The following is a 72,089-nucleotide window of genomic DNA, read 5'->3' on the forward strand; positions in this document are numbered from 1 at the left end:
GAGTCTCACTGTCCTGTAAACACCAATACTCAGTAACACAGAGTGTCACTGTCCTATAAACACCAATACTAAGTAACACAGAGTCTCACTGTCCGATAAACACCAATATTAAGTAACACAGAGTCTCACTGTCCTATAAACACCAATACTCAGTAACACAGAGTCTCACTGTCCTATAAACACCAATACTCAGTAACACAGAGTCTCACTGTCCTATAAACACCAATACTCAGTAACACAGAGTCTCACTGTCCTGTAAACACCAATACTCAGTAACACAGAGTGTCACTGTCCTATAAACACCAATACTAAGTAACACACAGTCTCACTGTCCTATAAACCCCAATACTCAGTAACACAGAGTCTCACTGTCCTATAAACCCCAATACTCAGTAACAGAGTCTCACTGTCCTATAAACACCAATACTCAGTAACACAGAGTCTCACTGTCCTATAAACACCAATACTCAGTAACACAGAGTCTCACTGTCCGATAAACACCAATACTCAGTAACACAGAGTCTCACTGTCCTATAAACACCAATACTCAGTAACACAGAGTCTCTGTCCTATAAACCCCAAAACTCAGTAACACAGAGTCTCACTGTCCTATAAACACCAATACTCAGTAACACAGACTCTCACTTTCCTGTAAACACCAATACTCAGTAACACAGAGTCTCACTGTCCTATAAACACCAATACTCAGTAACACAGAGTCTCACTGTCCTATAAACACCAATACTCAGTAACACAGAGTCTCACTGTCCTATAAACACCAATACTCAGTAACACAGAGTCTCACTGTCCTATAAACACCAATACTCAGTAACACAGAGTCTCACTGTCCTATAAACACCAATACTCAGTAACACAGAGTCTCACTGTCCGATAAACACCAATACTCAGTAACACAGAGTCTCACTGTCCTATAAACACCAATACTCAGTAACACAGAGTCTCTGTCCTATAAACCCCAAAACTCAGTAACACAGAGTCTCACTGTCCTATAAACACCAATACTCAGTAACACAGACTCTCACTTTCCTGTAAACACCAATACTCAGTAACACAGAGTCTCACTGTCCTATAAACACCAATACTCAGTAACACAGAGTCTCACTGTCCTATAAACACCAATACTCAGTAACACAGAGTCTCACTGTCCTATAAACACCAATACTCAGTAACACAGAGTCTCACTGTCCTATAAACACCAATACTCAGTAACACAGAGCCTCACTGTCCTGTAAACACCAATACTCAGTAACACAGAGTCTCACTGTCCAGAAAACCCCAATACTCAGTAACACAGAGTCTCACTGTCCAGAAAACCCCAATACTCAGTAACACAGAGTCTCACTGTCCTATAAACACCAATACTCAGTAACACAGAGTCTCTGTCCTATAAACCCCAAAACTCAGTAACACAGAGTCTCACTGTCCTATAAACACCAATACTCAGTAACACAGAGTCTCACTGTCCGATAAACACCAATACTCAGTAACACAGAGTCTCACTGTCCTGTAAACCCCAATACTCAGTAACAGAGTCTCACTGTCCTATAAACACCAATACTCAGTAACACAGAGTCTCTGTCCTATAAACCCCAAAACTCAGTAACACAGAGTCTCACTGTCCTATAAACACCAATACTCAGTAACACAGAGTCTCACTGTCCGATAAACACCAATACTCAGTAACACAGAGTCTCACTGTCCTGTAAACCCCAATACTCAGTAACAGAGTCTCACTGTCCTATAAACACCAATACTCAGTAACACAGAGTCTCTGTCCTATAAACCCCAAAACTCAGTAACACAGAGTCTCACTGTCCTATAAACACCAATACTCAGTAACACAGAGTCTCACTGTCCGATAAACACCAATACTCAGTAACACAGAGTCTCACTGTCCTGTAAACCCCAATACTCAGTAACAGAGTCTCACTGTCCGATAAACACCAATACTCAGTAACACAGAGTCTCACTGTCCTGTAAACCCCAATACTCAGTAACAGAGTCTCACTGTCCTATAAACACCAATACTCAGTAACACAGAGTCTCTGTCCTATAAACCCTAAAACTCAGTAACACAGAGTCTCACTGTCCTATAAACACCAATACTCAGTAACACAGAGTCTCACTGTCCTATAAACACCAATACTCAGTAACACAGAGTCTCACTGTCCTATAAACCCCAATACTCAGTAACACAGAGTCTCACTGTCCTATAAACACCAATACTCAGTAACACAGAGTCTCACTGTCCTATAAACACCAATACTCAGTAACACAGAGTCTCACTGTCCGATAAACACCAATACTCAGTAACACAGAGTCTCACTGTCCTGTAAACCCCAATACTCAGTAACAGAGTCTCACTGTCCGATAAACACCAATACACAGTAACACAGAGTCTCACTGTCCTATAAACACCAATACTCAGTAACACAGAGTCTCACTGTCCTATAAACACCAATACTCAGTAACACAGAGTCTCACTGTCCTATAAACACCAATACTCAGTAACACAGAGTCTCACTGTCCTATAAACACCAATACTCAGTAACACAGAGTCTCACTGTCCTATAAACACCAATACTCAGTAACACAGAGTCTCTGTCCTATAAACCCCAAAACTCAGTAACACAGAGTCTCACTGTCCTGTAAACACCAATACTCAGTAACACAGAGTCTCACTGTCCTATAAACACCAATACTCAGTAACACAGAGTCTCACTGTCCTATAAACACCAATACTCAGTAACACAGAGTCTCACTCTCCGATAAACACCAATACTCAGTAACACAGAGTCTCTGTCCTATAAACCCCAAAACTCAGTAACACAGAGTCTCACTGTCCTATAAACACCAATACTCAGTAACACAGAGTCTCACTGTCCGATAAACACCAATACTCAGTAACACAGAGTCTCACTGTCCTGTAAACCCCAATACTCAGTAACAGAGTCTCACTGTCCTATAAACACCAATACTCAGTAACACAGAGTCTCTGTCCTATAAACCCCAAAACTCAGTAACACAGAGTCTCACTGTCCTATAAACACCAATACTCAGTAACACAGAGTCTCACTGTCCGATAAACACCAATACTCAGTAACACAGAGTCTCACTGTCCTGTAAACCCCAATACTCAGTAACAGAGTCTCACTGTCCTATAAACACCAATACTCAGTAACACAGAGTCTCTGTCCTATAAAGCCCAAAACTCAGTAACACAGAGTCTCACTGTCCTATAAACACCAATACTCAGTAACACAGAGTCTCACTGTCCGATAAACACCAATACTCAGTAACACAGAGTCTCACTGTCCTGTAAACCCCAATACTCAGTAACAGAGTCTCACTGTCCGATAAACACCAATACTCAGTAACACAGAGTCTCACTGTCCTGTAAACCCCAATACTCAGTAACAGAGTCTCACTGTCCTATAAACACCAATACTCAGTAACACAGAGTCTCTGTCCTATAAACCCCAAAACTCAGTAACACAGAGTCTCACTGTCCTATAAACACCAATACTCAGTAACACAGAGTCTCACTGTCCTATAAACACCAATACTCAGTAACACAGAGTCTCACTGTCCTATAAACCCCAATACTCAGTAACACAGAGTCTCACTGTCCTATAAACACCAATACTCAGTAACACAGAGTCTCACTGTCCTATAAACACCAATACTCAGTAACACAGAGTCTCACTGTCCGATAAACATCAATACTCAGTAACACAGAGTCTCACTGTCCTGTAAACCCCAATACTCAGCAACAGAGTCTCACTGTCCGATAAACACCAATACTCAGTAACACAGAGTCTCTGTCCTATAAACACCAATACTCAGTAACACAGAGTCTCACTGTCCTATAAACACCAATACTCAGTAACACAGAGTCTCACTGTCCTATAAACACCAATACTCAGGAACACAGAGTCTCACTGTCCTATAAACACCAATACTCAGTAACACAGAGTCTCACTGTCCTATAAACACCAATACTCAGTAACACAGAGTCTCTGTCCTATAAACCCCAAAACTCAGTAACACAGAGTCTCACTGTCCTGTAAACACCAATACTCAGTAACACAGAGTCTCACTGTCCTATAAACACCAATACTCAGTAACACAGAGTCTCACTGTCCTATAAACACCAATACTCAGTAACACAGAGTCTCACTGTCCTATAAACACCAATACTCAGTAACACAGAGTCTCACTCTCCGATAAACACCAATACTCAGTAACACAGAGTCTCACTGTCCTATAAACACCAATACTCAGTAACACAGAGTCTCACTGTCCTATAAACACCAATACTCAGTAACACAGAGTCTCACTGTCCTATAAACCCAATACTCAGTAACACAGAGTCTCACTGTCCTATAAACACCAATACTCAGTAACACAGAGTCTCACTGTCCTATAAACACCAATACTCAGTAACACAGAGTCTCTGTCCTATAAACCCCAAAACTCAGTAACACAGAGTCTCACTGTCCTGTAAACACCAATACTCAGTAACACAGAGTCTCACTGTCCTATAAACACCAATACTCAGTAACACAGAGTCTCACTGTCCTATAAACACCAATACTCAGTAACACAGAGTCTCACTCTCCGATAAACACCAATACTCAGTAACACAGAGTCTCACTGTCCTATAAACACCAATACTCAGTAACACAGAGTCTCTGTCCTATAAACCCCAAAACTCAGTAACACAGAGTCTCACTGTCCTATAAACACCAATACTCAGTAACACAGAGTCTCACTGTCCGATAAACACCAATACTCAGTAACACAGAGTCTCACTGTCCTGCAAACACCAATACTCAGTAACACAGAGTCTCACTGTCCTATAAACACCAATACTCAGTAACACAGAGTCTCACTGTCCTATAAACCCCAATACTCAGTAACACAGAGTCTCACTGTCCTATAAACACCAATACTCAGTAACACAGAGTCTCACTGTCCTATAAACCCCAATACTCAGTAACACAGAGTCTCACTGTCCTGTAAACACCAATACTCAGTAACACAGAGTCTCACTGTCCTATAAACACCAATACTCAGTAACACAGAGTCTCACTGTCCTATAAACCCCAATACTCAGTAACACAGAGTCTCACTGTCCTATAAACACCAATACTCAGTAACACAGAGTCTCACTGTCCTATAAACCCCAATACTCAGTAACACAGAGTCTCACTGTCCTATAAACACCAATACTCAGTAACACAGAGTCTCACTGTCCTATAAACACCAATACTCAGTAACACAGAGTCTCACTGTCCTGTAAACACCAATACTCAGTAACACAGAGTCTCACTGTCCTATAAACCCCAATACTCAGTAACACAGAGTCTCACTGTCCTATAAACACCAATACTCAGTAACACAGAGTCTCACTGTCCTATAAACCCCAATACTCAGTAACACAGAGTCTCACTGTCCTATAAACACCAATACTCAGTAACAGAGAGTCTCACTGTCCTATAAACACCAATACTCAGTAACACAGAGTGTCACTGTCCTATAAACACCAATACTAAGTAACACAGAGTCTCACTGTCCGATAAACACCAATACTCAGTAACACAGAGTCTCACTGTCCTATAAACACCAATACTCAGTAACACAGAGTCTCACTGTCCTGTAAATCCCAATACTCAGTAACACAGAGTCTCACTGTCCGATAAACACCAATATTAAGTAACACAGAGTCTCACTGTCCTATAAACACCAATACTCAGTAACACAGAGTCTCACTGTCCTATAAACACCAATACTCAGTAACACAGAGTCTCACTGTCCTATAAACACCAATACTCAGTAACACAGAGTCTCACTGTCCTATAAACACCAATACTCAGTAACACAGAGTCTCACTGTCCTATAAACACCAATACTCAGTAACACAGAGTCTCACTGTCCTGTAAACACCAATACTCAGTAACACAGAGTCTCACTGTCCGATAAACACCAATACTCAGTAACACAGAGTCTCACTGTCCTGTAAACACCAATACTCAGTAACACAGAGTCTCACTGTCCGATAAACACCAATACTCAGTAACACAGAGTCTCACTGTCCTGTAAACACGAATACTCAGTAACACAGAGTCTCACTGTCCTATAAACCCCAATACTCAGTAACACAGAGTCTCACTGTCCTGTAAACACCAATACTCAGTAACACAGAGTCTCACTGTCCGATAAACCCTAATACTCAGTAACACAGAGTCTCACTGTCCTATAAACACCAATACTCAGTAACACAGAGTCTCACTGTCCGATAAACCCTAATACTCAGTAACACAGAGTCTCACTGTCCTATAAACACCAATACTCAGTAACACAGAGTCTCACTGTCCTGTAAACACCAATACTCAGAAACACAGAGTCTCACTGTCCTATAAACCCCAATACTCAGTAACACAGAGTCTCACTGTCCTGTAAACACCAATACTCAGTAACACAGAGTCTCACTGTCCGATAAACACCAATACTCAGTAACACAGAGTCTCACTGTCCTGTAAACACCAATACTCAGAAACACAGAGTCTCACTGTCCTATAAACACCAATACTCAGTAACACAGAGTCTCACTGTCCTATAAACACCAATACTCAGTAACACAGAGTCTCACTGTCCTGTAAACACCAATACTCAGTAACACAGAGTCTCACTGTCCTGTAAACACCAATACTCAGTAACACAGAGTCTCACTGTCCTGTAAACACCAATACTCAGTAACACAGAGTCTCACTGTCCTATAAACACCAATACTCAGTAACACAGAGTCTCACTGTCCTGTAAACACCAATACTCAGAAACACAGAGTCTCACTGTCCTATAAACACCAATACTCAGTAACACAGAGTCTCACTGTCCGATAAACACCAATACTCAGTAACACAGAGTCTCACTGTCCGATAAACACCAATACTCAGTAACACAGAGTCTCACTGTCCTATAAACACCAATACTCAGTAACACAGAGTCTCACTGTCCTGTAAACACCAATACTCAGTAACACAGAGTCTCACTGTCCTGTAAACACCAATACTCAGAAACACAGAGTCTCACTGTCCTATAAACCCCAATACTCAGTAACACAGAGTCTCACTGTTCTATAAACACCAATACTCAGTAACACAGAGTCTCACTGTCCTACAAACCCCAATACTCAGTAACACAGAGTCTCACTGTCCGATAAACACCAATACTCAGTAACACAGAGTCTCACTGTCCCATTAACCCCAATACTCAGTAACACAGAGTCACACTGTCCTGTAAACACCAATACTCAGTAACACAGAGTCTCACTGTCCGATAAACCCCAATACTCAGTAACACAGAGTCTCACTGTCCTGTAAACACCAATACTCAGTAACACAGAGTCTCACTGTCCTGTAAACACCAATACTCAGTAACACAGAGTCTCACTGTCCTGTAAACACCAATACTCAGTAACACAGAGTCTCACTGTCCGATAAACCCCAATACTCAGTAACACAGAGTCTCACTGTCCGATAAACACCAATACTCAGTAACACAGAGTCTCACTGTCCTATAAACCCCAATACTCAGTAACACAGAGTCTCACTGTCCGATAAACACCAATACTCAGTAACACAGAGTCTCACTGTCCTGTAAACACCAATACTCAGTAACACAGAGTCTCACTGTCCGATAAACCCCAATACTCAGTAACACAGAGTCTCACTGACCGATAAACACCAATACTCAGTAACACAGAGTCTCACTGTCCTATAAACACCAATACTCAGTAACACAGAGTCTCACTGTCCTGTAAACACCAATACTCAGAAACACAGAGTCTCACTGTCCTATAAACCCCAATACTCAGTAACACAGAGTCTCACTGTCCTGTAAACACCAATACTCAGAAACACAGAGTCTCACTGTCCTATAAACCCCAATACTCAGTAACACAGAGTCTCACTGTCCTGTAAACACCAATACTCAGTAACACAGAGTCTCACTGTCCTGTAAACACCAATACTCAGTAACACAGAGTCTCACTGTCCGATAAACCCCAATACTCAATAACACAGAGTCTCACTGTCCGATAAACACCAATACTCAGTAACACAGAGTCTCACTGTCCGATAAACACCAATACTCAGTAACACAGAGTCTCACTGTCCTATAAACACCAATACTCAGTAACACAGAGTCTCACTGTCCGAGAAACACCAATACTCAGTAACACAGAGTCTCACTGTCCGATAAACCCCAATACTCAATAACACAGAGTCTCACTGTCCGAGAAACACCAATACTCAGTAACACAGAGTCTCACTGTACGATAAACACCAATACTCAGTAACACAGAGTCTCACTGTCCGATAAACACCAATACTCAGTAACACAGAGTCTCACTGTCCGATAAACCCCAATACTCAATAACACAGAGTCTCACTGTCCGAGAAACACCAATACTCAGTAACACAGAGTCTCACTGTACGATAAACACCAATACTCAGTAACACAGAGTCTCACTGTCCGATAAACCCCAATACTCAATAACACAGAGTCTCACTGTCCTGTAAACACCAATACTCAGTAACACAGAGTCTCACTGTCCTGTAAACACCAATACTCAGTAACACAGAGTCTCACTGTCCTGTAAACACCAATACTCAGTAACACAGAGTCTCACTGTCCGATAAACACCAATACTCAGTAACACAGAGTCTCACTGTCCTGTAAACACCAATACTCAGTAACACAGAGTCTCACTGTCCTGTAAACACCAATACTCAGTAACACAGAGTCTCACTGTCCTATAAACACCAATACTCAGTAACACAGAGTCTCACTGTCCTGTAAACACCAATACTCAGTAACACAGAGTCTCACTGTCCGATAAACACCAATACTCAGTAACACAGAGTCTCACTGTCCTGTAAACACCAATACTCAGTAACACAGAGTCTCACTGTCCGATAAACACCAATACTCAGTAACACAGAGTCTCACTGTCCTGTAAACACCAATACTCAGTAACACAGAGTCTCACTGTCCGATAAACCCCAATACTCAATAACACAGAGTCTCACTGTCCGAGAAACACCAATACTCAGTAACACAGAGTCTCACTGTACGATAAACACCAATACTCAGTAACACAGAGTCTCACTGTCCGATAAACCCCAATACTCAATAACACAGAGTCTCACTGTCCTGTAAACACCAATACTCAGTAACATAGAGTCTCACTGTCCTGTAAACACCAATACTCAGTAACACAGAGTCTCACTGTCCTGTAAACACCAATACTCAGTAACACAGAGTCTCACTGTCCGATAAACACCAATACTCAGTAACACAGAGTCTCACTGTCCTGTAAACACCAATACTCAGTAACACAGAGTCTCACTGTCCTGTAAACACCAATACTCAGTAACACAGAGTCTCACTGTCCTGTAAACACCAATACTCAGTAACACAGAGTCTCACTGTCCTATAAACACCAATACTCAGTAACACAGAGTCTCACTGTACGATAAACACCAATACTCAGTAACACAGAGTCTCACTGTCCTGTAAACACCAATACTCAGTAACACAGAGTCTCACTGTCCTGTAAACACCAATACTCAGTAACACAGAGTCTCACTGTCCGATAAACCCCAATACTCAATAACACAGAGTCTCACTGTCCGAGAAACACCAATACTCAGTAACACAGAGTCTCACTGTACGATAAACACCAATACTCAGTAACACAGAGTCTCACTGTCCTGTAAACACCAATACTCAGTAACACAGAGTCTCACTGTCCTGTAAACACCAATACTCAGTAACACAGAGTCTCACTGTCCTGTAAACACCAATACTCAGTAACACAGAGTCACACTGTCCGATAAACACCAATACTCAGTAACACAGAATCTCACTGTCCGATAAATCCCAATACTCAGTAACACAGAGTCTCACTGTCCTGTAAACACCAATACTCAGTAACACAGAGTCTCACTGTCCGATAAACACCAATACTCAGTAACACAGAGTCTCACTGTCCTATAAACACCAATACTCAGTAACACAGAGTCTCACTGTCCTATAAACACCAATACTCAGTAACACAGAGTCTCACTGTCCTATAAACACCAATACTCAGTAACACAGAGTCTCACTGTCCTATAAACACCAATACTCAGTAACACAGAGTCTCACTGTCCTATAAACACCAATACTCAGTAACACAGAGTCTCACTGTCCTGTAAACACCAATACTCAGTAACACAGAGTCTCACTGTCCGATAAACACCAATACTCAGTAACACAGAGTCTCACTGTCCTGTAAACACCAATACTCAGTAACACAGAGTCTCACTGTCCGATAAACACCAATACTCAGTAACACAGAGTCTCACTGTCCTGTAAACACGAATACTCAGTAACACAGAGTCTCACTGTCCTATAAACCCCAATACTCAGTAACACAGAGTCTCACTGTCCTGTAAACACCAATACTCAGTAACACAGAGTCTCACTGTCCGATAAACCCTAATACTCAGTAACACAGAGTCTCACTGTCCTATAAACACCAATACTCAGTAACACAGAGTCTCACTGTCCGATAAACCCTAATACTCAGTAACACAGAGTCTCACTGTCCTATAAACACCAATACTCAGTAACACAGAGTCTCACTGTCCTGTAAACACCAATACTCAGAAACACAGAGTCTCACTGTCCTATAAACCCCAATACTCAGTAACACAGAGTCTCACTGTCCTGTAAACACCAATACTCAGTAACACAGAGTCTCACTGTCCTATAAACACCAATACTCAGTAACACAGAGTCTCACTGTCCTATAAACACCAATACTCAGGAACACAGAGTCTCACTGTCCTATAAACACCAATACTCAGTAACACAGAGTCTCACTGTCCTATAAACACCAATACTCAGTAACACAGAGTCTCACTGTCCTATAAACACCAATACTCAGTAACACAGAGTCTCACTGTCCGATAAACACCAATACTCAGTAACACAGAGTCTCACTGTCCTGTAAACACCAATACTCAGAAACACAGAGTCTCACTGTCCTATAAACACCAATACTCAGTAACACAGAGTCTCACTGTCCTATAAACACCAATACTCAGTAACACAGAGTCTCACTGTCCTGTAAACACCAATACTCAGTAACACAGAGTCTCACTGTCCTGTAAACACCAATACTCAGTAACACAGAGTCTCACTGTCCTGTAAACACCAATACTCAGTAACACAGAGTCTCACTGTCCTATAAACACCAATACTCAGTAACACAGAGTCTCACTGTCCTGTAAACACCAATACTCAGAAACACAGAGTCTCACTGTCCTATAAACACCAATACTCAGTAACACAGAGTCTCACTGTCCGATAAACACCAATACTCAGTAACACAGAGTCTCACTGTCCGATAAACACCAATACTCAGTAACACAGAGTCTCACTGTCCTATAAACACCAATACTCAGTAACACAGAGTCTCACTGTCCTGTAAACACCAATACTCAGTAACACAGAGTCTCACTGTCCTGTAAACACCAATACTCAGAAACACAGAGTCTCACTGTCCGATAAACACCAATACTCAGTAACACAGAGTCTCACTGTTCTATAAACACCAATACTCAGTAACACAGAGTCTCACTGTCCTATAAACCCCAATACTCAGTAACAGAGTCTCACTGTCCGATAAACACCAATACTCAGTAACACAGAGTCTCACTGTCCTGTAAACACCAATACTCAGTAACACAGAGTCTCACTGTCCGATAAACCCCAATACTCAGTAACACAGAGTCTCACTGTCCGATAAACACCAATACTCAGTAACACAGAGTCTCACTGTCCTATAAACCCCAATACTCAGTAACACAGAGTCTCACTGTCCGATAAACACCAATACTCAGTAACACAGAGTCTCACTGTCCTGTAAACACCAATACTCAGTAACACAGAGTCTCACTGTCCGATAAACCCCAATACTCAGTAACACAGAGTCTCACTGTCCGATAAACACCAATACTCAGTAACACAGAGTCTCACTGTCCTATAAACACCAATACTCAGTAACACAGAGTCTCACTGTCCTGTAAACACCAATACTCAGAAACACAGAGTCTCACTGTCCTATAAACCCCAATACTCAGTAACACAGAGTCTCACTGTCCTGTAAACACGAATACTCAGTAACACAGAGTCTCACTGTCCTGTAAACCCCAATACTCAGTAACACAGAGTCTCACTGTCCTGTAAACACCAATACTCAGTAACACAGAGTCTCACTGTCCTGCAAACAACAATACTCAGGAACACAGAGTCTCACTGTCCTATAAACACCAATACTCAGTAACACAGAGTCTCACTGTCCTATAAACACCAATACTCAGTAACACAGAGTCTCACTGTCCTATAAACACCAATACTCAGTAACACAGAGTCTCAGTGTCATGTAAACACCAATACTCAGTAACACAGAGTCTCACTGTCCTATAAACACCAATACTCAGTAACACACAGTCTCACTGTCCTGTAAACACCAATACTCAGTAACACAGAGTCTCACTGTCCTATAAACACCAATACTCAGGAACACAGAGTCTCACTGTCCTATAAACCCCAATACTCAGTAACACAGAGTCTCACTGTCCTATAAACCCCAATACTCAGTAACACAGAGTCTCACTGTCCTGTAAATCCCAATACTCAGTAACACAGAGTCTCACTGTCCTGTAAACACCAATACTCAGTAACACAGAGTCTCACTGTCCTATAAACACCAATACTCAGTAACACAGAGTCTCACTGTCCTATAAACACCAATACTCAGTAACACAGAGTCTCACTGTCCTATAAACCCCAATACTCAGTAACACAGAGTCTCACTGTCCTATAAACCCCAATACTCAGTAACACAGAGTCTCACTGTCCTATAAACCCCAATACTCAGTAACACAGAGTCTCACTGTCCTATAAACCCCAATACTCAGTAACACAGAGTCTCACTGTCCTGTAAATCCCAATACTCAGTAACACAGAGTCTCACTGTCCTGTAAACACCAATACTCAGTAACACAGAGTCTCACTGTCCTGTAAATCCCAATACTCAGTAACACAGAGTCTCACTGTCCTGTAAACACCAATACTCAGTAACACAGAGTCTCACTGTCCTATAAACCCCAATACTCAGTAACACAGAGTCTCACTGTCCTATAAACCCCAATACTCAGTAACACAGAGTCTCACTGTCCTGTAAACACCAATACTCAGTAACACAGAGTCTCACTGTCCGATAAACACCAATACTCAATAACACAGAGTCTCACTGTCCGATAAACACCAATACTCAGTAACACAGAGTCTCACTGTCCTATAAACACCAATACTCAGTAACAGAGTCTCACTGTCCTATAAACACCAATACTCAGTAACACAGAGTCTCACTGTCCTATAAACACCAATACTCAGTAACAGAGTCTCACTGTCCTGTAAACACCAATACTCAGTAACACAGAGTCTCACTGTCCTATAAACACCAATACTCAGTAACACAGAGTCTCACTGTCCGATAAACACCAATACTCAGTAACACAGAGTCTCACTGTCCTGTAAATCCCAATACTCAGTAACACAGAGTCTCACTGTCCTGTAAACACCAATACTCAGTAACACAGAGTCTCACTGTCCTATAAACCCCAATACTCAGTAACACAGAGTCTCACTGTCCTATAAACCCCAATACTCAGTAACACAGAGTCTCACTGTCCTGTAAACACCAATACTCAGTAACACAGAGTCTCACTGTCCGATAAACACCAATACTCAGTAACACAGAGTCTCACTGTCCTGTAAACCCCAATACTCAGTAACACAGAGTCTCACTGTCCTGTAAACACCAATACTCAGTAACACAGAGTCTCACTGTCCTATAAACCCCAATACTCAGTAACACAGAGTCTCACTGTCCTGTAAACACCAATACTCAGTAACACAGAGTCTCACTGTCCAGTAAACACCAATACTCAGTAACACAGAGTCTCACTGTCCTATAAACCCCAATACTCAGTAACACAGAGTCTCACTGTACTATAAACACCAATACTCAGTAACACAGAGTCTCACTGTCCTATAAACACCAATACTCAGTAACACAGAGTCTCACTGTCCAGTAAACACCAATACTCAGTAACACAGAGTCTCACTGTCCAGTAAACACCAATACTCAGTAACACAGAGTCTCACTGTCCTATAAACCCCAATACTCAGTAACACAGAGTCTCACTGTCCTGTAAACACCAATACTCAGTAACACAGAGTCTCACTGTCCAGTAAACACCAATACTCAGTAACACAGAGTCTCACTGTCCTGTAAACACCAATACTCAGTAACACAGAGTCTCACTGTCCTATAAACCCCAATACTCAGTAACACAGAGTCTCACTGTCCTATAAACACCAATACTCAGTAACACAGAGTCTCACTGTCCTGTAAACACCAATACTCAGTAACACAGAGTCTCACTGTCCTGTAAACACCAATACTCAGTAACACAGAGTCTCACTGTCCTGTAAACACCAATACTCAGTAACAGAGTCTCACTGTCCTGTAAACACCAATACTCAGTAACACAGAGTCTCACTGTCCTGTAAACACCAATACTCAGTAACAGAGTCTCACTGTCCTGTAAACACCAATACTCAGTAACACAAGAGTCTCACTGTCCGGTAAAACCCAATACTCAGTAACACAGAGTCTCACTGTCCTGTAAACACCAATACTCAGTAACACACAGTCTCACTGTCCTATAAACACCAATACTCAGTAACACAGAGTCTCACTGTCCTATAAACACCAATACTCAGTAACACAGAGTCTCACTGTCCTATAAACCCCAGTACTCAGTAACACAGAGTCTCACTGTCCTATAAACCCCAATACTCAGTAACACAGAGTCACACTGTCCTATAAACACCAATACTCAGTAACACACAGTCTCACTGTCCTGTAAACACCAATACTCAGTAACACAGAGTCTCACTGTCCTATAAACACCAATACTCAGTAACACAGAGTCTCACTGTCCTATAAACCCCAGTACTCAGTAACACAGAGTCTCACTGTCCTATAAACCCCAATACTCAGTAACACAGAGTCACACTGTCCTATAAACACCAATACTCAGTAACACAGAGTCTCACTGTCCTGTAAACCCCAATACTCAGTAACACAGAGTCTCACTGTCCTGTAAACACCAATACTCAGTAACACAGAGTCTCACTGTCCTGTAAACACCAATACTCAGGAACACAGAGTCTCACTGTCCTATAAACACCAATACTCAGTAACACAGAGTCTCACTGTCCTATAAACACCAATACTCAGTAACACAGAGTCTCACTGTCCTATAAACACCAATACTCAGTAACACAGAGTCTCACTGTCCTGTAAACACCAATACTCAGTAACACAGAGTCTCACTGTCCAGTAAACACCAATACTCAGTAACACAGAGTCTCACTGTCCTATAAACCCCAATACTCAGTAACACAGAGTCTCACTGTACTATAAACACCAATACTCAGTAACACAGAGTCTCACTGTCCTGTAAACCCCAATACTCAGTAACACAGAGTCTCACTGTCCTGTAAACACCAATACTCAGTAACACAGAGTCTCACTGTCCTATAAACCCCAATACTCAGTAACACAGAGTCTCACTGTCCTGTAAACACCAATACTCAGTAACACAGAGTCTCACTGTCCAGTAAACACCAATACTCAGTAACACAGAGTCTCACTGTCCTATAAACCCCAATACTCAGTAACACAGAGTCTCACTGTACTATAAACACCAATACTCAGTAACACAGAGTCTCACTGTCCTATAAACACCAATACTCAGTAACACAGAGTCTCACTGTCCAGTAAACACCAATACTCAGTAACACAGAGTCTCACTGTCCAGTAAACACCAATACTCAGTAACACAGAGTCTCACTGTCCTATAAACCCCAATACTCAGTAACACAGAGTCTCACTGTCCTGTAAACACCAATACTCAGTAACACAGAGTCTCACTGTCCAGTAAACACCAATACTCAGTAACACAGAGTCTCACTGTCCTGTAAACACCAATACTCAGTAACACAGAGTCTCACTGTCCTATAAACCCCAATACTCAGTAACACAGAGTCTCACTGTCCTATAAACACCAATACTCAGTAACACAGAGTCTCACTGTCCTGTAAACACCAATACTCAGTAACACAGAGTCTCACTGTCCTGTAAACACCAATACTCAGTAACACAGAGTCTCACTGTCCTGTAAACACCAATACTCAGTAACAGAGTCTCACTGTCCTGTAAACACCAATACTCAGTAACACAGAGTCTCACTGTCCTGTAAACACCAATACTCAGTAACAGAGTCTCACTGTCCTGTAAACACCAATACTCAGTAACACAAGAGTCTCACTGTCCGGTAAAACCCAATACTCAGTAACACAGAGTCTCACTGTCCTGTAAACACCAATACTCAGTAACACACAGTCTCACTGTCCTGTAAACACCAATACTCAGTAACACAGAGTCTCACTGTCCTATAAACACCAATACTCAGTAACACAGAGTCTCACTGTCCTATAAACCCCAGTACTCAGTAACACAGAGTCTCACTGTCCTATAAACCCCAATACTCAGTAACACAGAGTCACACTGTCCTATAAACACCAATACTCAGTAACACACAGTCTCACTGTCCTGTAAACACCAATACTCAGTAACACAGAGTCTCACTGTCCTATAAACACCAATACTCAGTAACACAGAGTCTCACTGTCCTATAAACCCCAGTACTCAGTAACACAGAGTCTCACTGTCCTATAAACCCCAATACTCAGTAACACAGAGTCACACTGTCCTATAAACACCAATACTCAGTAACACAGAGTCTCACTGTCCTGTAAACCCCAATACTCAGTAACACAGAGTCTCACTGTCCTGTAAACACCAATACTCAGTAACACAGAGTCTCACTGTCCTGTAAACACCAATACTCAGGAACACAGAGTCTCACTGTCCTATAAACACCAATACTCAGTAACACAGAGTCTCACTGTCCTATAAACACCAATACTCAGTAACACAGAGTCTCACTGTCCTATAAACACCAATACTCAGTAACACAGAGTCTCACTGTCCTGTAAACACCAATACTCAGTAACACAGAGTCTCACTGTCCTATAAACACCAATACTCAGTAACACACAGTCTCACTGTCCTGTAAACACCAATACTCAGTAACACAGAGTCTCACTGTCCTATAAACACCAATACTCAGTAACACAGAGTCTCACTGTCCTATAAACCCCAGTACTCAGTAACACAGAGTCTCACTGTCCTATAAACACCAATACTCAGTAACACAGAGTCACACTGTCCTATAAACACCAATACTCAGTAACACAGAGTCTCACTGTCCTGTAAACCCCAATACTCAGTAACACAGAGTCTCACTGTCCTGTAAACACCAATACTCAGTAACACAGAGTCTCACTGTCCTGTAAACACCAATACTCAGGAACACAGAGTCTCACTGTCCTATAAACACCAATACTCAGTAACACAGAGTCTCACTGTCCTATAAACACCAATACTCAGTAACACAGAGTCTCACTGTCCTATAAACACCAATACTCAGTAACACAGAGTCTCACTGTCCTGTAAACACCAATACTCAGTAACACAGAGTCTCACTGTCCTGTAAACACCAATACTCAGTAACACAGAGTCTCACTGTCCTATAAACACCCATACTCAGTAACACAGAGTCTCACTGTCCTATAAACACCCATACTCAGTAACACAGAGTCTCACTGTCCTGTAAACACCAATACTCAGTAACACAGAGTCTCACTGTCCTGTAAACACCAATACTCAGTAACACAGAGTCTCACTGTCCTGTAAACACCAATACTCAGTAACACAGAGTCTCACTGTCCTGTAAACACCAATACTCAGTAACACAGAGTCTCACTGTCCTGTAAACACCAATACTCAGTAACACAGAGTCTCACTGTCCTGTAAACACCAATACTCAGTAACACAGAGTCTCACTGTCCTGTAAACACCAATACTCAGTAACACAGAGTCTCACTGTCCTGTAAACCCCAATACTCAGTAACACAGAGTCTCACTGTCCAGTAAACCCCAATACTCAGTAACACAGGGAGTTGCTGTCATGGAGCTCCCATTTTCTATCCTGAGTGGTTGTTGTAAGGCTGTCTGAGGCTGGGCAGTGCCTCCAGCTGATTGGGTCTCTGCACGTAACGTGTGAATCCCTCACCTCTATGACACTCATGTTGACTGGTGCTGTGGTGCTGGACATGTGCACGTTGGGCGTGGAGGTTGAACGTTGGCGCTGGAGCTGCCCTTCGGCAGGTGGGCAGGGACATGGGAAAGTGAAGGCGGGTGGTGTGAGCCTGCAAGGCGAAGGAGAAGCAGGTTAGTGTCAGGCCCGTCGGTGAGAAGGCTGTAATCAATTCCACTGACCTGCAATGCACCCTGTCAGCTGAAGATCCACAGCAACGCCTGCACACCCTCTCTCCCACCTCCACCCATTCCGCCCGCTCTCCCGGTTTCCGCAAATGCTCGCACACAACTTAAGCAAGGAGTCAGGAGGGCTAAAAGGGGTCATGAAAAGTCATTGTCAAACAGGATTAAGGATAATCCCAAGGCTTTTTATACATATATAAAGAGCAAGAGGGTAACCAGGGAAAGGGTTGGCCCACTCAAGGACAGAGATGGGAATCTATGTGTGGAGCCAGAGGAAATGGGCGAGGTACTAAATGAGTACTTTGCATCAGTATTCACCAAAGAGAAGGACTTGGTGGATGATGAGCCTTGGGAAGGGAATGTAGATAGTCTCAGTCATCTCATTATCAAAAAGGAGGAGGTGTTGGGTGTCTTGCAAAGCATTAAGGTAGATAAGTCCCCAGGGCCTGATGGGATCTACCCTAGAATACAGAGGGAGGCAAGGGAAGAAATTGCTGGGGCCTTGACAGAAATCTTTGCATCCTCATTGGCTACAGGTGAGGTCCCAGAGGACTGGAGAATAGCCAATGTTGTTCCTTTGTTTAAGAAGGGTGGCAAGGATAATCCAGGAAATTATAGGCCGGTGAGCCTTACGTCAGTGGTAGGGAAATTATTAGAGAGGATTCTTCGGGACAGGATTTACTCCCATTTGGAAACAAACGAACTTATTAGCGAGAGACAGCATGGTTTTGTGAAGGGGAGGTCGTGTCTTACTAATTTGATTGAGTTTTTTGAGGAAGTGACGAAGATGATTGATGAAGGAAGGGCAGTGGATGTTATCTATATGGACTTCAGTAAAGCCTTTGACAAGGTCCCTCATGGCAGAATGGTACAAAAGGTGAAGTCACACGGGATCAGAGGTGAGCTGGCAAGATGGATACAGAACTGGCTCTGTCACAGAAGACAGAGGGTAGCAGTGGAAGGGTGCTTTTCTGAATGGAGGGATGTGACTAGTGGTGTTCCGCAGGGATCAGTGCTGGGACCGTTGCTCTTTGTAGTATATATAAATGATTTGGAGGAAAATGTAACTGGTCTGATTATTAAGTTTGAGGACGACACAAAGGTTGGTGGAGTTGCGGATAGTGATGAGGATTGTCAGAGGATACAGCAGGATATAGATCGGTTGGAGATTTGGGTGGAGAAATGGCAGATGGAGTTTAATCCGGACAAATGTGAGGTAATGCATTTTGGAAGGTCTAATGCAGGTGGGAAGTATACAGTAAATGGCAGAACCCTTAGGAGTATTGATAGGCAGAGAGATCTGGGCGTACACGTCCACAGGTCACTGAAAGTGGCAACGCAGGTGGATAAGGTAGTGAAGAAGGCATACGGCATGCTTGCCTTCATCGGTCGGGGCATAGAGTATAAAAATTGGCAAGTCATGCTGCAGCTGTACAGAACTTTAGTTAGGCCACACTTAGAATATTGCGTGCAATTCTGGTCGCCACACTACCAGTAGGACATGGAGGCTTTGGAGAGGGTACAGAGAAGGTTTACCAGGATGTTGCCTGGTCTGGAGGGCATTAGCTATGAGGAGAGGTTGGATAAACTTGGATTGTTTTCACCTGAACGATGGAGGTGGAGGGGTGACATGATAGAGGTTTACAAAGTTATGAGCGGCATGGACAGAGTGGATAGTCAGAAGCTTTTTCCCAGGGTGGAAGAGTCAGTTACTAGGGGAGATAGGTTTAAGGTGAGAGGGGCAAAGATTAGGGGGGATGTGCGAGGCAAGTTCTTTACACAGAGGGTGGTGAGTGCCTGGAACCTGCTGCCAGGGGAGGTGGTGGAAGCAGGTACGATAGAGACGTTTAAGAGGCATCTTGACAAATACATGAATAGGATGGGAATAGAGGGATACGTGCCCCGGAAGTGCAGAAGGTTTTAGTTTAGGCAGGCATCAAGATTGGCGCAGGCTTGGAGGGCCGAATGGCCTGTTCCTGTGCTGTTCTTTGTTCACACAGGTTTTTCATGAACCACTCCCCCACCCTCGCGCAGCTCCGTCTTCCCGGGCAGCCCCAAGATGGCTGCACGCGTCAGCTGTCGCTCTCTCCGAGCCTGGAGCACATAACCCTCGGCTCGACGCTCCCGGGTCATTATCACGTCGCGGTTCGTGGGAGCCTGCTGTGCACAAATTGGCCGCCATGTCTCCCACGTTCCAACAGAGGCCACGCTTCAAAAAAAAAACTCAGTGACTGACGGGTTTAACATCTCACCCGAAAGACAGTACCTCCGATAGTGCAGCACTCTTGTCGGTCTGGCACCGGGGGGAAAGGAGGAGCCTGGACTATTGAGTTCAAACCCGCGGCCACATGACTCAGAAGAGAGAGGTAGGCAGCTGTGCTCCATGAACTCTTCTCACCATCCAGTGTCGAACTAATCGACTGCGAGTTACAGCAAGGATATCAGACGGTTTCTCTAACAGTAAACAGACATCCAACGCGTTCTCACCTTCCGGACGACTGAGGGGTCAGGAGTTGGTCCATCTGGGCTGTGGGCATCGGTGAGAGCGAGTGCTCCTCGTAGGGACCGGGAGAAGCCGGGCTGCAAACCAACGGTAGAGAATCAGATCACACCAGGGCTAGATCAGTACTCACTATCACCACACACGCTCCCCCCCCCCCTCAACCAAAACCACCTCCCTCAACCAGCATACTCACTATCCCCCAGCCTCCGCCGCTCCACCCCACCCTGGACCCTCCCTTTCGTACTCACTATTTGCCCAGGTCCAAGCACACCGTTGGCACTTTACTGCTGCAGTGCTCGTGGAACTTGTGGCCGCAGGTCTGGCAGCGGAAGCCATGGAACAGGAACTTCAGGCAGAAGTCGCAGAACGCCAGGTTGAAGAACGTCTTCCGGACCTGCAGGAGGAGAGGAATCGCCAGCCAGGTTACTGCGCCATCCGCTTCCCGCCTCGCCGCTTCTCTGCCCGGTCTGGGGGAGGTGACGGGGGGTGGGGGGGGGGGGGACACACCAGCTACCCCGCCTGCCCTGGAGCCTCACCCCGAGGTCCTTCACAACACACTGCAAACCAGCCGGGTGTCTTGAGATGAGAGCACCACTGCGTGTACCTACGTACACACACACATGCCCCATATCAGTGTTAAACTTCACTTGCCACCTGCCAGCCCATCTGATCCAAATGCAGAAATACAAGAAGTCCGAGATGTAGCTCAGAAAGTCACCATTCAGTCCCTCATTGAAAGAGTGACCCAATTCGCCCCTCTGCATTCCTGCTCCTTCCCCACTGTCCTCAAAGTAGGTTTTCCCGTTCAAATATATATCCAATTCCTTTGAAGTCTCTCTGTAAATATTTTACCGTTCTCCTTAATTCAACGTCCCCGGCAGATTCGGCCGGTTCACGGCGAGTTACAGTGGAGCAGATCACGGTGCGGGGCAGGGGGCGGGCCTCGACGTTACCGAGGGTCTGGGGCTCAACCCGACACCCTGGGCAGCACAGTGGCGCAGTGGTTAGCACCGCAGCCTCACAGCTCCAGCGACCCGGGTTCGATTCCGGGTACTGCCTGTGCGGAGTTTGCAAGTTCTCCCTGTGTCTGCGTGGGTTTTCTCCGGGTGCTCGGGTTTCCTCCCACAGCCAAAGACCTGCAGGTTGGTCGGTAAATTGGCCATTGTAAATTGCCCCGAGTATAGGTCGGTGGTAGGGAAATATATAGGGACAGGTGGGGATGTGATGGGAATATGGAATTAGTGTAGGATTAGTATAAATGGGTGGTTGATGGTCGGCACAGACTCGGTGGGCTGAAGGGCCTGTTTCAGTGCTGTATCTCTAAAACTAAACTCTCCCAGTCTGCCTCTACACCATCACTCGTGCTCGCTGCTTTTGACTTTTCAGCCACCTTCTGTTGTCAGTTCCCCCCGCCCGAGTGTGCTCACGCTCAGCGCGTGTCCGGGGTCACACATGCAGCAGGGATTTGCTCGGATGGGTGTCGGGAATGGGGGGGGGGGGGCGTGGGGAAGATGTGGAGGACGCGGCCACTGCCGCAATCCAGAGACACACTCCCATTATCCAGGTTCACACTCCAGTACCGGCTCACTGCCACCTCCTCAAAGCCAACTTGTACTGGCCAGGGACACCCACGTCCCATGAATGTGACGAGCCACATGTCGGTCCGAACTATTTTTTTTTCTTGGCGGGGGGTGGGGTGGGGGGGGGAGAGGGGTGGCAAGTTTACAATTTTGTACATTTCAATCAGATTCTCCCCTCAGCCTTCTCTGTTCCAAGGAGAACAACCCCAGCCTATCCAATCTTTCCTCACGGCTGCATTTTTCCAGTCCTGGCAACATCCCCGTAAATCTCCTCTGTACCCTCTCTAGTGCAATTACATCCTTTCTGTAATGAAGTGACCAGAACTACACACAGTACTCAAGCTGTGGCCTAACCAATGAGTTATACAGTTCCAGCATAACCTCCCTGGCTCTTATATTCCATACCTCGGCTAATAAAGGAAAGGATTCCATATGCCTTCTTAACCACCTTATCGACCTGTCCTGCTACCTTCAGGGATCTGTGGACATTCGCTCCAAGGTCGCTCACTTCCTCGACACCTCTCAGTATTTTCCCATTAATGGTGTATTCCTTTGCCTTGCTTGACCTCCCTGAATGCATCACCTCACACTTCTCCAGGTTGAATTCCATTTGCCACTTTTATGCTCAATCGATATCTTCCTGCAGCCTCCAGCTACCCTCCTCGCTCTCGACCACACGGCCAATCTTTGCGTCGTCTGCAAACGTCTTGATCGTGCCCCCTACATTTACGTCCAAATCGTTCACATGCACCACCAAAAGCAGGGGCACCAGTACTGAGCCCTGCGGAACGCCAGTGGAAACAGCCCTCCAGTCGCTAAAACACCCGTCAACAATTACCCTTCGTTTCCTGCCACTGAGTCAATTCTGTATCCACCTTGCTGCATTTCCCAGGATCCCATGGGCTTTTATTTTTTTTTTTAAACCAGTCCGCCGTGTGGGACCGTGTCAAAAGCCTTGCTCTTGCCTCTGAGTCAGAAGGCTGCGGGTTCAACCTGCAATCCAGAGGCTCGAGCCCCATAATCCAGGCTCAACACTCCCCGGGAGTCAGTTTTGAGGGAGGGCTGCACTCTTGGAGGTTCCACCTTTCAGGAAGAGATGTTGAACCCACTGGGTATTTCGGGAATGGCCGGGTAACGCAACGGGTGGGGGAGCTGGACGCCGATCAGCTCGGGACTTACAAAGTTGTGCATTGACAAGGGGACTTCATCAAGCACCTCCACCATGAGCTCCTCGCCCACCAGGGGCGTGATGTCGGTCGACCAGTCGGTCAGCTTCTTGTGGCTGAAGGGAGAAAGAAGAGAGACAGGCGTCAGTGGTTACAAGGACAACACACGGCCCCCCCCTGCCGATTCGCCTGCCTCGCACTGCACTGTCCCGTTGTACAACCAGCACAGCACAGTCGCCTGCTCATCCATATAGCTCCCCGTGTACGGGACTCTGCAACGCCCCGCGCCGTCTGTGTCGCACTCCGGAGCCACAGTAAGCCCCGTGTACAGCACTGGTGTGTATAAGCCCCATTTGCCAGCTTCAATACAAACTCAAGACAGAAATGCCGCAGTCAGTAACTCACCCATCAAGGAATCTGTAGACCGCACAGCATTTCTGGGACAAACCTCGGACTTTCAGTGCCTTGTCCAAGCTGTCGTTCACTGTCATCCCCTCACGAACATTTACCTGTGAAAAGCACAGCAGGTAGTTAAGAGGATAGGAGATCAAAGTCAGACACAGTACAACTCTCAAAAACCTGGCAATGTTTAACAGGAAGTGGAGAGGGAGCTTTACTCTGTATCTAACCCCCGTGCTGTACCTGTCCTGGGGAGTGTTTGATGGGGACAGTGTAGAGGGAGCTTTACTCAGTATCTAACCCCCGTGCTGTACCTGTCCTGGGGAGTGTTTGATGGGGACAGTGTAGAGGGAGCTTTACTCTGTATCTAACCCCCGTACTGTACCTGTCCTGGGGAGTGTTTGATGGGGACAGTGTAGAGGGAGCTTTACTCTGTATCTAACCCCCGTACTGTACCTGTCCTGGGGAGTGTTTGATGGGGGACAGTGTAGAGGGAGCTTTACTCTGTATCTAACCCCCGTGCTGTACCTGTCCTGGGGAGTGTCTGATGGGGACAGTGTAGAGGGAGCTTTACTCTGTATCTAACCCCCGTGCTGTACCTGTCCTGGGAGTGTCTGATGGGGACAGTGTAGAGGGAGCTTTACTCTGTATCTAACCCCCGTGCTGTACCTGTCCTGGGAGTGTTTGATGGGGACAGTGTAGAGGGAGCTTTACTCTGTAACTAACCGACCCGGGCTGGGCAGTATGACTTACCACCGTGCGTTGCTTGTTGGGCAGATAGACGCGGACAGTTCCCGTTGCTCTGGGCATCTCCCCGGGGCTGCCCGCCAGCGAGGGCCGGTGCTGGCCGTGGTGAGGGTGCTGCTCCAGGGAGCCGCCCGGGCTGGACGGCACTCCGCTGATGGTCAGGCTGGGCAGGCTGAACCCATTGCTCAGGGCAGGGGAGGATGCAGAGGCTCGTTTCATTCAGGCAGCAGAGGCTCACCTTGTAATCCCTGTGAATCAACAACAAGGCCCGGTGACTGGTTAAGCAGCAGTATCTCAATCAGCCCGGGAGGCTAACCTACAACATTTCTCATCGAGTTACAAAGCACAGAAACAGGCCCTTCGGCCCATCGTGTCTGTGCCGGCCATCAAGCATCTAACTATTCTAATCCCATTTCCCCACACTTGGCCCGTAGCCTTGTATGCTATAGCCTTTCAAGTGCTCATCTAAATACTTCTTAAATGTTGTGAGGGTTCCTGCCTCCACCACCTCTTCAGGCAGTGTGTTCCAGATTCCAACCACCCTCTGGGTGAAAACATTTTCCCTCAGATCCCCTCTAAACCTCCTGCCCCTTACCTTAAATCTATGCCCCCTAGTTATTGACCCCTCTGCTAAGGGAAAAAGTTTCTTCCTATCTAACCTATCAATGCCCCTCATAATTTTGTACACCTCAATTAAGTCCCCCCTCAGCCTTCTCTGCTCTAAGGAAAACAACCCTAGCCTATCCAGTCTCTCTTCATAGCTGGAGGGGGTTACTGAGATAGGGAGGGGTGTAGGGGCCGGAGGAGGTTACAGAGATAGGGAGGGTTGTAGGGGCCGGAGGAGGTTACAGAGATAGGGAGGGTTGTAGGGGCCGGAGGAGGTTACAGAGATAGGGAGGGTTGTAGGGGCCGGGGGAGGTTACAGAGATAGGGAGGGTTGTAGGGGCTGGGGGAGGTTACAGAGATAGGGAGGGTTGTAGGGGCTGGAGGAGGTTACAGAGATGGACGGTTGTAGGGGCTGGAGGAGGTTACAGAGATAGGGAGAGTTGTAGGGGCTGGAGGAGATTACTGAGATAGGGAGGGTTGCAGGGGCTGGAGGAGATTACTGAGATAGGGAGGGTAGTAGGGGCTGGAGGAGGTTACAGAGATGGACGGTTGTAGGGGCTGGAGGAGGTTACAGAGATAGGGAGAGTTGTAGGGGCTGGAGGAGATTACTGAGATAGGGAGGGTTGTAGGGGCTGGAGGAGATTACTGAGATAGGGAGGGTTGTAGGGGCTGGAGGAGGTTACAGAGAGGGACGGTTGTAGGGGCTGGAGGAGGTACAGAGATAGGGAGGGTTGTAGGGGCTGGAGGAGGTTACAGAGATAGGGAGGGTTGTAGGGGCTGGAGCAGGTTACAGAGATCGGGAGGGTTGCAGGTGCTGGAGGAGGTTACAGAGATAGGGAGGGTTGTAGGGGCTGGAGGAGGTTACAGAGATAGGGAGGGTTGTAGCAACTGGAGGAGGTGACAGAGATACGGAGGGTAGTAGGGGCTGGAGGAGGTTACAGAGATAGGGAGTGTTGTAAGGGGCTGGAGGAGGTTACAGAGATAGGGAGGGTTGTAGGGGCTGGGGGAGGTTACAGAGATAGGGAGGGTAGTAGGGGCTGGAGGAGGTTACAGAGATAGGGAGTGTTGTAAGGGGCTGGAGGAGGTTACAGAGATAGGGAGGGTTGTAGGGGCTGGAGGAGGTTACAGAGATAGGGAGGGTTGTAGGGGCTGGAGGAGATTACAGAGATAGGGAGGGTTGTAGGGGCTGGAGGAGGTTACAGAGATAGGGAAGGTTGTAGAGGCTGGAGGAGGTTACAGAGATAGGGACGGTTGTAGGGGCTGGAGGAGGTTACAGAGATAGGGAAGGTTGTAGGGGCTGGAGGAGGTTACAGAGATAGGGAGGGTTGTAGGGGCTGGAGGAGGTTACAGAGAGGGACGGTTGTAGGGGCTGGAGGAGATTACTGAGATAGGGAGGGTTGTAGGGGCTGGAGGAGATTACTGAGATAGGGAGGGTTGTAGGGGCTGGAGGAGGTTACAGAGAGGGACGGTTGTAGGGGCTGGAGGAGGTTACAGAGATAGGGAGGGTTGTAGCGGCCGGAGGAGGTACAGAGATAGGGAGGGTTGTAGGGGCCGGAGGAGGTTACAGAGATAGGGAGGGTTGAAGGGGCTGGAGCAGGTTACAGAGATAGGGAGGGTTGTAGCAACTGGAGGAGGTGACAGAGATACGGAGGGTAGTAGGGGCTGGAGGAGATTACAGAGATAGGGAGGGTTGTAGGAACTAGAGGAGGTTACAGAGATAGGGAGGGTTGTAGGAGCTGGAGGAGGTTACAGAGATAGGGAGGGTTGTAGGGGCTGGGGGAGGTTACAGAGATAGGGAGGGTTGTAGGGGCTGGGGGAGGTTACAGAGATAGGGAGGGTTGTAGGGGCTGGAGGAGGTTACAGAGAGGGACGGTTGTAGGGGCTGGAGGAGGTTACAGAGATAGGGAGGGTTGTAGGGGCTGGGGGAGGTTACAGAGATAGGGAGGGTTGTAGGAGCTGAAGGGGGTTACAGAGATAGGGAGGGTTGTAGAGGCTGGAGGAGGTTACAGAGATAGGGAGGGTTGTAGGAGCTGAAGGGGGTTACAGAGATAGGGAGGGTTGTAGGGGCTGGAGGATGTTACAGAGATAGGGAGGGTTGTAGGGGCTGGAGGAGGTTACAGAGATAGGGAGGGTTGTAGGGGCTGGAGGAGGTTACAGAGATAGGGAGGGTTGTAGGGGCTGGAGGAGGTTACAGAGATAGGGAGGGTTGTAGGGGCTGGAGGAGGTTACAGAGATAGGGAGGGATGTAGGGGCTGGAGGAGGTTACAGAGATAGGGAGGGTTGTAGGGGCTGGAGGAGGTTACAGAGATAGGGAGGGTTGTAGGGGCTGGAGGAGGTTACAGAGATAGGGAGGGATGTAGGGGCTGGAGGAGGTTACAGAGATAGGGAGGGTTGTAGGGGCTGGAGGAGGTTACAGAGATAGGGAGGGTTGTAGGGGCTGGAGGAGGTTACAGAGATAGGGATGGGAATTGAGGCCTTGGGGTTGATTTGAAAACAATGATAAACATTTTAAAATCGAAGCATTGCTCGTCAGGGAAAGAAAGTAGGTCAGTGAGCACAGGGGGACGCTGTCGCCTGTCTCTGCTCTGTCAGCTGAGTGGTCCGTCTGCGCTGTGGTTTCCGTGGGCGGCTCGACTCAGCTGTCAGGTTCTGCCCCCACATCCTCCCCGCACCAGCTCTGTCAGTGACACGTCAGGAACCTTCCTGCAGGGTCCTGTGATCATGCAATCAGCCGTCAGCTATCCAACAGCTCCTGTTGTCATGAGCAGAGCCTCCCGCGGCACAAAGGAGGCAAGGTGCTGCATTCGCCCGGCGCCTTTCACAACCTCAATACATCCCGAAGTGCGGCGCAGTCAGTGCAGTCAGCGCTGCGAACGGGACAACACGGCAGCCGATTGGCACACAGCAAGATCCCACAGTATGGCATAATAATGGCCAAAGATTCTCGGTTGAGTGTTACAAAAGCAAAACGCTGCAGATGTTGGAAATTTGAAATCGAAGCAGAAAATGCTGGAAATCCAGCTGGGTGTTTGTCGAGGGATAGATATCGGCCCCAAGACACTGAGGAGAACTTCCCACCACCCACACCCCCTCGCTGTCCTATTCATCTTCCGATAGCGGCCGTGGACTCTTTTACATCCACCTGAGGGGGCCTCGGGTTTAACGTCTCTTCCTGAAAGACGGTCCCTCCGACAGTGCGGCACTCCCTCAGTACTGACCCTCCGACAGTGCGGCGCTCCCTCAGTACTGACCCTCCGACAGTGCGGCGCTCCCTCAGTACTGACCCTCCGACAGCGCGGCGCTCCCTCAGTACTGACCCTCCGACAGTGTGACACTCCCTCAGTACTGACCCTCCGACAGTGCGACACTCCCTCGGTACTGACCCTCCGACAGGGCGGCGCTCCCTCAGTACTGACCCTCCGACAGCGCGGCGCTCCCTCAGTACTGACCCTCCGACAGTGTGACACTCCCTCAGTACTGACCCTCCGGCAGTGCGACACTCCCTCGGTACTGACCCTCCGACAGGGCGGCGCTCCCTCAGTACTGACCCTCCGACAGGGCGGCGCTCCCTCAGTACTGACCCTCCGACAGTGCGGCGCTCCCTCAGTACTGACCCTCCGACAGTGCGGCGCTCCCTCAGTACTGACCCTCCGACAGCGCGGCGCTTCCTCAGTACTGACCCTCCGACAGTGCGGCACTCCCTCAGTACTGACCCTCCGACAGTGCGGCGCTCCCTCAGTACTGACCCTCCGACAGTGCGGCGCTCCCTCAGTACTGACCCTCCGACAGTGCGGCGCTCCCTCAGTACTGACCCTCCGACAGTGCGGCGCTCCCTCAGTACTGACCCTCCGACAGCGCGGCGCTTCCTCAGTACTGACCCTCCGACAGTGCGGCGCTCCCTCAGTACTGACCCTCCGACAGTGCAGCGCTCCCTCAGTACTGACCCTCCGACAGTGCGGCGCTCCCTCAGTACTGACCCTCCGACAGTGCGGTGCTCCCTCAGTACTAACCCTCCGACAGGGCGGCGCTCCCTCAGTACTGACCCTCCGACAGTGCGGCACTCCCTCAGTACTGACACTCGGACAGGGCGGCACTCCCTCAGTACTGACCCTCCGACAGTGCGGCGCTCCCCCAGTACTGACCCTCCGACAGTGCAGCGCTCCCTCAGTATTGACCCTCCGACAGTGCGGCACTCCCTCAGTACTGACCCTCCGACAGGGCGGCACTCCCTCAGTACTGACCCTCCGACAGTGCGGCACTCCCTCAGTACTGACCCTCCGACAGTGCGGCGCTCCCCCAGTACTGACCCTCCGACAGTGCAGCGCTCCCTCAGTATTGACCCTCCGACAGTGCGGCGCTCCCTCAGTACTGACCCTCCGACGGCGCGGCGCTCCCTCAGTACTGACACCAGGGGTCGTGTCAGGCTGGGATTACGGGGCTCAAGTCTCTGGACTGGGGGCTCGAAACCTCGACCAGAGCTCCCCGGAATTTTTTTTTGGAGCGTACGGGTGATTCGTTTAAGTGTGCTGCAGCCCTAAAGGGTATGCGCATCACGTGATCGGTTGAAAGGGCTGACCCGTCCGCAACCTGCGCAGGAACCTTCGGATCGCCACACGGCCGAGAGGCAACGCTGCCCACGAGCCTCTGACTCACTGTGACACTGCTGGAAAGGTCTGAATGATCTTCTCAGAATCAAATGTGGGATCACTTTCAAAGTCAGCTGAAGAGACTTTTCAGAAACGGACGGGCTGCTGTTTTTTTTTCCTAACTTCTGCTTATTTCTAGGAAATATTCCAAAATACTTTTGCAAGTGAATCATCTTTTTTTGATCTAACTGGTTTGGTTCGTCCACATGCGGCAGGGGACTAATGAGTCAGCACACACTGATGTCAAAGCACGCCTGCAAGACTCAAAAGTGGGCCATCAGGCCGAGCTGTCACATGGTTCACACATAACTTTCTTCATCATCTGAAATGTCTGGACATGACCTTGAGCAATTCAGAGAGCACCAAGTGCCTCCAAAAATAGCCCTGCCACTTATTTTGAAAGTATTTCCAGAAGAATGCCTATCAGATTGGCAAGTGGTACAATCCGACCATTAAAGGCAGACAGGCGATGACAACAGAAATACCAAATCTTCGACAACATACAGGCCAATAACCCCTCGCCTGTACTCTAATCAGCACCATGTGCAGTACAATAACCACTCGCCTGTAATCTACTCTGCACCATGTACAGTACAATAACCCCTCGCCTGTAATCTACTCAGCACCATGTTCAGTACAATAACCCCTCGCCTGTACTCCAATCAGCACCATGTGCAGTACAATAACCACTCGCCTGTACTCTACCCAGCACCATGTACAGTACAATAACCCCTCGCCTGTAATCTACTCTGCACCATGTTCAGTACAATAACCCCTCGCCTGTAATCTACTCAGCACCATGGACAGTACAATAACCCCTCGCCTGTAATCTACGCAGCACCATGTACAGTACAATAACCTCTCCCCGTACTCTACCCAGCACCATGTACAGTACAATAACCTCTCCCCGTACTCTACCCAGCACCATGTACAGTACAATAACCTCTCCCCGTACTCTACTCTGCACCATGTACAGTACAATAACGCCTCGCCTATAATCTACCCAGCATGATGTACAGTAGAATAAACCCTCGCCTGTAATCTACCCAGCACCATGTACAGTACAATAACCCCTGACCTGTACTCTACCCAGCACCATGTACAGTACAATAACCCCTCGCCTGTACTCCACCCAGCACCATGTACAGTACAATCACCCCTGACCTGTACTCTACTCAGCACCATGTTCAGTACAATAACCCCTCGCCGGTACTCTACTCTGCACCATGTACAGTACAATAACCCCTCGCCTGTACTCTACTCAGCACCATGTGCAGTACAATAACCACTCGCCTGTACTCTACTCTGCACCATGTACAGTACAATAACCCCTCGCCGGTACTCTACCCAACACCATGTTCAGTACAATAACCCCTCCCCGTACTCTATCCAGCACCATGCACAGTACAATAACCCCTCTCCAATAATCTACTCAGCACCATATACAGTAGAATAACCGCTCGCCTGTACTCTACTCTGCACCATGTACTGTACAATAACCCCTCCCTGTACTCTACGCTGCACCATGTACAGTACAATCACCCCTGACCTGTACTCTACTCAGCACCATGTTCAGTACAATAACCCCTCGCCGGTACTCTACCCAGCACCATGTACAGTACAATAACCCCTCCCTGTACTCTACTCTGCACCATGTACAGTACAATAACCCCTCCCCGTACTCTACTCTGCACCATGTACAGTACAATAACCCCTCCCTGTACTCTATTCTGCACCTTGTACAGTACAATAACCCCTCCCCGTACTCTACTCTGCACCATGTACAGTACAAAAACCCCTCCCCGTACTCTACTCTGCACCATGTACAGTACAAAAACCCCTCGCCTGTACTCTACTCAGCACCATGGACAGTACAATAACCCCTCGCCTGTAATCTACTCAGCACCATGTACAGTACAATAACCCTTCCCCGTACTCTACCCAGCACCTTGTACAGTACAATAACCCCTCCCCATACTCTCCCCAGCACAATGTACAGTACAAAAACCCCTCGCATGTACTTTACTCGGCACCATGTACAGTACAATAACGCCTCGCCTATAATCTACCCAGCATTATGTACAGTTGAATAAACCCTCGCCTATATTCTACACAGCACAATGTACAGTACAATAACCCCTCGCCTGTAATCTACACAGCACCATGTTCAGTACAATAACCCCTCACCTGTACTCAACCCAGCACCACGTACAGTACAATAACCCCTCACCTGAACTCTACTCAGCACCATGTACAGAACAATAACCCCTCGCCTGTAATCTACTCAGCACCATGTACAGTACAATAACCCCTCCACTGTAATCTACCCAGCACCATGTACAGTACAATAACCCCTGACCTGTAATCTACGCTGCACCATGAACAGTACAAAAACCCCGCCCCGTACTCTACTCAGCACCATGTACAGTACAATAACCCCTCGCCTGTACTCTCCTCTGCACCATGCACAGTACAATAACCCCTCCCCGTACTCTACTCAGCACCATGCACAGTACTATATCCCCTCGCCTATAATCTACTCAGCACCATGTACAGTACAATAACCCCTCCCCATACTCTACTCAGCACCATGTACAGTACAATAACACCTCAGCTGAACTCTACTCTGCACCATGTACAATACAATAACCCCTGACCTGTAATCTACTCAGCACCATGTACAGTACAATAACCCCTCCCTGTAATCTACTCAGCACCATGAACAGTACAAAAACCCCTCGCCTGTACTCTACTCAGCACCATGAACAGTACAAAAACCCCTCGCCTGTACTCTACTCTGCACCTTGTACAGTACAATAACCCCTCGCCTGTAATCTACTCAGCACCATGTACAGTACAATAACCCCTCGCCTGTAATCTACTCAGCACCATGTACAGTACAATAACCCCTCGCCTGTACTCTACTCAGCACCATGTACAGTACAATAACCCCTCGCCTGTAATCTACTCAGCACCATGTACAGTACAATAACCCCTCGCCTGTAATCTACTCAGCACCACGTACAGTACAATAACCTCTCGCCTGTACTCTACTCACACCATGTACAGTACAATAACCCCCCGCCTGTACTCTACTCAGCACCATGTACAGTACAATAACCCCTCGCCTGTACTCTACTCAGCACCATGTACAGTACAATAACCCCTCGCCTGTAATCTACTCAGCACCATGTACAGTACAATAACCCCTCGCCTGTAATCTACTCAGCACCACGTACAGTACAATAACCTCTCGTCTGTACTCTACTCAGCACCATGTACAGTACAATAACCCCCCGCCTGTACTCTACTCAGCACCATGTACAGTACAATAACCACTCGCCTGTACTCTAGCCAGCACCATGTACAGTACAATAACCCCTCCCTGTAATCTACTCAGCACCATGAACAGTACAAAAACCCCTCGCCTGTACTCTACTCAGCACCATGAACAGTACAAAAACCCCTCGCCTGTACTCTACTCTGCACCTTGTACAGTACAATAACCCCTCGCCTGTAATCTACTCAGCACCATGTACAGTACAATAACCCCTCGCCTGTAATCTACTCAGCACCATGTACAGTACAATAACCCCTCGCCTGTACTCTACTCAGCACCATGTACAGTACAATAACCCCTCGCCTGTAATCTACTCAGCACCATGTACAGTACAATAACCCCTCGCCTGTAATCTACTCAGCACCACGTACAGTACAATAACCTCTCGCCTGTACTCTACTCACACCATGTACAGTACAATAACCCCCCGCCTGTACTCTACTCAGCACCATGTACAGTACAATAACCCCTCGCCTGTACTCTACTCAGCACCATGTACAGTACAATAACCCCTCGCCTGTAATCTACTCAGCACCATGTACAGTACAATAACCCCTCGCCTGTAATCTACTCAGCACCACGTACAGTACAATAACCTCTCGCCTGTACTCTACTCAGCACCATGTACAGTACAATAACCCCCCGCCTGTACTCTACTCAGCACCATGTACAGTACAATAACCACTCGCCTGTACTCTAGCCAGCACCAGGTACAGTACAATAACCCCTCGCCTGTACTCTACCCAGCACCATGTACTGGACAATAACCCCTCCCCGTACACTACACTGCACCATGTACAGTACAATAACCCCTCGCATGTACTCTACCCAGCACCATGTACAGTACAATAACCCCTCCCTGTACTCTAAAAAAGCACTATGTACTGTACAATAACCCCTCGCCTGCACTCTACTCAGCACCATGTGCAGTACAATAACCACTCGCCTGTATTCAACTCTGCACCATGTACAGTATAATAACCACTCCCCTGTCTCTACCCAGCACCATGGACAGTACAATAACCCCTGGCCTGTACTCTACTCAGCACCATGTACAGTACAATAACCCCTCGCCTGTACTCTACTCTGCACCATGTACAGTACAATAACCCCTCCCCGTACTCTACTCTGCACCATGTACAGTACAATAACCCCTCCCTGTACTCTACGCTGCACCATGTACAGTACAATAACCCCTCCCCGTACTCTACCCAACACCATGTACAGTACAATAACCCCTCCCCGTACTCTACCCAACACCATGTACAGTACAATAACCCCTCCCCGTACTCTACTCTGCACCATGTACAGTACAATAACCCCTCCCTGTACTCTACGCTGCACCATGTACAGTACAATAACCCCTCCCCGTACTCTACCCAACACCATGTACAGTACAATAACCCCTCCCCGTACTCTACCCAACACCATGTACAGTACAATAACCCCTCCCCGTACTCTACTCTGCACCATGTACAGTACAATAACCCCTCCCCGTACTCTACTCTGCACCATGTACAGTACAATAACCCCTCCCTGTACTCTACGCTGCACCATGTACAGTACAATAACCCCTCCCCGTACTCTACCCAACACCATGTACAGTACAATAACCCCTCCCCGTACTCTACCCAACACCATGTACAGTACAATAACCCCTCCCCGTACTCTACCCAACACCATGTACAGTACAATAACCCCTCCCCGTACTCTACCCAACACCATGTACAGTACAATAACCCCTCCCTGTACTCTACCCAACACCATGTACAGTACAATAACCCCTCCCCGTACTCTACCCAACACCATGTACAGTACAATAACCCCTCCCCGTACTCTACTCTGCACCATGTACAGTACAATAACCCCTCCCTGTACTCTACGCTGCACCATGTACAGTACAATAACCCCTCCCCGTACTCTACCCAACACCATGTACAGTACAATAACCCCTCCCCGTACTCTACCCAGCACCATGCACAGTACAATAACCCCTCTCCTATAATCTACTCAGCACCATATACAGTACAATAACCTCTCGCCTGTACTCTACTCAGCACCATGTACAGTACAATAACCCCTCGCCTGTAATCTACTCAGCACCACGTACAGTACAATAACCTCTCGCCTGTACTCTACTCAGCACCATGTACAGTACAATAACCCCCCGCCTGTACTCTACTCAGCACCATGTACAGTACAATAACCACTCGCCTGTACTCTAGCCAGCACCAGGTACAGTACAATAACCCCTCGCCTGTACTCTACCCAGCACCATGTATTGGACAATAACCCCTCCCCGTACACTACACTGCACCATGTACAGTACAATAACCCCTCGCATGTACTCTACCCAGCACCATGTACAGTACAATAACCCCTCCCTGTACTCTAAAAAAGCACTATGTACTGTACAATAACCCCTCGCCTGTACTCTACTCAGCACCATGTGCAGTACAATAACCACTCGCCTGTATTCAACTCTGCACCATGTACAGTATAATAACCACTCCCCTGTCTCTACCCAGCACCATGGACAGTACAATAACCCCTGGCCTGTACTCTACTCAGCACCATGTACAGTACAATAACCCCTCGCCTGTACTCTACTCTGCACCATGTACAGTACAATAACCCCTCCCCGTACTCTACTCTGCACCATGTACAGTACAATAACCCCTCCCTGTACTCTACGCTGCACCATGTACAGTACAATAACCCCTCCCCGTACTCTACCCAACACCATGTACAGTACAATAACCCCTCCCCGTACTCTACCCAACACCATGTACAGAACAATAACCCCTCCCCGTACTCTACTCTGCACCATGTACAGTACAATAACCCCTCCCCGTACTCTACTCAGCACCATGTACAGTACAATAACCCCTCCCTGTACTCTACTCTGCACCATGTACTGTACAATAACCCCTCGCCTGTACTCTCCTCTGCACCATGTACAGTACAATAACCCCTCACCTGTAATCTACTCAGCACCAGGTACAGTACAATAACCCCTCGCCTGTACTCTACTCCGCACCATGTACAGTACAATAACCCCTCGCCTGTAATCTACTCAGCACCATGTACAGTACAATAATCCCTCACCTGTACTCTACTCCGCACCATGTACAGTGCAATAACACCTCACCTGTACTCTTCTCAGCTCAATGTGCAGTACAATAACCCCTCGCCTGTACTCTACTCAGCACCATGTACAGTAGAATAACCCCTCACCTGTACTCTACTCAGAACCATGCACAGTACAAAAATCCCTCACCTGTAATCTACCCTGCACCATATACAGTACAACAACCCCTCGCCTGTAATCTACTCAGCACCATGTACAGTACAATAACCCCTCCCCGTACTCTACTCTGCACCATGTACAGTACAAAAACCCCTCGCCTGTACTCTACTCAGCACCATGTACAGTACAATAACCCCTCCCCGTACTCTACCCAGCAGCATGTACAGTATAAAAACCCCTCGCATGTACTCTACTCGGCACCATGTACAGTACAAAAACCCCTCGCATGTACTCTACTCTGCACCATGTACAGTACAAAAACCCCTCGCATGTACTCTACTCTGCACCATGTACAGTACAAAAACCCCTCGCATGTACTCTACTCTGCACCATGTACAGTACAAAAACCCCTCGCATGTACTCTACTCTGCACCATGTACAGTACAAAAACCCCTCACCTGTACTCTACCCAGCACCATGTACAGTACAATAACCCCTCAGCTGCAATCTACTCAGCACCATGTACAGTATAATAACCCCTCACCTGTAATCTACTCTGCACTAGATACAGTAGAATAACCCCTCGCCTGTACTCTACTCAGCACCATGAACAGTACAAAAACCCCTCGCCTGTACTCTACTCAGCACCATGTACAGTACAATAACCCCTCGCCTGTAATCTACTCTGCACCATGTACAGTACAATAACCCCTTGCCTGTACTCTACTCAGCACCATGTACAGTATAATAACCCCTCACCTGTAATCTACTCTGCACCAGATACAGTAGAATAACCCCTCGCCTGTACTCTACTCAGCACCATGAACAGTACAAAAACCCCTCGCCTGTACTCTACTCAGCACCATGTACAGTACAATAACCCCTCGCCTGTAATCTACTCAGCACCATGCACAGTACAATAACCCCTCGCCTGTACTCTAATCAGCACCATGTGCAGTACAATAACCACTCGCCTGTACTCTACTCTGCACCATGTACAGTACAATAACCCCTACCCGTACTCTACTCTGCACCATGTACAGTACAATAACCCCTCCCCGTACTCTACTCTGCACCATGTACAGTACAATAACCCCTCCCTGTACTCTACGCTGCACCACGTACAGTACAATAACCCCTCCCCGTACTCTACTCTGCACCATGTACAGTACAAAAACCCCTCGCCTGTACTCTACTCAGCACCATGTACAGTACAATAACCCCTCCCCGTACTCTACCCAGCACCATGTACAGTACAATAACCCCTCCCCGAACTCTACCCAGCACCATGTACAGTACAATAACCCCTCCCCGTACTCTACCCAGCACCATGTACAGTACAATAACGCCTCGCCTGTACTTTACTCAGCACCATGTACAGTACAATAACCCCTCCCCGTACTCTACCCAGCACCATGTACAGTACAATAACCCCTCCCCGAACTCTACCCAGCACCATGTACAGTACAATAACCCCTCCCCGAACTCTACCCAGCACCATGTACAGAACAATAACCCCTCCCCGTACTCTCCCCAGCACCATGTACAGTACAAAAACCCCTCGCATGTACTCTACTCGGCACCATGTACAGTACAATAACCCCTTGCCTGTACTCTACTCAGCACCATATACAGTAGAATAACCCCTCACCTGTAATCTACTCTGCACCAGATACAGTAGAATAACCCCTCGCCTGTACTCTACTCAGCACCATGAACAGTACAAAAACCCCTCGCCTGTACTCTACTCAGCACCATGTACAGTACAATAACCCCTCGCCTGTAATCTACTCAGCACCATGTACAGTACAATAACCCCTGGCCTGTACTCTACTCTGCACCATGTACAGTACAATAACCCCTCGCCTGTACTCTAATCAGCACCATGTGCAGTACAATAACCACTCGCCTGTACTCTACTCTGCACCATGTACAGTACAATAACCCCTCCCCGTACTCTACCCAGCACCATGTACAGTACAATAACCCCTCCCCGTACTCTACACAACACCATGTACAGTACAATAACCCCTCCCCGTACTCTACACAACACCATGTACAGTACAATAACCCCTCCCCGTACTCTACTCAGCACCATGTACAGTACAATAACCCCTCCCCGTACTCTACCCAGCACCATGTACAGTACAATAACCCCTCCCCGTACTCTACACAACACCATGTACAGTACAATAACCCCTCCCCGTACTCTACTCAGCACCATGTACAGTACAATAACCCCTCCCCGTACTCTACCCAGCACCATGTACAGTACAATAACCCCTCCCCGTACTCTACCCAGCACCATGTACAGTACAATAACCCCTCCCCGTACTCTACACAACACCATGTACAGTACAATAACCCCTCCCCGTACTCTACCCAGCACCATGTACAGTACAATAACCCCTCCCCGTACTCTACACAACACCATGTACAGTACAATAACCCCTCCCCGTACTCTACCCAGCACCATGCACAGTACAATAACCCCTCCCTGTACTCTACGCTGCACCATGTACAGTACAATAACCCCTCCCCGTACTCTACCCAGCACCATGTACAGTACAATAACCCCTCGCCTGTACTCTACGCTGCACCACGTACAGTACAATAACCCCTCGCCTGTACTCTACTCTGCACCATGTACAGTACAATAACCCCTCCCCGTACTCTACCCAGCACCATGTACAGTACAATAACCCCTCCCTGTACTCTACGCTGCACCACGTACAGTACAATAACCCCTCGCCTGTACTCTACCCAGCACCATGTACAGTACAATAACCCCTCCCCGTACTCTACCCAGCACCATGTACTGTACAATAACCCCTCCCCGTACTCTACCCAGCACCATGTACAGTACAATAACCCCTCCCTGTACTCTACGCTGCACCACGTACAGTACAATAACCCCTCCCCGTACTCTACTCTGCACCATGTACAGTACAATAACCCCTCCCCGTACTCTACCCAGCACCATGTACAGTACAATAACCCCTCCCTGTACTCTACGCTGCACCACGTACAGTACAATAACCCCTCCCCGTACTCTACTCTGCACCATGTACAGTACAATAACCCCTCCCCGTACTCTACGCTGCACCATGTACAGTACAATAACCCCTTGCCTGTACTCTACTCTGCACCATGTACTGTACAATAACCCCTCGCCTATACTCTACTCAGCACCATGTACAGTACAATAACCCCTCACCTGTAATCTACTCAGCACCAGGTACAGTACAATAACCCCTCGCCTGTACTCTACTCCGCACCATGTACAGTACAATAACCCCTCGCCTGTAATCTACTCAGCACCATGTACAGTACAATAACCCCTCGCCTGTACTCTACTCCGCACCATGTACAGTGCAATAACACCTCGCCTGGACTCTACTCAGCACCATGTACAGTACAATAATCCCTCACCTGTACTCTACTCCGCACCATGTACAGTGCAATAACACCTCGCCTGGACTCTACTCAGCACCATGTACAGAACAATAACCCCTCACCTGTACTCTTCTCAGCACCATGTACAGTACAATAACCCCTCGCCTGTACTCTACTCAGCACCATGTACAGTACAATAACCCCTCGCCTGTACTCTTCTCAGCACCATGTACAGTACAATAACCCCTCCCCATACTCTACTCAGCACCATGTACAGTACAATAACCCCTCGCCTGTACTCTTCTCAGCACCATGTACAGTACAATAACCCCTCACCTGTACTCTTCTCAGCACCATGTACATTACAATAACCCCTCCCCATACTCTACTCAGCACCATGTACAGTACAATAACCCCTCGCCTGTACTCTTCTCAGCTCAATGTGCAGTACAATAACCCCTCGCCTGTACTCTACTCAGCACCATGTACAGTAGAATAACCCCTCACCTGTACTCTACTCAGAACCATGCACAGTACAAAAATCCCTCACCTGTAATCTACCCTGCACCATATACAGTACAACAACCCCTCGCCTGTAATCTACTCAGCACCATGTACAGTACAATAACCCCTCCCCATACTCTATCCAGCACCATGTCCAGTACAATAACCCCTCGCCTGTAATCTACTCAGCACCATGTACAGTACAATAACCCCTCGCCTGTACTCTACTCTGCACCATGTACAGTACAATAACCCCTCGCCTGTACTCTACTCAGCACCATGTACAGTACAATAACCCCTCACCTGTACTCTTCTCAGCACCATGTACATTAAAATAACCCCTCCCCGTACTCTACTCAGCACCATGTACAGTACAATAACCCCTCGCCTGTACTCTTCTCAGCTCTATGTGCAGTACAATAACCCCTCGCCTGTACTCTACTCAGCACCATGTACAGTAGAATAACCCCTCGCCTGTTCTCTACTCAGAACCATGTACAGTACAATAACCCCTCACCCGTACTCTACTCAGCACCATGTACAGTAGAATAACCCCTCGCCTGTACTCTGCGCAGCACCATGTAAAGTACAACAACCCCTCGCCTGTGTCTACCCAGCACCATGTACAGTACAATAACCCCTCCCCATACTCTACTCTGCACCATGTACAGTACAATAACCCCACGCCTGTACTCTACTCAGCACCACGTACAGAACAATAACCCCTCACCTGTACAACACTCATCACAGTGTACAGTACAATAACCCCTCGCCTGTACAACATCCAGCACGGTGTGCAATAAAATAACCCCTCGCCTGTACAACACTCATCACAGTGTACAGTAAAATAACCCCTCGCCTCTACAACATCCAGCACGGTGTACAGTACAATAACCCCTTGCTTGTACAACATCCAGCACGGTGTACAGTACAATAACCCCTTGCTTGTACAACACTCATCACAGTGTACAGTACAATAACCCCTCGCCTGTACAACATCCAGCACGGTGTGCAGTACAATAACCCCTTGCTTGTACAACATCCAGCACAGTGTACAGTACAATAACCCCTTGCTTGTACAACAGCCAGCACAGTGTACAGTACAATAACCCCTCGCCTGTGCAACACTCTTCACAGTGTACAGTACAATAACCCCTTGCTTGTACAGCATCCAGCACGGTGTACAGTACACTACGAACGTCCAATCTCTCTACACCTCCATCCCCCACCAGGACAGTTTTAGGGATCTCTACTTCTTCCTTGAGCAGAGGCCCAACCAGTCCCCATCCACCACCACCCTCCTCCACTTGGCTGAACTTGTTCTCACATTGAACAACATCTCCTTCAATCTCCACTTACTTCCTCCAAGTAAAAGGTGTTGCTATGGGTACCCGCATGGGCCCTAGTTATGCCTGTCTTTTTGTTGGATATGTCAAACATTTCTTGTTCCAGTCCTACTCAGGCCCCCTCCCCCAACTCTTTTTCCGGTACATTGATGACTGTATCGGTGTCGTTTCCTGCTCCCATCACAAACTGGAAAACTTTATCAACTTTGCTTCTAATTTCCACCCTTCTCTCACCTTTACATGGTCCATCTCCGAAACTTCCCTTCCCTTCCTCGACTACTGTCTCTATCTCTGGTGATAGGCTGTCTACTAATATCCATTATAAACCCACTGACTCCCACAGCTACCTTGACTACACTTCTTCACACCCTACCTCCTGTAAGGACTCCATTCCATTATCCCAGTTTCTCCATCTCCGACACATCTGCTCTGATGATGCTACCTTCCACAACAGCTCTTCTGATATGTCTTCCTTTTTCCTCAACCGAGGATTCCCCCCCACGGTGGTTGACAGGGCCCTCAACCGTGTCCGCCCATTTCCTGCACCACTACCCTCACCCCTTCCCCTCCCTCCCAGAACCGCAACAGGGTTTCCCTTGTCCTCGCTTTCCACCCCATCAGCCTCCATATCCAAAGGATCATCCTCCGCCATTTCCGCCACCTCCAGCGTGATGCCACTACCAAACACATCTTCCCCTCCCTTCCCCATGTCAGCATTCCGAAGGGATCGGTCCCTCCGCGACACCCTGGTCCACTCCTCCATTACCCCCACCACCTCGTCCCCGTCCCAGGGCACCTTCCCCTGCAATCGCAGGAGGTGTAATACCTGCCCATTTACCTCCTCTCTGTCCTCACTATCCCAGGCCCCAAACACTCCTTTCAGGTGAAGCAGCGATTTACTTGTACTTCTTTCAATGTAGTATACTGTATCCGCTGCTCACAATGTGGTCTCCTCAACATTGGGGAGACCAAACGCAGACTGGGTGACCGTTTTGCGGAACACCTCCGCTCAGTCCGCAAGCAGGACCCCAAGGTTCCGGTTGCTTGCCATTTCAACACTCCCCCCTGCTCTCATGCTCACATCTCTGTCCTGGGATTGCTGCAGTGTTCCAGTGAACATCAACGCAAGCTCGAGGAACAGCATCTCATTTACCGATTAGGCACACTACAGCCTGCCAGACTGAACATTGAATTCAATCATTTCAGAAAATGACGGGCCCTGCATTTTACTTTTATTTTTAGTTTTTTTCCTTTTTCCTTTTTTTATATTTGTGTGTGTTTATTTTATTTTATTTCATCTTAGTTTGTTCAGTTTGCTTACTCACTGTTTTTTTTTTCATGTTTGTACTTGCAGCTGTTCAATTTTCAGTCCATTAACACCCTATCTGTACTAATGCTTTGTGACTTTCAACTCACCATTGACATATTGTTTGCCTTTGCTCCATGACCTTCTGGTCAGCTATTCTGTGACCTTGTCCTATCTACACCTTCTCCTTTGTTATCTCTTGCCCCACCCCCGCTTTACTTGCTTATGCCAAAGACTTGCAGGTTGACAGGTAAATTGGCCATTATAAATTGCCCCTAGTATAGGTAGGTGGTAGGGGAATTGAGGGAAGGTGGGGATGTGGTAGGAATATGAGATTAATGTAGGATTAGTATAAATGGGTGGTTGATGGTCGGCACAGACTTGGTGGGCCGAAGGGCCTGTTTCAGTGCTGTATCTCTAAATAAATAAAAAAATAACCTCTTACATTTCTAAAAATGCCAGTTCTGAAGGGTCACTGACCTGAAACGTTAACTCTGCTTCTCTCTCCACAAATGCTGCCAGATCTGCAGAGTATTTCCAGCATTTTTTATCTTCATTACAGTACAATAACCCCTCGCCTGTAAAACACCCAGCAGGGCGGACAGTACAGTAACCCCTCGTTTGTACAACACTCGGAGTACAGTACAATAACCCATCGCCTGTACAACAGCCAGCACGGTGAAGAGTACAGTAACCCCTCACGGTGCCCTGCTCCTGAGACTCGAGCATAGAAATCAAGCTGACACTTCAAGTCCAGTACAGAGGGAGCGCCGCACTGTCGGAGGGTCAGTACTGAGGGAGCGCCGCACTGTCGGAGGGTCAGTACTGAGGGAGCACCGCACTGTCGGAGGGTCAGTACTGACGGAGCGCCGCACTGTCGGAGGGTCAGTACTGAGGGAGCGCCGCACTGTCGGAGGGTCAGTACTGAGGGAGCGCCGCACTGTCGGAGGGTCAGTACTGAGGGAGTGCTGCACTGTCGGAGGGTCAATACTGAGGGAGCGCCGCACTGTCGGAGGGTCAGTACTGAGGGAGCGCCGCACTGTCGGAGGGTCAGTACTGAGGGAGCGCCGCACTGTCGGAGGGTCAGTACTGAGGGAGAGCCGCACTGTCAGAGGGTTAGTACTGAGGGAGCGCCGCACTGTCGGAGGGTCAGTGCTGAGGGAGTGCCGCACTGTGGGAGGGTCAGTACTGAGGGAGCGCCGCACTGACGGAGGGTCAGTACTGAGTGAGCGGCGCACTGTCGGAGGGTCAGTACTGAGGGAGTGCCACACTGTCGGAGGGTCAGTACTGAGGGAGCGCCGCACTGACGGAGGGTCAGTGCTGAGGGAGTGCCGCACTGTGGGAGGGTCAGTACTGAGGAAGCGCCGCACTGTCGGAGGGTCAGTACTGAGGGAGGGCCACACAGTCGGAGGGTCAGTACTGAGGGAGGGCCACACTGTCGGAGGGTCAGTACTGAGGGAGGGCCACACTGTCGGAGGGTCAGTACTGAGGGAGGGCCACACTGTCGGAGGGTCAGTACTGAGGGAGTGCCTCACTGTCGGAGGGTCAGTACTGAGGGAGCGCCGCACTGTCAGAGGGTCAGTACTGAGGGAGCGCCGCACTGTCGGAGGGTCAGTACTGAGGGAGCGCCGCACTGTGGGAGGGTCAGTACTGAGGGAGCGCCGCACTGACGGAGGGTCAGTACTGAGGGAGCGCCGCACTGACGGAGGGTCAGTGCTGAGGGAGCGCCGCACTGTCGGAGGGTCAGTACTGAGGGAGCGCCGCACTGACGGAGGGTCAGTACTGAGGGAGCGCCGCACTGACGGAGGGTCAGTGCTGAGGGTGTGCCGCACTGTGGGAGGGTCAGTACTGAGGGAGCGCCGCACTGACGGAGGGTCAGTACTGAGTGAGCGGCGCACTGTCGGAGGGTCAGTACTGAGGGAGTGCCACACTGTCGGAGGGTCAGTACTGAGGGAGCGCCGCACTGACGGAGGGTCAGTACTGAGGGAGGACCACACTGTCGGAGGGTCAGTACTGAGGGAGCGCCGCACTGTCGGAGGGTCAGTACTGAGGGAGTGCCGCACTGTCGGAGGGTCAGTACTGAGGGAGTGCCGCACTGTCGGAGGGTCAGTACTGAGGGAGTGCTGCACTGACGGAGGGTCAGTACTGAGGGAGGGCCACACTGTCGGAGGGTCAGTACTGAGGGAGCGCCGCGCTGTCGGAGGGTCAGTACTGAGGGAGTGCTGCACTGTCGGAGAGGCATTAATGAGGGAGTGCTGCGAAGTTGGAGGTGCTTCCTTTCGATGAGATATTTAACCCGAGACTCACCGCTCTCTCAAGTGGATGTAAAAGATCGCACAGCCACGACTGGAAGGGGAGGGCGTGAGCAGGTCAGGAGGGCGGTGGGGGAGTTCACTGCTCTGGGGCAATATTTATCTCTCAACTAACATCACTCACAAACAAACAGTCATGTCCTCATTTTTGCTTCTGCAAGCTGGCTGCTGCATCTCCTACATTACAGCAGTGACAACACCTCAAACGGCTTTCGTAGGGTGGGTCGCGCTTCGGGAGGGACATCCTCAGGTTGCGAAAGGCGCTGCAGAAATGCAAGATTCTTTCTCACATAACTATCCGTCAACCACAAGACTGCTCACGCAATGCTCTATTCATTCATACACGTCATTAAGAAACATGGTGGAAAACACATTGTAACAATTAGCGGTGGACCCTTACCTGCAGGAAGTGCGGTGTCAGGCGGAGCGCAGGCTGTTTCGCCGGGAAACGCCACGACTTCTCCCGCTTTTCCTCCTGGACGAGCGACGTCGAACGCACCTCCGGGGGTGGGGGGGGGTGGGGGTGGGGGGGGGGGGTGGTGTGTGTGTGGGGGAAAACAGCGCCTTCCTGGAATGAGAAGTGAGCTTCGTTAACTGCAGCCCAACCTGTAAGTCGACACAGGACTGCCCAGCCTTTATTACACCGGAGACCCTGTTCTCTCCCGTGTCCTGGAATCGACATTTATCCCCGGACAATATCACTGCAACCGCTAATCAGGTCATTCAGCACGTGGGAGCTCCCTCTACACTGTCCCCATCAAACACTCCCCAGGACAGGTACAGTACGGGGGTTAGATACAGAGTAAAGCTCCCCTCTACACTGTCCCCATCAAACACTCCCCAGGACAGGTACAGCACGGGGGTTAGATACAGAGTAAAGCTCCCCTCTACACTGTCCCCATCAAACACTCCCAGGACAGGTACAGTACGGGGTTAGAAAGAAAAAAAAAGAAAAACAAAAAACTGGGGAATGACTGCTAATTGCGGCAACGAGTCTCAGCTGACAGTTGGAGGTTGCAGAGGTGGAGAGAGGAGCTGCGCTGAGCAAGGGAGAGCAGCTACAACTAAGCAGAGGTGAAACTTCAACAACAATCTCCATTAAAGAGAAGAAAGAGACATTTTTTGGAAACAAGGCTTTGTCTGGAGGTGGGTGCTGAACACCAGTAATTTACTTTGGACTGTTGGGGGAGGAACAAGTGGCTGGAACAACAAGGGGTGGGGCTGCCAATTCAACAGGAATCTGTGCTGCTGCACAAGCACACAGGAAAGCTCCCTCCCCACCCCAATTGCCAAGCCTGGGTCAGCTGAAGCTGCCCAGCTAAACAGACGGAAGGGGATAGATAGTGCCTGGGCAGCTTCAGCTGACCCAGGTGAAGACGACTCCCCCAACCAGAAGACCAAGTTCAAAGACTGTTTTAAGTGTACTGTGAGCACCACCTCCAGAAAGCAAGTCATCCCTTCCAGCCTGCCTTTGCCTCTCCTCTATTACCTCAGCCTCTCCACTAACCTGTTGTTTGTTTGCTTGTTTTTAATACATATTCAATATTTTCAGTGAATCGCTGATATTTGGTGTACAAGCCCACAATTTGGGGTGGGTTTAGCTCTTAGACCCATGGCGTAAGAACTGCCCCAATCTCCCGGCCGCCAGCTCCACCTCAGCTGTTTCGTTCCACAGCACCTCCTCACACTCCCCCCACACATCCAACAGACACCGCTCAGTCGGTTCCGGAGGCTGTGGTTTTCACAGCCTCCAGCGGGGAGGGGAGCGTCCGTCCGAGTGGAAAGAAGACACGGAGGCAAAAGAAACATCAAGAGGCGCGTCCCCTGGACACATTGAAACAACCCGAGTCTGAGCTCAGCCCAAAGCCCGTTCTCATGGAATCCACCTGTCCCAGGGCTGGGCTCAGGCCCAGGGTGACTAAAAAGGAGGGTGCGGAGGCCTCTGATGACATGGAGGTCTCTGAGCCTCTGCGCCCTAGTGGGAGAAAGAGAAGAAGGCACCCCTCCACAGAAATAACACAGGGCCCTGAGGCGCAGGGCCCATCTGTTGGAGGGGAGCTGTCTCCTGTTTCGGGTCCCCAGGTTTCCCCTACCGCCACCACCAAGGCTACAAAGTCCGGGGAGGAGCTCCCTATTCCTCAGGATGGAGGGGAGGGGAAGGCCCCGGTACATGAGGCCCCTACTGAAAGAGTAAGTGGGGTCCTGCTTGTGGTGGGGGAGCCTGAGGACGCCACCCATTCTGCCACTGCTACTGGGTCGGGTGCCCTGAGTGAAGGGGAGGGCGAGGCCCCAGAGGGTCGGCCCTCCCAGCCGGAGTCCACCACCAACCAGGAGACACCCGACCCAGTTATAACAGAGAATGCTGCCCCATCTGCTGGACCTGTGGGTGCTGGCGGAGCGGGAGATGGCCTCCTCTCTCCGCCTCCGGTCTCGGCTCCGGCTGGATTTCCGGAGTCGGGAACTTCTGTCTCCCCTGGACCACTCATTGGCCTGGGGACGGAGGTGGAGGGGGGTCCTGAACTGCTGGCGCCCACAGGCTCCAGTTTCACAGGAAAACCCAGAGAGGACTCCTCCGCCATCGATCCTGGGGGTGGGATCGTGACGGAGGCAGAACCAGCTGGCGCGGCCGGGACGTCCGCCCCACAGTGTGTGGTGGATGTGTCGGCCACTGGCGGTGACGACCCGGAGGATGGGGATTCGGTGCGGGGCACGGAGGATGATCTTGATTCCATCGCCAGTGAGATGGTGGAGTCCCTCGTGCCTCCCACCGAATCTCCTCTCATCCCCACTGCGAAACTCCGGGATTTCCACGCGGTTTGCAGGGGCTGCCGCAATAAGGTTCAGCTGGCCCTCGACCGTTGGTCGAATCTGGCGCTGATCATCCAGTCCGTCCGTGCTGCCCTTAAGATAGCGGGCAAGCGCGCAGGCGTGAAACTGGTTGAGAGGCGCCGTTTTAATGTGTTCCTCAATGAGTTGCTGGGGGAGTGGAGGGCCAGGTGCACTTCCACTCCCTCCTCACAGTGAGGTGTTGGTGACGGGTTTTAAGTACCTTTGACATGAAGATAACCATAGCCAGCCTCAACATCAACGGCAGCAGGGGGTCTCACCGCAGATTTCACAATTTCTCAGTCCTTAGGGAAGGGAGATACGTGGTGAGCTTTCTGCAGGAAACCCACACCGTTCCGGGAGACGAAGCCACCTGGCTCCTGGAGTGGCAGGGTGGGGTCTACATGAGTCACCTCACCCCTATTTCTAGTGGGGTGGCTATCTTGTTGGCCCCGCCTTTGCAACCGGAGATCTTGGGGGTCAAGGAGCTAGTGCCGGGCCGCTTGCTCCACCTCGCCGTTCGCCTGGGTAGCGTGCCGCTCCACTTTGTGAACGTGTACGCGCCCAGGCCCGGCACGTTGCAAGCTCACTTCTTTGAAGAAGTGTCTGCTCTCTTGAGCTCCATCGATAGCGGCGAGTGCATCATCCTCAGGGGGGATTTTAACTGCACCCTCGAGGTGGGGGATCGCTCCGGTCCCCAGCGCGGCCAAGCGTCGGTGGAGAAGTTGAGGGGACTGATCAGCTCCCTTAACTTGGTGGACATCTGGCAGAATCTCCATCCCGACTCCAGCGCCTTCACGTGGAGGTCTGGAGGAGGAGGGTCCCGAATCGACCGCCTCTACATTTCGCAGGCGTACATCTCCCGCGTCTCGGCGGCCTCCATGCGGCTGGTGCTGTGCTCGGACCGCCTGGTGTGGGCGGAGTTTACTCCACTCCGCACGCGGGCGGGGTCCGCGTACTGGCACTTTAACAACCGGCTGCTGGAGGACAAGCGATTTCGGGACTCGTTCTGTCGATTCTGGACCGACTGGAGAAGGAAGCAGGGGGGCTTCCCCTCCTTGAAGCTATGGTGGGATGTGGGCAAGACTCACATCCGCGTCTTCTGTCAGGAGTACACGAAGGGGTCGACCAAGAGGCGGGAAGCCGAGATCGGGCGCCTTGAGAGGGAGGTGCTCGACTTGGAGTCCCGCCTCGGTCATGCCGTCGTGGACACGGCCCTGTGGCAGGCGTACAAAGAGAAGAAGGGCGCGCTGAGGGACCTGCAGCTCATAGGGTCCCGAGGCGCGTACGTGAGGTCGCGGATCCAGATCCTGGAAGATTTGGACCGCGCCTCACCCTTCTTCTACTCGCTGGAAAAATGGCGGAGGGTCCGTAAGCAGCTCGTTGAGCTGCTGGCCGACGACGGATCCTCCATTACGGATCCGGAGGGAATGGGCCTCCTGGTCCAAACTTATTACAGTGCGTTGTTCTCTCCGGATCCGTCCAGCGAGTATGCGTGCAGAGTTTTGTGGGAGGACCTGCCGCAGGTCAGCCCAGAGGGCGCCGAAGGATTGGAGGCTCCGCTCACGTTGGTGGAGCTGACTGGCGCCCTCCACCAGCTCTCAAGGGGCAAATCCCCAGGGCTGGATGGGTTGACCGTGAAGTTCCTCAGGGCGTTCTGGGATGTCCTGGGGGACGATTACGCACAGGTCCTGGGGGAAAGCCTGGTGACCGGGGAGATGTCCCTCTCGTGGCGCAGGGCGGTCATCGTCCTGCTGCCGAAGAGGGGCGATCTCCGCCTGCTTAAAAACTGGCGTCCGGTCTCCCTCCTCAGCACGGATTATAAGATCTTTGCCCGGGCTATGTCTACCCGCCTGGGCTCCGTGCTGGCCCACATGATCCACCCCGACCAGTCCTACACAGTCCCGGGCCGGTCCATCCAGGACAACATCCACCTGGTCAGGGACCTGATCCATCTTTCCCAGAGGACTGGTCAGTCGGTCGCCTTTCTCTCCCTCGATCAGGAGAAGGCGTTCGACAGGGTGGATCACGAATACCTTTTCGGGACTCTGCGCGCTTTCGGACTCCAGCCGCATTTCGTGGCCCGGGTCCGACTTTTATACGCCGCCCCTGAGTGTCTAGTCAAAGTTAACGGGTCCTTGACGGCACCCCTTCGCTTTGGGAGAGGAGTGCGTCAGGGATGCCCCATGTCCGGCCAATTGTATACCATCTGCGTGGAGCCCTTCCTGTGCCTGCTTCGCAGGAGGTTGATGGGATTGGCTCTGCGCGAGCCGGCCATGCGGGTCGTCCTCTCGGCTTACGCCGACGACGTGCTCGTCGCGATCACAGATCCCGTTGACTTGCGGAGGATGCGCAACTGCCAGCAGACCTTTTCTGCCGCGTCCTCCGCGAGGATCAATTGGGAGAAATGTTCCGGACTCCTGGTGGGTCAGTGGCGGGTGGACTCCCTGCCGGAGGAGATGATACCTTTTGCGTGGAGCACCACGCACCTCCTCTATCTGGGAGTCCACCTTAGCTCCGCTGAGGAAGCCTGGCCGGCAAACTGGCAAGAGTTGGAGGCGAAAGTCACCGCTCGGCTGGGGCGCTGGACAGGACTGCTCCAAGTGCTTTCCTACAGGGGCCGAGCGCTGGTCATAAACCAACTGTGGCCTCCATGCTGTGGTACCGGTTGGTCACTTTGGCCCCGCCCCCAGTATTTGCCACCAAGATCCAGGAGAAACTTGTCGATTTCTTCTGGGGCAAGAGGAAACACTGGGTCTCTGCCGCGGTCCTGAGTCTCCCGAAAAGGAGGGCGGCCAGTCGCTGGTGTGCGTCCGCACCCAGGCTGTGACTCTCCGCCTTCGGACCCTGCAGACATACCTGTACGTCGAGCGTCCTCCCAGATGGTGTGCGCTGGCGACGTATTTTTTCCGCCAGTGTCACTGCCTTCAAGACGACAAGCAGCTCCCGGTGGAGTCCGTTAGCCGCGCCTCTCTGAGAAAGTTGCCTGTCTTTTACCGGGATCTATTCCGAGTCTGGAACATGGTCGCCTCCAGTCAGGGCGCTCCCCCACCGGCGGAGGAGAGCGCCTCGGCTGTCCGGGCGGCTGACTCCAGGGACAGTCCGGCGGGCGGAGGAGTAGCCAAAACTCCCGGGACGCCCCTCACTGCGGGTGGCGAGGGGGCTCGGGAGTGCGGAGCGAAACCCTCCTCGGGAGCCTGTCCCGCACAACCCGAGCCGCCTCTCGGAAATGCCCTCCGTGCCATTCCAATCGGCGTGGAGGGGTTTCCTGCATGGGCTGCTCCTGCACACTCTTCACTTCCTCGCCCTCGTCAGCCGGCCGGACACGCCCTGGCGGTCCGCGTTGCCATCTGGCGGCGAGGGGAAACCCCGATGGAGGTCTCTCTACGCGGGAGTCTTCCCCCTTTACATCAGGGACCTGGGGTGGAGGGTGCTGCACAGAGCAGTCCCATGCAATAGGCTTTTAAGTAGGTTCACGGACTCCCAGGCCACCTGTACTTTCTGCGGCCTGGACGAGTCCGTGTTCCACGTATATACGGAGTGTGCGAGGTTGCAGCCCCTATTTGAGTATCTGAAGGGGCTGCTCCTCAAATTCTGGCTGCACTTCAGTCCCACGGTCCTGATCTTTGGGCACCCGGTGCGGAGGGGCTTGGGCCGGGAAGAGGATCTCCTCGTCGGTCTGCTCCTGGGCCTGGCCAAGGTGGCAATTCACAGGTCCAGGTTGCGGGCCGTCGGGGGGTCCGTCCTCCCCGTTTGCCTGCCCCTCTTCCGCGGTTACGTTCGCGCCCGGGTGTCCCTGGAGAAGCAGCTTGAGGCCTTCCGCGGCCGGTGGGCACCGCAGGGACTGGAGTGCATCGTCGACGCCGAGAATGGCATTTTGAGTTTTTTGTTTATTTATCTGGTTTTAATAAAGTTCTTTTAAAACTGTAAATATGTATGTAAAGGCGGGCCTGAGGAATAAAGGCCCCCTCGACGTGAAAAATATAAAAGGGGCCTGGGGGAAAAAGGCCATCTAAAAAAAAATGGAGTTCTGAGGAAAGGTCACAAAGCTGAAACATTAACTGGGTTCCACTCTCCACAGACGCTGAGTATTTTCAGCATGTTCTATTTTTTTTCAGGTGCAGGCTGAATGAGATGCAGAGTAAAGCAACCCGAAAACAGTACGCCAGGCGTGAGAAGTGTGAATATTTTCAGTGGAAACTCTTAGGAGCTCTGTCCTCCCTGGGGACATCAGTAAAGGATGACAACAGAGCGAGGGGATACGTGCAAATACTGAGCGATCGCCCACGAGCACGAACCAATGTCAACTTTACACTACACTGTCGCAAAAGACCACTTTACCCCAAAATCAACAGGGGGGGCGGGGGATGGAAACGACTCCTCATGATAACTGGACAGAAATCCAGCACAAATTCAAAAAAGTTGGAAGGTCCTGTGAAGAAAAGAGACCCTACTTTCTAATTATCAGGCAGGGATAGGCAGTCAAACAGCACAGCGGACGGTGAGGGTACACAGGACAGCACCCATCACTAATGTACGCCAGTGTTATACAGTGACAGACCTGTCCCCACCAGTACTGTACCCTAGTGTTATACAGTGACAGACCTGTCCCCACCAGTACTGTACCCCAGTGTTATACAGTGACAGACCTGTCCACACCAGTACTGTACCCCAGTGTTACACAGTGACAGACCTGTCCCCACCAGTACTGTACCCCAGTGTTATACAGTGACAGACCTGTCCCCACCAGTACTGTACCCCAGTGTTACACAGTGACAGACCTGTCCCCACCAGTACTGTACCCCAGTGTTATACAGTGACAGACCTGTCCCCACCAGTACTGTATCCCAGTGTTATACAGTGACAGACCTGTCCCCATCAGTACTGTACCCCAGTGTTATACAGTGACAGACCTGTCCCCATCAGTACTGTACCCCAGTGTTATACAGTGACAGACCTGTCCCCACCAGTACTGTATCCCAGTGTTATACAGTGACAGACCTGTCCCCATCAGTACTGTACCCCAGTGTTATACAGTGACAGACCTGTCCCCATCAGTACTGTATCCCAGTGTTATACAGTGACAGACCTGTCCCCATCAGTACTGTACCCCAGTGTTATACAGTGACAGACCTGTCCCCATCAGTACTGTACCCCAGTGTTATACAGTGACAGACCTGTCCCCACCAGTACTGTACCCCAGTGTTATACAGTGACAGACCTGTCCCCACCAGTACTGTACCCCAGTGTTACAAAGTGACAGACCTGTCCCCACCAGTACTGTACCCCAGTGTTATACAGTGACAGACCTGTCCCCACCAGTACTGTATCCCAGTGTTATACAGTGACAGACCTGTCCCCATCAGTACTGTACCCCAGTGTTATACAGTGACAGACCTGTCCCCATCAGTACTGTACCCCAGTGTTATACAGTGACAGACCTGTCCCCACCAGTACTGTATCCCAGTGTTATACAGTGACAGACCTGTCCCCATCAGTACTGTACCCCAGTGTTATACAGTGACAGACCTGTCCCCATCAGTACTGTATCCCAGTGTTATACAGTGACAGACCTGTCCCCATCAGTACTGTACCCCAGTGTTATACAGTGACAGACCTGTCCCCATCAGTACTGTACCCCAGTGTTATACAGTGACAGACCTGTCCCCACCAGTACTGTACCCCAGTGTTATACAGTGACAGACCTGTCCCCACCAGTACTGTACCCCAGTGTTACAAAGTGACAGACCTGTCCCCACCAGTACTGTACCCCAGTGTTATACAGTGACAGACCTGTCCCCACCAGTACTGTATCCCAGTGTTATACAGTGACAGACCTGTCCCCATCAGTACTGTACCCCAGTGTTATACAGTGACAGACCTGTCCCCATCAGTACTGTACCCCAGTGTTATACAGTGACAGACCTGTCCCCACCAGTACTGTACCCCAGTGTTATACAGTGACAGACCTGTCCCCACCAGTACTGTACCCCAGTGTTACAAAGTGACAGACCTGTCCCCACCAGTACTGTACCCCAGTGTTATACAGTGACAGACCTGTCCCCACCAGTACTGTATCCCAGTGTTATACAGTGACAGACCTGTCCCCATCAGTACTGTACCCCAGTGTTATACAGTGACAGACCTGTCCCCATCAGTACTGTACCCCAGTGTTATACAGTGACAGACCTGTCCCCACCAGTACTGTACCCCAGTGTTATACAGTGACAGACCTGTCCCCACCAGTACTGTACCCCAGTGTTACAAAGTGACAGACCTGTCCCCACCAGTACTGTACTCCAGTGTTTTACAGTGACAGACCTGCCCCACCAGTACTGTACCCTAGTGTTAGACAGTGACAGACCTGCCCCACCAGTACTGTACCCCAGTGTTACACAGTGACAGACCTGTCCCCACCAGTACTGTACCCCAGTGTTATACAGTGACAGACCTGTCCCCACCAGTACTGTACCCCAGTGTTATACAGTGACAGACCTGTCCCCATCAGTACTGTACCCCAGTGTTATACAGTGACAGACCTGTCCCCACCAGTACTGTACCCTAGTGTTACACAGTGACAGACCTGTCCCCACCAGTACTGTACCCTAGTGTTATACAGTGACAGACCTGTCCCCACCAGTACTGTACCCCAGTGTTACACAGTGACAGACCTGTCCCCACCAGTACTGTACCCTAGTGTTATACAGTGACAGACCTGTCCCCACCAGTACTGTACCCCAGTGTTATACAGTGACAGACCTGTCCCCACCAGTACTGTACCCCAGTGTTATACAGTGACAGACCCATCCCCACCAGTACTGTACCCCAGTGTTATACAGTGACAGACCTGTCCCCACCAGTACTGTACCCCAGTGGTATACAGTGACAGACCTGTCCTCACCAGTACTGTACCCCAGTGTTATACAGTGACAGACCTGTCCCCACCAGTACTGTACCCTAGTGTTATACAGTGACAGACCTGTCCCCACCAGTACTGTACCCCAGTGTTACAGTGACAGACCTGTCCCCACCAGTACTGTACCCTAGTGTTATACAGTGACAGACCTGTCCCCACCAGTACTGTACCCTAGTGTTATACAGTGACAGACCTGTCCCCACCAGTACTGTACCCCAGTGTTACAGTGACAGACCTGTCCCCACCAGTACTGTACCCCAGTGTTATACAGTGACAGACCCGTCCCCACCAGTAAGGTACCTCAGTGTTATACAGTGACAGACCCGTCCCCACCAGTACTGTACCTCAGTGTTATACAGTGACAGACCCGTCCCCACCAGTACTGTACCTCAGTGTTATACAGTGACAGACCCGTCCCCACCAGTACTGTACCTCAGTGTTATACAGTGACAGACCCGTCCCCACCAGTACTGTACCCTAGTGTTATACAGTGACAGACCTGTCCCCACCAGTACTGTACCCTAGTGTTATACAGTGACAGGCCTGTCCCCACCAGTACTGTATCCCAGTGTAATACAGTGACAGACCTGTCCCCACCAGTACTGTACCCTAGTGTTATACAGTGACAGACCCGTCCCCACCAGTACTGTACCTCAGTGTTATACAGTGACAGACCCGTCCCCACCAGTACTGTACCTCAGTGTTATACAGTGACAGACCCGTCCCCACCAGTACTGTACCTCAGTGTTATACAGTGACAGACCCGTCCCCACCAGTACTGTACCCTAGTGTTATACAGTGACAGACCTGTCCCCACCAGTACTGTACCCTAGTGTTATACAGTGACAGACCTGTCCCCACCAGCACTGTACCCCAGTGTTATACAGTGACAGACCTGTCCCCACCAGTACTGTACCCTAGTGTTATACAGTGACAGACCTGTCCCCACCAGTACTGTACCTCAGTGTTATACAGTGACAGACCTGTCCCCACCAGTACTGTACCCAGTGTTATACAGTGACAGACCTGTCCCCACCAGTACTGTACCCCAGTGTTATACAGTGACAGACCTGTCCCCACCAGTACTGTACCTCAGTGTTATACAGTGACAGACCTGTCCCCACCAGTACTGTACCCTAGTGTTATACAGTGACAGACCTGTCCCCACCAGTACTGTACCCCAGTGTTATACAGTGACAGACCTGTCTCCACCAGTACTGTACCCCAGTGTTACACAGTGACAGACCCGTCCCCACCAGTACTGTACCCCAGTGTTATACAGTGACAGACCTGTCCCCACCAGTAATGTACCCCAGTGTTACACAGTGACAGACCCGTCCCCACCAGTACTGTACCCCAGTGTTATACAGTGACAGACCTGTCCCCACCAGTACTGTACCCCAGTGTTACACAGTGACAGACCCGTCCCCACCAGTACTGTACCCCAGTGTTATACAGTGACAGACCTGTCCCCACCAGTAATGTACCCCAGTGTTATACAGTGACAGACCTGTCCCCACCAGTACTGTGCCCCAGTGTTATACAGTGACAGACCTGTCCCCACCAGTACTGTGCCCCAGTGTTATACAGTGACAGACCTGTCCCCACCAGTACTGTACCCCAGTGTTACACAGTGACAGACCTGTCCCCACCAGTACTGTACCCCAGTGTTATACAGTGACAGACCTGTCCCCACCAGTACTGTACCCCAGTGTTACACAGTGACAGACCTGTCCCCACCAGTACTGTACCCCAGTGTTATACAGTGACAGACCTGTCTCCACCAGTACTGTACCCCAGTGTTACACAGTGACAGACCTGTCCCCACCAGTACTGTACCCCAGTGTTATACAGTGACAGACCTGTCCCCACCAGTACTGTACCCCAGTGTGACACAGTGACAGACCTGTCCCCATCAGTACTGTACCCCAGTGTTATACAGTGACAGACCTGTCCCCACCAGTACTGTACCCCAGTGTTATACAGTGACAGACCTGTCCCCATCAGTACTGTACCCCAGTGTTACACAGTGACAGACCTGTCCCCATCAGTACTGTACCCCAGTGTTATACAGTGACAGACCTGTCCCCACCAGTACTGTACCCTAGTGTTATACAGTGACAGACCTGTCCCCACCAGTACTGTACCCCAGTGTTACACAGTGACAGACCTGTCCCCATCAGTACTGTACCCCAGTGTTATACAGTGACAGACCTGTCCCCACCAGTACTGTACCCCAGTGTTATACAGTGACAGACCTGTCCCCACCAGTACTTTACCCCAGTGTTCTTCAGTGACAGACCTGTCCCCACCAGTACTGTACCCCAGTGTTGCACAGTGACAGACCTGTCCCCACCAGGACTGTACCCCAGTGTTATACAGTGACAGACCTGTCCTCACCAGTACTGTACCCCAGCGTTATACAGTGACAGACCTGCCCCACCAGTACTGTACCACAGTGTTATACAGTGACAGACCTCTCCCCACCAGTACTGTCCCCCAGTGTTATACAGTGACAGACCTGTCCCCACCAGTACTGTACCCCAGTGTTATACAGTGACAGACCTGTCCCCACCAGTACGTACCCCAGTGTTCTACAGTGACAGACCTGTCCCCACCAGCACTGTACCCCAGCGTTACACAGTGACAGACCTGCCCCACCAGTACTGTACCACAGTGTTATACAGTGACAGACCTGTCCCCACCAGTACTGTACACCAGTGTTATACAGTGACAGACCTGTCCCTACCAGTCCTGTACCCCAGTGTTATACAGTGACAGACCTGTCCCCACCAGTACTGTACCCCAGTGTGATAGTGACAGACCTGTCCTCACCAGTACTGTACCCCAGTGTTATACAGTGACAGACCTGTCCCCACCAGTACTTTACCCCAGTGTTAGACAGTGACAGACCTGTCCCCACCAGTACTGTATCCCAGTGTTATACAGTGACAGACCTGTCCCCACCAGTACTGTACCCCAGTGTGATAGTGACAGACCTGTCCTCACCAGTACTGTACCCCAGTGTTATACAGTGACAGACCTGTCCCCACCAGTACTTTACCCCAGTGTTAGACAGTGACAGACCTGTCCCCACCAGTACTGTACTCCAGTGTTTTACAGTGACAGACCTGCCCCACCAGTACTGTACCGCAGTGGTATACAGTGACAGACCTGTCCCCACCAGTACTGTTCCCCAGTATTATACAGTGACAGACCTGTCCCCACCAGTACTGTACCCCAGTGTTATACAGTGACAGACCTGTCCCCACCAGTACTGTACCCCAGTGTTACACAGTGACAGACCTGTCCCCACCAGGACTGTACCCCAGTGTTCTACAGTGACAGACCTGTCCTCACCAGTACTGTACCCCAGCGTTATACAGTGACAGACCTGCCCCACCAGTACTGTACCACAGTGTTATACAGTGACAGACCTCTCCCCACCAGTACTGTCCCCCAGTGTTATACAGTGACAGACCTGTCCCCACCAGTACTGTAACCCAGTGTTATACAGTGACAGACCTGTCCCCACCAGTATTGTACCCCAGTGTTATACAGTGACATACCTGTCCCCACCAGTACTGTACCCCAGTGTTGTACAGTGACAGACCTGTACCCACCAGTACTGTACCCCAGTGTTATAAAGTGGCAGACCTGTCCCCACCAGTACTGTACCCCAGTGATACACAGTGACAGACCTGTCCCCACCGGTACTTTACCCCAGTGTTATACAGTGACAGACCTGTAACCACCAGTACTGTACCCCAGTGTTATACAGTGACATACGTGACCCCATCAGTACTGTACCCCAGTGTTATACAATGACAGACTTGTCCCCACCAGTACTGTACGCCAGTGTTATACAGTGACAGACCTGTCCCCACCAGTACTGTACCACAGTGTTATACAGTGACAGACCTGTCCCCACCATTACTGTACCCCAGTGTTATACAGTGACAGACCTGTCCCCACCAGTACTGTATCCCAGTGTTATACAGTGACAGACCTGTCCCCACCAGTACTGTACCACAGTGTGATAGTGACAGACCTGTCCTCACCAGTACTGTACCCCAGTGTTATACAGTGACAGACATGTCCCCACCAGTACTTTACCCCAGTGTTAGACAGTGACAGACCTGTCCCCACCAGTACTGTACTCCAGTGTTTTACAGTGACAGACCTGCCCCACCAGTACTGTACCGCAGTGGTATACAGTGACAGACCTGTCCCCACCAGTACTGTTCCCCAGTGTTATACAGTGACAGACCTGTCCCCACCAGTACTGTACCCCAGTGTTCTTCAGTGACAGACCTGTCCCCACCAGTACTGTACCCCAGTGTTATACAGTGACAGACCTGTCCCCACCAGTACTGTACCCCAGTGTTACACAGTGACAGACCTGTCCCCACCAGGACTGTACCCCAGTGTTATACAGTGACAGATCTCTCCCCACCAGTACTGTCCCCCAGTGTTATACAGTGACAGACCTGTCCCCACCAGTACTGTAACCCAGTGTTATACAGTGACAGACCTGTCCCCACCAGTACTGTACCCCAGTGTTATACAGTGACATACCTGTCCCCACCAGTACTGTACCCCAGTGTTATACAGTGACAGACCTGTCCCCACCAGCACCGTACCCCAGTGTTATATAGAGACAGACCTGTCCCCACCACTACTGTACACAAGTGTTATACAGTGACAGACCTGTACCCACCAGTACTGTACCCCAGTGTTATAAAGTGACAGACCTGTCCCCACCAGTACTGTACCCCAGTGTTACACAGTGACAGACCTGTCCGCACCAGGACTGTACCCCAGTGTTATACAGTGACAGACCTGTCCCCACCAGTACTGTACCCCAGTGTTATACAGTGACAGACATGTCCCCACCAGTACTGTACCCCAGCGTTATACAGTGACAGACCTGTCCTCACCATTACTGTACCCCAGTGTTATACAGTAACGGACCTGTCCCCACCGGTACTGCACTCCAGTGTTTTACAGTGACAGACCTGTCCCCACCAGTCCTGTACCCCAGTGTTTTACAATGACAGACCTGTCCCCACCAGTACTGTACCCAGTGTTTACAGTGACAGCCCCCCCCCCCCCCAGTACTGGACCCCAGTGTTATACAGTGACAGACCTGTCCCCACCAGTACTGTACCCCAGTGTTATACAGTGACAGACCTGTCCCCACCAGTACTGTACCCCAGCGTTATACAGTGACAGACCTGTCCCCACCAGTACTGTACACCAGTGTTATACAGTGACAGACCTGTCCCCAGCAGTACTGTACCCCAGTGTGATAGTGACAGACCTGTCCTCACCAGTACTGTCCCCCAGTGTTATACAGTGACAGACCAGTCCCCACCAGTACTGTACCCCAGTGTGATAGTGACAGACCTGTCCCCACCAGTACTTTACCCCAGTGTTAGACAGTGACAGACCTGTCCTCACCAGTACTGTACCCCAGCGTTATACAGTGACAGACCTGCCCCACCAGTACTGTACCACAGTGTTATACAGTGACAGACCTCTCCCCACCAGTACTGTACCCCAGTGTTATACAGTGACAGACCTGTCCCCACCAGTACTGTACCCCAGTGTTATACAGTGACAGACCTGTCCCCACCAGTACGTACCCCAGTGTTCTACAGTGACAGACCTGTCCCCACCAGCACTGTACCCCAGCGTTACACAGTGACAGACCTGCCCCACCAGTACTGTACCACAGTGTTATACAGTGACAGACCTGTCCCCACCAGTACTGTACACCAGTGTTATACAGTGACAGACCTGTCCCTACCAGTCCTGTACCCCAGTGTTATACAGTGACAGACCTGTCCCCACCAGTACTGTACCCCAGTGTGATAGTGACAGACCTGTCCTCACCAGTACTGTACCCCAGTGTTATACAGTGACAGACCTGTCCCCACCAGTACTTTACCCCAGTGTTAGACAGTGACAGACCTGTCCCCACCAGTACTGTATCCCAGTGTTATACAGTGACAGACCTGTCCCCACCAGTACTGTACCCCAGTGTGATAGTGACAGACCTGTCCTCACCAGTACTGTACCCCAGTGTTATACAGTGACAGACCTGTCCCCACCAGTACTTTACCCCAGTGTTAGACAGTGACAGACCTGTCCCCACCAGTACTGTACTCCAGTGTTTTACAGTGACAGACCTGCCCCACCAGTACTGTACCGCAGTGGTATACAGTGACAGACCTGTCCCCACCAGTACTGTTCCCCAGTATTATACAGTGACAGACCTGTCCCCACCAGTACTGTACCCCAGTGTTCTTCAGTGACAGACCTGTCCCCACCAGTACTGTACCCCAGTGTTATACAGTGACAGACCTGTCCCCACCAGTACTGTACCCCAGTGTTACACAGTGACAGACCTGTCCCCACCAGGACTGTACCCCAGTGTTCTACAGTGACAGACCTGTCCTCACCAGTACTGTACCCCAGCGTTATACAGTGACAGACCTGCCCCACCAGTACTGTACCACAGTGTTATACAGTGACAGACCTCTCCCCACCAGTACTGTCCCCCAGTGTTATACAGTGACAGACCTGTCCCCACCAGTACTGTAACCCAGTGTTATACAGTGACAGACCTGTCCCCACCAGTATTGTACCCCAGTGTTATACAGTGACATACCTGTCCCCACCAGTACTGTACCCCAGTGTTGTACAGTGACAGACCTGTACCCACCAGTACTGTACCCCAGTGTTATAAAGTGGCAGACCTGTCCCCACCAGTACTGTACCCCAGTGATACACAGTGACAGACCTGTCCCCACCGGTACTTTACCCCAGTGTTATACAGTGACAGACCTGTAACCACCAGTACTGTACCCCAGTGTTATACAGTGACATACGTGACCCCATCAGTACTGTACCCCAGTGTTATACAATGACAGACTTGTCCCCACCAGTACTGTACGCCAGTGTTATACAGTGACAGACCTGTCCCCACCAGTACTGTACCACAGTGTTATACAGTGACAGACCTGTCCCCACCATTACTGTACCCCAGTGTTATACAGTGACAGACCTGTCCCCACCAGTACTGTATCCCAGTGTTATACAGTGACAGACCTGTCCCCACCAGTACTGTACCACAGTGTGATAGTGACAGACCTGTCCTCACCAGTACTGTACCCCAGTGTTATACAGTGACAGACATGTCCCCACCAGTACTTTACCCCAGTGTTAGACAGTGACAGACCTGTCCCCACCAGTACTGTACTCCAGTGTTTTACAGTGACAGACCTGCCCCACCAGTACTGTACCGCAGTGGTATACAGTGACAGACCTGTCCCCACCAGTACTGTTCCCCAGTGTTATACAGTGACAGACCTGTCCCCACCAGTACTGTACCCCAGTGTTCTTCAGTGACAGACCTGTCCCCACCAGTACTGTACCCCAGTGTTATACAGTGACAGACCTGTCCCCACCAGTACTGTACCCCAGTGTTACACAGTGACAGACCTGTCCCCACCAGGACTGTACCCCAGTGTTATACAGTGACAGATCTCTCCCCACCAGTACTGTCCCCCAGTGTTATACAGTGACAGACCTGTCCCCACCAGTACTGTAACCCAGTGTTATACAGTGACAGACCTGTCCCCACCAGTACTGTACCCCAGTGTTATACAGTGACATACCTGTCCCCACCAGTACTGTACCCCAGTGTTATACAGTGACAGACCTGTCCCCACCAGCACCGTACCCCAGTGTTATATAGAGACAGACCTGTCCCCACCACTACTGTACACAAGTGTTATACAGTGACAGACCTGTACCCACCAGTACTGTACCCCAGTGTTATAAAGTGACAGACCTGTCCCCACCAGTACTGTACCCCAGTGTTACACAGTGACAGACCTGTCCGCACCAGGACTGTACCCCAGTGTTATACAGTGACAGACCTGTCCCCACCAGTACTGTACCCCAGTGTTATACAGTGACAGACATGTCCCCACCAGTACTGTACCCCAGCGTTATACAGTGACAGACCTGTCCTCACCATTACTGTACCCCAGTGTTATACAGTAACGGACCTGTCCCCACCGGTACTGCACTCCAGTGTTTTACAGTGACAGACCTGTCCCCACCAGTCCTGTACCCCAGTGTTTTACAATGACAGACCTGTCCCCACCAGTACTGTACCCAGTGTTTACAGTGACAGCCCCCCCCCCCAGTACTGGACCCCAGTGTTATACAGTGACAGACCTGTCCCCACCAGTACTGTACCCCAGTGTTATACAGTGACAGACCTGTCCCCACCAGTACTGTACCCCAGCGTTATACAGTGACAGACCTGTCCCCACCAGTACTGTACACCAGTGTTATACAGTGACAGACCTGTCCCCACCAGTACAGTACCCCAGTGTTATACAGTGACAGACCTGTCCCCAGCAGTACTGTACCCCAGTGTGATAGTGACAGACCTGTCCTCACCAGTACTGTCCCCCAGTGTTATACAGTGACAGACCAGTCCCCACCAGTACTGTACCCCAGTGTGATAGTGACAGACCTGTCCCCACCAGTACTTTACCCCAGTGTTAGACAGTGACAGACCTGTCCCCACCAGTACTGTACTCCAGTGTTTTACAGTGACAGACCTGCCCCACCAGTACTGTACCGCAGTGGTATACAGTGACAGACCTGTCCCCACCAGTACTGTTCCAAAGTATTATACAGTGACAGACCTGTCCCCACCAGTACTGTACCCCAGTGTTCTTCAGTGACAGACCTGTCCCCACCAGTACTGTACCCCAGTGTTACACAGTGACAGACCTGTCCCCACCAGTACTGTACCCCAGTGTTCTTCAGTGACAGACCTGTCCCCACCAGTAATGTACCCCAGTGTTATACAGTGACAGACCTGTCCCCACCAGTAATGTACCCCAGTGTTGCACAGTGACAGACCTGTCCCCACCAGGACTGTACCCCAGTGTTCTACAGTGACAGACCTGTCCTCACCAGTACTGTACCCCAGCGTTATACAGTGACAGACCTGCCCCACCAGTACTGTACCACAGTGTTATACAGTGACAGACCTCTCCCCACCAGTACTGTCCCCCAGTGTTATACAGTGACAGACCTGTCCCCACCAGTACTGTACCCCAGTGTTATAGAGTAACAGACCTGTCCCCACCAGTACTGTACCCCAGTGTTACACAGTGACAGACCTGTCCCCACCAGTACTGTACCCCAGTGTTATACAGTGACAGACCTGTCCCCACCAGTCCTGTACCCCAGTGTTATACAGTGACAGACCTGTCCCCACCAGTACTGTACCCCAGTGTTACACAGTGACAGACCTGTCCCCACCAGTACTGTACCCCAGTGTTATACAGTGACAGACCTGTCCCCACCAGCACTGTACCCCAGCGTTACACAGTGACAGACCTGCCCCACCAGTACTGTACCACAGTGTTATACAGTGACAGACCTCTCCCCACCAGTACTGTCCCCCAGTGTTATACAGTGACAGACCTGTCCCCACCAGTACTGTAACCCAGTGTTCTACAGTGACAGACCTGTCCCCACCAGTACTGTACCCCAGTGTTATACAGTGACAGACCTGTCCCCACCAGCACTGTACCCCAGTGTTATATAGAGACAGACCTGTCCCCACCACTACTGTACACAAGTGTTATACAGTGACAGACCTGTACCCACCAGTGCTGTACCCCAGTGTTACACAGTGACAGACCTGTCCCCACCGGTACTTTACCCCAGTGTTATACAGTGACAGACCTGTAACCACCAGTACTGTACCCCAGTGTTATACAGTGACATACGTGACCCCATCAGTACTGTACCCCAGTGTTATACAATGACAGACTTGTCCCCACCAGTACTGTACCCCAGTGTTATACAGTGACCGACCTGTCCCCACCAGTACTGTACCACAGTGTTATACAGTGACAGACCTGTCCCCACCATTACTGTACCCCAGTGTTATACAGTGACAGACCTGTCCCCACCAGTACTGTATCCCAGTGTTATAGAGTGACAGACCTGTCCCCACCAGTACTGAACTCCAGTGTTTTACAGTGACAGACCTGTTCCCACCAGTACTGTACCCCAGTGCTTTCCAGTGACAGACCTGCCCCACCAGTACTGTACCGCAGTGGTATACAGTGACAGACCTCTCCCCACCAGTACTGTTCCCCAGTGTTATACAGTGACAGACCTGTCCCCACCAGTACTGTACCCCAGTGTTATACAGTGACAAACCTGTCCCCACCAGTACTGTACTCCAGTGTTATACAGTGACAGACCTGTCCCCACCAGTACTGTACCCCAGTGTTATACAGTAACAGACCTGTCCCCACCAGTACTGTACCCCAGTGTTACACAGTGACAGACCTGTCCGCACCAGTACTGTACTCCAGTGTTTTACAGTGACAGACCTGCCCCACCAGTACTGTACTCCAGTGTTATACAGTGACAGACCTGTCCCCACCAGTACTGTACCCCAGTGTTATACAGTGACAGACCTGTCCCCACCAGTACTGTACCCCAGTGTTACACAGTGACAGACCTGTCCCCACCAGGACTGCACCCCAGTGTTGTACAGTGACAGACCTGTCCCCACCAGTACTGTACCCCAGTGTTCCACAGTGACATTTCTGTCCTCACCAGTACTGTACCCCAGCGTTATACAGTGACAGACCTGCCCCACCAGTACTGTACCACAGTGTTATACAGTGACAGACCTCTCCCCACCAGTACTGTCCCCCAGTGTTATACAGTGACAGACCTGTCCCCACCAGTACTGTAACCCAGTGTTACACAGTGACAGACCTGTCCCCACCAGTACTGTACCCCAGTGTTATAGAGTGACATACCTGTCCCCACCAGTACTGTACCCCAGTGTTATACAGTGACAGACCTGTCCCCACCAGCACTGTACCCCAGTGTTATATAGAGACAGACCTGTCCCCACCACTACTGCACACAAGTGTTATACAGTGAAAGACCTGTACCCACCAGTACTGTACCCCAGTGTTAGAAAGTGACAGACCTGTCCCCACCAGTACTGTACCCCAGTGTTACACAGTGACAGACCTGTCCCCACCGGTACTTTACCCCAGTGTTATACAGTGACAGACCTGTCCCCACCAGTCCTGTACCCCAGTGTTTTACAGTGACAGACCTGCCCCACCAGTAATGTACCGCAGTGGTATACAGTGACAGACCTGTCCCCACCAGTACTGTACCCCAGTGTTATACAGTGACAAACCTGTCCCCACCAGTACTGTCCCCCAGTACTACACAGTGACAGACCTGTCCCCACCAGTACTGTACTCCAGTGTTACACAGTGACAGACCTGTCCCCACCAGTACTGTACCCCAGTGTTATACAGTGACAGACCTGTCCCCACCAGTACTGTACCCAGTGTTTACAGTGACAGCCCCCCCCCCCCAGTACTGGACCCCAGTGTTATACAGTGACAGACCTGTCCCCACCAGTACTGTACCCCAGTGTTATACAGTGACAGACCTGCACCCACCAGTACTGTACCCCAGCGTTATACAGTGACAGACCTGTCCCCACCAGTACTGTACACCAGTGTTATACAGTGACAGACCTGTCCCCACCAGTACAGTACCCCAGTGTTATACAGTGACAGACCTGTCCCCAGCAGTACTGTACCCCAGTGTGATAGTGACAGACCTGTCCTCACCAGTACTGTCCCCCAGTGTTATACAGTGACAGACCAGTCCCCACTAGTACTTTACCCCAGTGATAGACAGTGACAGACCTGTCCCCACCAGTACTGTATCCCAGTGTTATACAGTGACAGACCTGTCCCCACCAGTCCTGTACCCCAGTGTTTTACAGTGACAGACCTGCCCCACCAGTAATGTACCGCAGTGGTATACAGTGACAGAACTGTCCCCACCAGTACTGTACCCCAGTGTGATAGTGACAGACCTGTCCCCACCAGTACTTTACCCCAGTGTTAGACAGTGACAGACCTGTCCCCACCAGTACTGTACTCCAGTGTTTTACAGTGACAGACCTGCCCCACCAGTACTGTACCGCAGTGGTATACAGTGACAGACCTGTCCCCACCAGTACTGTTCCAAAGTATTATACAGTGACAGACCTGTCCCCACCAGTACTGTACCCCAGTGTTCTTCAGTGACAGACCTGTCCCCACCAGTAATGTACCCCAGTGTTATACAGTGACAGACCTGTCCCCACCAGTACTGTACCCCAGTGTTGCACAGTGACAGACCTGTCCCCACCAGGACTGTACCCAAGTGTTCTACAGTGACAGACCTGTCCTCACCAGTACTGTACCCCAGCGTTATACAGTGACAGACCTGCCCCACCAGTACTGTACCACAGTGTTATACAGTGACAGACCTCTCCCCACCAGTACTGTCCCCCAGTGTTATACAGTGACAGACCTGTCCCCACCAGTACTGTACCCCAGTGTTATAGAGTAACAGACCTGTCCCCACCAGTACTGTACCCAAGTGTTACACAGTGACAGACCTGTCCCCACCAGTACGTACCCCAGTGTTCTACAGTGACAGACCTGTCCCCACCAGCACTGTACCCCAGCGTTACACAGTGACAGACCTGCCCCACCAGTACTGTACCACAGTGTTATACAGTGACAGACCTGTCCCCACCAGTACTGTACACCAGTGTTATACAGTGACAGACCTGTCCCTACCAGTCCTGTACCCCAGTGTTATACAGTGACAGACCTGTCCCCACCAGTACTGTACCCCAGTGTGATAGTGACAGACCTGTCCTCACCAGTACTGTACCCCACTGTTATACAGTGACAGACCTGTCCCCACCAGTACTTTACCCCAGTGTTAGACAGTGACAGACCTGTCCCCACCAGTACTGTATCCCAGTGTTATACAGTGACAGACCTGTCCCCACCAGTACTGTACCCCAGTGTGATAGTGACAGACCTGTCCTCACCAGTACTGTACCCCAGTGTTATACAGTGACAGACCTGTCCCCACCAGTACTTTACCCCAGTGTTAGACAGTGACAGACCTGTCCCCACCAGTACTGTACTCCAGTGTTTTACAGTGACAGACCTGCCCCACCAGTACTGTACCGCAGTGGTATACAGTGACAGACCTGTCCCCACCAGTACTGTTCCCCAGTATTATACAGTGACAGACCTGTCCCCACCAGTACTGTACCCCAGTGTTCTTCAGTGACAGACCTGTCCCCACCAGTACTGTACCCCAGTGTTATACAGTGACAGACCTGTCCCCACCAGTACTGTACCCCAGTGTTACACAGTGACAGACCTGTCCCCACCAGGACTGTACCCCAGTGTTCTACAGTGACAGACCTGTCCTCACCAGTACTGTACCCCAGCGTTATACAGTGACAGACCTGCCCCACCAGTACTGTACCACAGTGTTATACAGTGACAGACCTCTCCCCACCAGTACTGTCCCCCAGTGTTATACAGTGACAGACCTGTCCCCACCAGTACTGTAACCCAGTGTTATACAGTGACAGACCTGTCCCCACCAGTATTGTACCCCAGTGTTATACAGTGACATACCTGTCCCCACCAGTACTGTACCCCAGTGTTATATAGAGACAGACCTGTCCCCACCACTACTGTACACAAGTGTTATACAGTGACAGACCTGTACCCACCAGTACTGTACCCCAGTGTTATAAAGTGGCAGACCTGTCCCCACCAGTACTGTACCCCAGTGATACACAGTGACAGACCTGTCCCCACCGGTACTTTACCCCAGTGTTATACAGTGACAGACCTGTAACCACCAGTACTGTACCCCAGTGTTATACAGTGACATACGTGACCCCATCAGTACTGTACCCCAGTGTTATACAATGACAGACTTGTCCCCACCAGTACTGTACGCCAGTGTTATACAGTGACAGACCTGTCCCCACCAGTACTGTACCACAGTGTTATACAGTGACAGACCTGTCCCCACCATTACTGTACCCCAGTGTTATACAGTGACAGACCTGTCCCCACCAGTACTGTATCCCAGTGTTATACAGTGACAGACCTGTCCCCACCAGTACTGTACCACAGTGTGATAGTGACAGACCTGTCCTCACCAGTACTGTACCCCAGTGTTATACAGTGACAGACCTGTCCCCACCAGTACTTTACCCCAGTGTTAGACAGTGACAGACCTGTCCCCACCAGTACTGTACTCCAGTGTTTTACAGTGACAGACCTGCCCCACCAGTACTGTACCGCAGTGGTATACAGTGACAGACCTGTCCCCACCAGTACTGTTCCCCAGTGTTATACAGTGACAGACCTGTCCCCACCAGTACTGTACCCCAGTGTTCTTCAGTGACAGACCTGTCCCCACCAGTACTGTACCCCAGTGTTATACAGTGACAGACCTGTCCCCACCAGTACTGTACCCCAGTGTTACACAGTGACAGACCTGTCCCCACCAGGACTGTACCCCAGTGTTATACAGTGACAGATCTCTCCCCACCAGTACTGTCCCCCAGTGTTATACAGTGACAGACCTGTCCCCACCAGTACTGTAACCCAGTGTTATACAGTGACAGACCTGTCCCCACCAGTACTGTACCCCAGTGTTATACAGTGACATACCTGTCCCCACCAGTACTGTACCCCAGTGTTATACAGTGACAGACCTGTCCCCACCAGCACCGTACCCCAGTGTTATATAGAGACAGACCTGTCCCCACCACTACTGTACACAAGTGTTATACAGTGACAGACCTGTACCCACCAGTACTGTACCCCAGTGTTATAAAGTGACAGACCTGTCCCCACCAGTACTGTACCCCAGTGTTACACAGTGACAGACCTGTCCCCACCAGGACTGTACCCCAGTGTTATACAGTGACAGACCTGTCCCCACCAGTACTGTATCCCAGTGTTATACAGTGACAGACATGTCCCCACCAGTACTGTACCCCAGCGTTATACAGTGACAGACCTGTCCTCACCATTACTGTACCCCAGTGTTATACAGTAACGGACCTGTCCCCACCGGTACTGCACTCCAGTGTTTTACAGTGACAGACCTGTCCCCACCAGTCCTGTACCCCAGTGTTTTACAATGACAGACCTGTCCCCACCAGTACTGTACCCAGTGTTTACAGTGACAGCCCCCCCCCCCCAGTACTGGACCCCAGTGTTATACAGTGACAGACCTGTCCCCACCAGTACTGTACCCCAGTGTTATACAGTGACAGACCTGTCCCCACCAGTACTGTACCCCAGCGTTATACAGTGACAGACCTGTCCCCACCAGTACTGTACACCAGTGTTATACAGTGACAGACCTGTCCCCACCAGTACAGTACCCCAGTGTTATACAGTGACAGACCTGTCCCCAGCAGTACTGTACCCCAGTGTGATAGTGACAGACCTGTCCTCACCAGTACTGTCCCCCAGTGTTATACAGTGACAGACCAGTCCCCACCAGTACTGTACCCCAGTGTGATAGTGACAGACCTGTCCCCACCAGTACTTTACCCCAGTGTTAGACAGTGACAGACCTGTCCCCACCAGTACTGTACTCCAGTGTTTTACAGTGACAGACCTGCCCCACCAGTACTGTACCGCAGTGGTATACAGTGACAGACCTGTCCCCACCAGTACTGTTCCAAAGTATTATACAGTGACAGACCTGTCCCCACCAGTACTGTACCCCAGTGTTCTTCAGTGACAGACCTGTCCCCACCAGTACTGTACCCCAGTGTTACACAGTGACAGACCTGTCCCCACCAGTACTGTACCCCAGTGTTCTTCAGTGACAGACCTGTCCCCACCAGTAATGTACCCCAGTGTTATACAGTGACAGACCTGTCCCCACCAGTAATGTACCCCAGTGTTGCACAGTGACAGACCTGTCCCCACCAGGACTGTACCCCAGTGTTCTACAGTGACAGACCTGTCCTCACCAGTACTGTACCCCAGCGTTATACAGTGACAGACCTGCCCCACCAGTACTGTACCACAGTGTTATACAGTGACAGACCTCTCCCCACCAGTACTGTCCCCCAGTGTTATACAGTGACAGACCTGTCCCCACCAGTACTGTACCCCAGTGTTACACAGTGACAGACCTGTCCCCACCAGTACTGTACCCCAGTGTTACACAGTGACAGACCTGTCCCCACCAGTACTGTACCCCAGTGTTATACAGTGACAGACCTGTCCCCACCAGTCCTGTACCCCAGTGTTCTACAGTGACAGACCTGTCCCCACCAGCACTGTACCCCAGCGTTACACAGTGACAGACCTGCCCCACCAGTACTGTACCACAGTGTTATACAGTGACAGACCTCTCCCCACCAGTACTGTCCCCCAGTGTTATACAGTGACAGACCTGTCCCCACCAGTACTGTAACCCAGTGTTCTACAGTGACAGACCTGTCCCCACCAGTACTGTACCCCAGTGTTATACAGTGACAGACCTGTCCCCACCAGCACTGTACCCCAGTGTTATATAGAGACAGACCTGTCCCCACCACTACTGTACACAAGTGTTATACAGTGACAGACCTGTACCCACCAGTGCTGTACCCCAGTGTTATAAAGTGACAGACCTGTCCCCA

The 72,089-nt window shown here is 50.1% G+C and overlaps 1 protein-coding gene across 1 annotated transcript; it reads right to left on the reverse strand.

Moving 5' to 3' along the window:
* Positions 1-18,284: 18,284 nt before the first annotated feature.
* LOC137358356 (serine/threonine-protein kinase A-Raf-like) lies at positions 18,285-46,250 on the reverse strand. Its single transcript, XM_068024298.1, has 7 exons — positions 46,124-46,250; positions 25,024-25,265; positions 24,277-24,380; positions 23,885-23,987; positions 21,374-21,519; positions 21,110-21,202; positions 18,285-18,549 (listed from the first exon to the last, which is right to left on the reverse strand). The coding sequence occupies exons 2-7, from the start codon at positions 25,234-25,236 to the stop codon at positions 18,285-18,287; spliced, it is 924 nt and encodes a 307-aa protein (XP_067880399.1). The 5' UTR covers positions 25,237-25,265; positions 46,124-46,250.
* Positions 46,251-72,089: the final 25,839 nt, after the last annotated feature.

This window comes from Heterodontus francisci, chromosome 49, assembly GCF_036365525.1.
Source record: "Heterodontus francisci isolate sHetFra1 chromosome 49, sHetFra1.hap1, whole genome shotgun sequence".
NCBI lineage: Eukaryota > Metazoa > Chordata > Chondrichthyes > Heterodontiformes > Heterodontidae > Heterodontus > Heterodontus francisci.

Excerpts from the sequence above, each read along its gene's own strand:
- LOC137358356 (XM_068024298.1), bottom strand. The coding sequence starts at position 25,236 with ATGAAACGAGCCTCTGCATCCTCCCCTGCCCTGAGCAATGGGTTCAGC. Across the intron at positions 23,988-24,276 it reads GTCTACAGATTCCTTGATGG|CCACAAGAAGCTGACCGACT; the intron begins GTGAGTTACTGA and ends TTCTCCCTTCAG. Across the intron at positions 21,203-21,373 it reads TGCTTGGACCTGGGCAAATA|CCCGGCTTCTCCCGGTCCCT; the intron begins GTGAGTACGAAA and ends GTTGGTTTGCAG.